The sequence below is a fragment of a genome, unplaced genomic scaffold (genome assembly GCF_019419815.1).
Source record: "Pyrus x bretschneideri cultivar Hongxiangsu unplaced genomic scaffold, Pyrus_bretschneideri_v1 Contig8, whole genome shotgun sequence".
NCBI classification, from domain to species: domain Eukaryota; kingdom Viridiplantae; phylum Streptophyta; class Magnoliopsida; order Rosales; family Rosaceae; genus Pyrus; species Pyrus x bretschneideri.
This window is the reverse complement of record NW_025999820.1, coordinates 4,280,371-4,331,545: the sequence shown is the minus strand read 5'-3', so window position 1 is coordinate 4,331,545 and position 51,175 is coordinate 4,280,371. Positions and strand designations below refer to the sequence as shown.

Here is a 51,175-nt window from a genome sequence, read left to right as displayed (position 1 = left end):
TCTTGTTAAGCCACGTGAGGGAGACCTTTTCTAATTAAAAAAAGAAAGAGAGTCTATTCTCTTTCTTTATACCCAAGATCTCCACCCAATCCCATTTTGCACTCACTTTTCCTAATTGGGTAATTCCCAATTCCAATTTCCTTTTTCCTATAACCCCACCCAACCGACTCCAGGCCACCACCAACTGCTCCACGCCTCCATTTGTCTCCGCTCCAAGACCATCATCTGGTTCATTTCTCTTTAGTCTCCACCACCACTTAATTCCCTAATTTTTTAATTTAAGTAAGTTTTCTATTCCAATCTAAATTAATCATATAGGATGTTAAAGTTGATGTGTATTGGATGAAAAATTCAAATTCAAATTCACAGTAGACTATAGTTATTGTTAATTCATAACAGATTATAGGTATTGTTAATTTATAAATGATTATAGTTATTGTTAATTTGTTTACTTTGTTATGAAACCTTGTCGTCAACAAATTTAGTCTTTGTAGTTTGTAATGGTGTTTGTCCAACGATTATGAATGAAAAGTTGTTAGTTTATTGTATAATTTTTTTTTTTGAGATTTTACATTGAGAACACCCGATGTTAAAATTCTGAATCTGCCGCTGTATATAACGTATAATAGAAATTTCTTAATCAACTAGTTCAATTTTTTAATCTTCATTTGAAAATTATTCATGAAAAAAATCATTTTGAATTGGATATCGTTTAGTCATTTAAATGTATCAAATAAACTGATCGTCAATTTATTTGATAAATTTAAACGAGCTTTGATTTGAATATTTTTTGTAGACAATGATTTTCAAACAAAGAATAAAAAATTTAACGATTTAGATTATAAAAATTTTACGATAGAAATATATTATTTACAAATGAAAGAATGGAAGTATTATTTTTCTTTTCCTCTCAATAATATTCTAAACACCACATATCTATCTACGTTGGAAGCAAGTCGAATGGCACATACTACGGTTATTTGTGAAGTGCCAAAAGGCTAAAAAGAAGGTCATGATAAGGTTATTTGTCCATTGTCTATTTGTCTATTGTTTCATTGTCGACTTAGTATCGATGCACCAATTATTGGTGGCTTATTTTATGCATGTTAATTTAGTTGCTCAATCAATGAACTTTATGAACTTCACACGCACTCCTGATCTGGGATTTGAAGTTAGGGTCCCATGAATTTTGGGTCCTAGAGTTAAAGATTTGCGTTTTTGGGACGGAAAAAGCGCGCTTATTTTCAACTTGTTCAATGAGGAATTTCATGGAATATTAGTGGGTTTGTCATCACCGGATGAACTGCGCACATGTGCATAGATATCAACATATGTCAAAACAATTTATTGGGTGATATCAAGAGTATCTACCGAGTTCTGTCGACGCAACATGTGTTGCCAAGAAATGCCTAGTAAACATTACATCAAACACTTTGTGGGTACAAAAGAATTTCATCGAAACAATCAGAGAGTCTCTGAAGGACTTTTCACATACGTGTTTTCTGAACTCCAAGTAGCCCCGAGACCATAATTTATAACGCAATAAAGGACAAGGATTAAGATATTAACTTACCTGAATCCTTAGCCATGTACGTGTTGCTTTGTTGGACCACTCTCATGCTTGTGATCTTTTTCATGATTGATCATGTGAAGCTCCCCCAGTGTTGAGTCTCTAAGAGTATCCACACTAATAAATCTAGTAACGCATGATGGAGTGATTAATTTAAATGTGCTAGCAATATCTCTTACTTGGATCAATATAATATGAGCGTACTAAGGTGCTTTGGCTTAAGGTTGTTTTTTCTTCCTCTTTTTCTCTGAGGGATAAAACTGAATAATCTTAGTATATGAGAGTAAACACAAGGAGTATTTATACTGCACCTCCTTAGGGTTTGGCGCCTCGAGCTTTACGCCACACGTCAATCCTACTTACCCACTTTGGGTTTGTGACTTGAACCATTTTTAATTAATAAAACCAAAAAAATATTTAATTAAAACCATGTCCAATAGGCCCAAAAATTTAATCTAATATAATTATCAATTAATTATATCTTGGCATCACCTATATAACATTACTAGAACTTATCATAGGTGTAATGCCCTGCCCCGAAAACATTTGTTTCGGGATATAATTACCTGATAGGCCAATTTAACTCTTATTTATTTAACTACCATTAATCATAATTCTTTATCTAAATTTATTAATCATTCACAAAATCTATAACCAAAATTTAATTACCAAAACATAAGATTTAATTTTACAACTAATCACCAAGTTTCTTTTCTTAATACAAATTCCCAACAAAAGATTAATCTCAATTATTTAAGGCTGCATCTAACCTTGTTAGATTGCCTACGTACCATTGAGCGGGATCAAGTATTTCGTAGTTCACAATTCATCTCTAGTCCATTTTTGAAAATATTCAAGTGGTGGAAATATTCAGTGTTGAACTTTAACCATTGAATCACATTGTATGGATACTAATTACGGATTTAAAATATCGAATTCTATGTAAAAAGGCAATATCGGCCCACTGGCCACGTGCCGCTGCCTATGGCAGTTTCCGGTGAACGGAAACCTAATTTTCCGACTAAATCTAAAAATTACCAAATTTTACAAAATAGTAGAGTTCAATGAGAGGAACAACTTTCATACCTGGGTAGAAGTCCAATTCGGCCGGGAAACACCTCAAATCGCCCTCGAACCACCAAAAACCCTTGAATTTTGGTGTACTTGATTCAACTCCAAAACAGCTCCGACACCCCAACCAATGCATGTGCTTTGTTTTAGGCCTCAAGGGGAGTCTAATGGTAGTGGTAATTGGAGGAAAAAGTTTCAGAATTTGATGAATCTTCGCACGAACCCGTCGCACCCACCAATGGTTCTTCACCATTTAAAGTCCAAATTTTACCAATTTTAGGGTAGAATGGGTTGAAGGTCGTAGAGTGATTTCCAAGTGGTGGCTCGGCTTAAATCACCGGAATATGGCCGGAGGAGTAGTCGAAATCCGTCGGGTATCACCCATCCGCGGGTCGGATCGTAAGGAACCGGGAAGGGATCCATGATCCCGTGTTGCTTTCCCTCTTTCCCGTACCCTCCTTCCCCCTTTTCTGATTGGGCTTTCCCTTTCTCTCCTCTCCCTATTCGCCGAGCTCCTCCTCCTTTCCCTCCTGAAATTCCTCTTCTTTTTTATTTTTATTCTTTATTCTCTTTTTTTTTTCTTTTTTTTTTCTTCTGCCACTCACGTGACCTCCTTTTACCAAAACAAGGCTCCCATAAATCTGGAGCCTTCCAATTCCTAGCAAAATGACTATTTTGCCCCTACCTTCGTTCATTTATAACTCTTTCGTTATAATTCCATTTACAAACGGTTTGCGCCTACACATTCACTAGATCGAGCTTTATCCAAAGATGCCAAGAAATACAATAAAATATATGAGGATAAAAATACATCCTCGTATAATTACGTTAATCAACTAGGGGCATTTTCATTATTTTCCACTTAACGAAAAATTATACAACATAAATAATAATAAAATCGGAAAGCGGAATTTCACATTTTCCCCATTCGCAATTGATAACAATAAATTGATTTATTTTCGATTTTCTCCACATATTCATAATTATGAATATCAAATTCATATATTTAAAATTTTCAAGGTATTACAATAGGTGTGTGACCTCTTAGGTTCTAACTAAAGCCGCTAGTGAAATTAATTTAACTCCACAAACAATAAATGACACCTAGCAGTATGTCATGGCTACCTGGATTTGTAGAAGTATACGCGAACTAATCACAATATTCTTTTGAACCTTGATTGTAGTTACAATGCAATTCAGTTCTTCTGTCATCTATATTCCGATCAAGATTTGTGTGATATGGAACACTATTAAATAACATGTAATCATCTATGATCACCATGATGCATCTTAAGTTGAAGCATTTTCGGATGGATCTTCAAGTGGCTTTGAGGGATATTTGTGTAACATCCCACATCGACCAACAGAAAAGGGGTGATGTGCCTTATATGTACATGCCTACCTCCTTTAACACGAGGCTTTTTGGGAACTCGCTGACTTCGGATTCCTTTAAAACTTCGAAGTTAAGCAAGTTCGGGTAAGAGCAATCCTAGGATGAGTGATCCACTGGGAAGTTCTCACATGAGTTCCCATAAATAAAACCATGAGGGTGTGGCCGGGGCCCAAAGTGGACAATATCATGATACAGCGGAACTGAGACTGGGATGTGACAGAAAGGTATCAAAGCCACTTTGCTGTTCGGTGCGGATGTGTCGACGAGGACGTCGGGTTCCCCTTAAGTGGGGTGGATTGTAACATCCCACATCGACCAACGGAGATGGGGTGATGTGCCTTATATGTACAAGCCCACCTCTTTTAGCATGAGGCCTTTTGGGAACTCACTGGCTTCGAATTCCGTCGAAACTTCGAAGTTAAGCGAGTTTGGGCTGGAGCAATCCCAGGATGGGTGACCCACTGGGAAGTTCTTGCATGAGTTCCGAGAAACAAAATTAGCTTTTAGGGCACAATTCCAATAAAAACCTTTACAAAGTATATTCCAATTTTTTTCCTTCTTTCTTGAGAAAACAAAGACTTTACATAGTTAATCTTTTCTTTTTAATAAGAGGATAATAATGGATTAGGCAAGTTGAGTTACACATAAATCCTGGTCATTGGTTTAAGTAGTTTTACTCTCCAAACCTGCACAAAAAGGTCATAAAGAATCTACTTCCTTCTCGCTTAGAGTGAATAGAAATGACTATTAACTAACGAAAATTGAAAACAAATAAATACAACTGGGGGACGAAGCCAAGACCCATAAAGAAAAGGCAATACATCATCAAAAAAGAAAACAAAGAAAAAAAATTCTTTGAACCAAAGTATCAATTTGAGTGAGCGAAATATTGAAAAATTGTGATGCACTCTAATCTGAAAAACGAAAACAGACAAGCCAAAAAAACCTGAATGCAAAGAAGTGAGAACTTTCAGGGGAACAAAGTCATGGCAGACCAAGTTGGAGGAAGATAAACCCATGTTAGCTAAAGTGCAAAACTATTAGCAACCACGTTCTCTTCTCAAGAAAAGTGAGAGCAACAAAAAATCATCTCTCGAATGCGAGCCAATACCTATAGTTAATCTATTATTTTGCTTCCTTCTATCTTGTCCATCTGGTCATATTATTCAATACTACCAAAAGTTACAAACTTATTAAATCATTTTTTACTATCAATTTTTTATTGGCAGTGAAAGGTAAAGTTTAGAGCGAGTTCAGAAATGAAACACTGTCATATATAGTTGGTGTCTCTTTGTGAAGAAAAAGAAGGGCTTCTTATATTATTCATTCGTTGGTTTTTACCATACAACAATGTTTTATGTAAGAAGTGGAGAATTTAGGTCAAGGCACTTGACGAGCTAGCCTTCATAACTTAAGATCAAATTTTACATGAACGAGAATCAAACCCATAACTTTTTACTTCTTGAGAAGATATAATATTAGTAACTACACTGCTATTATTTTGATATGCCATAAAATAGTGGTTATGCAAATGACCAAGGAAAATATAACAAACTAGCGTAAGAAGCAACAAGTAAAAATGTTGGCACCGTGAGTTTAAAATTCGGACTACAATTTTCTCCCTCCTTCTTTCCATTCCCTTGCATCCTCTTCTTTCACATTCTCTATTTTATCTTTCTCTTTCTATAAAAAATTAATATAAGATGTTGACTTAGTTTAATCGTGACCATTCAAATAGAAAGGGAATGAAGGAAAGGGAAAAAGAAAGAAGAGAACCCTACTCTTTAAAATTCAACACAAAATTGTTTTCTTATTGAATTCCATTCCACTTTCAACTTTCAAACAATTTCTAGAATGTTGTCCTTTTACTTTTCAATCGAATTCTTTATTATAAAGAACTAGGGCGGCCTCCATACAAACTGGAGTCCTACACGAAGTGAAGGAATGCCTAATTAAAAGCCTAAGAAATGTCAAGACAAAGGAACCAGGGGACAATTCCAACGAACGAGTGACCACAAAGATGTAAATTTAATATGTAAAAATTACATTATTTTTCATTTAAATTTCAGTTATATTTGAGAGATGCAAAATTTACATAGTCTAATAACTTTACATCCCCTTAAAGTTACCGATTAAAAAGTATTCCGGCCAACAAATTCCTATAATTGTCTCCAATAGAGTAGGAGACCTTAGTCGAGTTCTTTACAATTGTCAAACTCGATTAAGATCTCTCACTCCTTACGAATCATGGTGCATGGAGAGCTTGAACATTTTGAGATGCTCCTTCTTACTTAAATAGTTTGCTCCACCCCTCGAAATGGTTAAACTTGGTCGGTCAAACAATGCGCTTGTACTTTCTCATCTCAAAGTTCAATACATACTCTTTCTTCCAAAATCACTTCGTAATACAATTTTATTTACCGACGGAATTTAGTCGGTTAGGAATGTTGCAAGTTTGCAATGGCACAATCAACCGCCATGAAATATTTGCCCATTCAAAGTTGGACTTGGGAAATCGGATTCCTCTAATTATTTTTTTAATATTTTCCTAATCTAAAGTTAGAATTTTATGAGGAGACGTTGAGTCGTTATAAGTGTATAAAACTTGACTTTGTTCTTTGCTACAATGCGTGACTTCGTGGCAATTGCAACGATGACAACTATCTGTTGGCGTGAGAAAGGATTATTATATGTTTTGAGTGTTTTTAATTAAAAACTAGTTGGACTAAGTACTTAAAATTTTTAAATTTCCTAATTTTTTTAGTGTCAATACAAATTAGTCTCAATCTTTTTAAACATTCCAAATAAAATGTACATGTGGCATCATGGCAGTCATACCAATTCAACAAACTCCATGACCTTTTCGAAGTTAGCGGCTTAAATTGTAGAGTAGTTGGTGGTTGGCGTTGGTTTGCAAGTGATGGCCTAATAGGGGTGGTGGTGACGGTTAGTTGGTGGAGGCCATACTTTCATTACCATCTATTGATTTGGGTGACAAAGTAAGTTCTACTTAATTTAACATAAATTTAATGGGCATTGAACAGATGTGATATTTTCAATAGGTTGGGTGCTTGTTTGAAATATTTTTAAAAAAATTGAAACCAATTTGAAATGCCACTAAAAGATTGGGGGTTTTAAGTGCTTAATTGTGGAGCCACTTTCATTATTTCTCCAAGAAATAACAATCCAAGTTAGATGTTAATCAAAATATTTTTGCTCATTACTGTTTGAAAAATCATCCAACCCACGTTAAATACAGTGATGAACAAAAATGTTTAGGAGATTTGCGGGTATTCAAAAATGCAGTCAATATTAGTGTGTAGGAGATTTGCGGTATTCAAAAATGCAGTCAATATTAGTGTGTAGGAGAAAAACCAACTCACTAGGAATTTGATTCTAGCTTTGCCATCAAAACAAAAGAACAAAAAAGGGATTGATTCTGGTGTGGAAGTCAGACTTGTGGTCATGGGAAGGCTGAAATGCCTCTGTGAGTCTTCTCGGTTCCCGAAAGGAGTAGATAATCGTAACTTGCCACAAGTTGTCCTCCTTTAAAAAATAATAATAATACCATGTTTTATCATGTCTTATATATATATGAACATGCCAAAAATAGAAGGTTTATTTTTAGCTATGTTCCCTGCAACTCTATTTTGATCTTACTTTAACTCAAAAGTCATTACTTTACTCTTTAAAACTCATAATTCGTTCCATTTTCACTTGTGAAATCTCTTTTCTCCTTGAAACTTATAGGATGCCTTCTAAAACATACGTGGAACCCAACACCTAATAAAACTATGCCACATGTGCAATAAATTTGATTATAAATCTCCACTATGCGTTAACATTCAACAATCAGAGAATATTAAATTTAAAAGAAATTGTAGAGATGATAAAAATAAAAAAGAAATTGATTAGCCTGGTGCACCTAAATCAAACCCACGTAAGAAATTAAGAAATCTAAGGCAATGTGAAACGAATTTTGAGTTTTATGGAAACGACTTTCCAGTTTTAGAGAGCAAAATGATATCAAAATCAAATTTCAAGAGACAAAATGAAGCAAACTATAAGTTCTAAGAAGTAAAGTAACAATTTTTAAGTTACAAAAAGTAAAGAGAGACTAAAATCAAATTCTAGGGAACGTAACTAAAAGTAAGTCAAAATAGAATAGTAATTCTAACTCAATAGTTTATAAACACCATCTTCATACACCATATACAGATAAATTTTTGCGCTCTTTTTTATCACTAGGGACAACATCACGCGAATTTCTTACAATTGCAAGTCTAAGGACTTACAAATTTTAGTTGGTAATGATCAAAATTATCCTTTTCAATTTTTTTTTTTCATTGGAGACAGCATGTGGGCTAAACCTTATAATGGACTAACAATAATATGGTTCAACTTCGACTTTAACGAGAATTGAACCTAGGACCTCTCACTTACAAGTGAAGAGGAATACCACAAGACAGTAATATTAAGTGGCACTTTTGAATTTTTTTTTCTTGTATTTATTTTTTTAATAACCTTTTTAGAAAAACTAATGAAAAACGTTTGAAAACTTGGAGTTTTAACGATAAAGACAAAATAAAAGGTAAAGTGAATAGTACCATGATTGAACTTTTAGTGTAAAAATATAATTTTTCGTTAAAATAAATAATACCGAAAACTTTTCGTTAAAGTTCATTTTCTTTTTCCTATGCCTTTGTTCGATATATAGTTGGTCTTCACACTTTAGTGTCTCGACCTCTAATTTTTATTCACACTTTTGAGCAACAAACATCTAAACTAACTATTCAATTCTTAATCAACTGATTAACCACAGCCACTCACAAAGTTAATTTATCTTTAATATCAAATGCATTGATTCCAAATGTAGGCTTCATGGTTCTGACTCCTGACCAGATATAGGGATCCCTCCTGAATTATAATCATGAAATTAACTAAAATTAAATTAACTATAATCACTCACTGCCGTTAATATTATGTTTTAATAATATTCTTTTGCGTTTATAAATAGGATGTTTTAAATTTGAATTTCATTAATAATAAGTTCGATATGAATGTATTATAACTTATTCTTTATTTAACTTAAAACCAAATTTCTAATTCTTTTAATATAAAAATACATTGTTGTATTCAAAATTTCCAAACCACTCCATTCAATTTCCTTTCACTATTGGTTCTTTTCCTGAAAATATAATATCCATCAACTGAAATTCCCATGGAATATTGAAATATGTGGATCCTGTTTCATGGTGTCATCTAGGCCGTTGTTTATATGATATTGACATCTGAGAATCCCAGACAACTTGGAGACTTCTGCAGCACACATTTTCAGAATTTGATTGATATGTACTTCCTTTCTGGCATGTAAAAAGAAATTATTCGTTGCAAATAAATTATAGTTTGATATATCTAATTTTTTGACTTTTCGTCCTTGTGAGTTTGTTGATATATGCCGAGCCACGTTTTCAATGACTGTTGAGGTCTACCGAGCAATGATGTCGATGCTTGTCTAACACCACCGCTGAAATCTGCCAAGCAAGCATTTCATCAAACTAGTGGGCACTACTGTGTCTTGTACCAACCCGCCGTAGTATCCTCGCAAAACCTTCTTACTTGTTTTTTTGTCTGAGTCTCGAAATCCAGGTAATCTCTTAATGAATTCGCCCTTACAATGTAGAGACGAGAGAAATGACTCTTTCACATGTAACAAGTCTAAGACTATTTTCAACTTTTGGGATGAAATCTAAAATCTTTAACCCAAAAACAGTTTTTTCCTCCAATCCTTCTGGGTTATATTTAGCCCGAGATTATTAAATACTGAATTTAAGATAATTTTTTCTCAAAGTAATTTAAAAAAATAAATAAATTATGTAGATTATCTTAATTTAATTTTGCGAACATTTTAATTTGAAAAATCACTAAACTAACACCTTGAAACTCATGGAATACTACAAAAGAATATGAAACACATAAAAGAATTTTTTTAGTTACTTTAGCCATTGGATTTAAATTTGAACCGTTAGATTTTTTTTTTTTTTTACCATTGGATTTGGATCATATTAGATCTTAGCCGTTAAATTCTATAAATTTATAAATATAAAACTAAAGAAAATACACATATATGGTGAGCCAGTCTCACTAACCCAGGAGAATTCTGGCCAAAATTTGTCCCAGAAATGAGTTTTGGGTTAAAACTCATATTTGCCCCAAAGGTTGGAGCAAGTTTGGGTAAGTTTAAAAGCTAAAATTACTCCAAGGGGTCTAAGACCAACTCCAACCCTTGGAGTAAAACTCAAATTTTAGGTTCTAAACCTACTCCAACTTGCTCCAACCCTTGGGCCAAATATGACTTTTAACCCAAAATTCATTTTTGGTGCAAATTTAGCCAAAAATTCCTCCGGGTTAGTGGGATGACCCACCATATATATGTATTTTTTTTAGTTTTATATTTATAAATTCATTGAATTCAACGACTAAGATCTAATATAATCAAATCTAACAGTAAAAAAAAGATCTAATGGTTCAAATTTAAATCCAACGGCTAAAATAATAAAAAAAAATCTTTCATGTGTTTCATATTCTTTCATAGTGTTCTACGAGTTTTATGGCGTTGGTTTAGTGATTTTTTCGATATTTATTGGAATTTAAATATTTTTAGATTAAAATGTTCATAAAATTAAATTTGGATAATCTACATAATTTAATCTAGAAGGGTTGAAGCCACTTTTGGGTTAAAACTTGAATTTTTTTAATTAAAAATTTTAGATTTTAAGTCAAAGGTTGGAGATAGTCTAAAAGTGATTTGATTTGCTACAATAACACGCACCTACCTATGACTCTTAAAGAGTTGTGCAATAATGTGAGCACCAAACCGACTTCTAAATTTATTCAAAACCGTAACCCATGGTCGGAGCCAAAAACCCCATGTTCTCACGAAGTCCTAAAATTGGGACAAATCCATACGAATGTGGAACAGAAAGTCATGAATCACATGCAATAGGAATTTAGCAACATAGACAACATAGGATTTGGTCAAAGTCAAAGACTTCCTTGTTAGGGTCCCACACGCAAAGGGCCCTTCACCGTCCTCCTCTGCCACCCAAATCCCTCCTCCTCCCTCCAATCCCTTGTATAATATGGAAATCAAGATGCCAAAGAACACCAAAAAGCCAATCCTTTTGTGCTCCATTCTTTTTGTGCTCCATTCTTTTTGCTTTGGAGAATAATCTATATGGTTGAAAGAATCATCCTATATAGTTGGGAAGGAGCTTCATATATTCAGCAAAACTTAGTTTTTGAAGCATAAAAAGTTATGAAACACATTAGTTCCTCCTCATCAGTTCTACTAGTTTTGATGATGTTTCTAGTGTTTTCTCAGTCCAGTGTTGTTCTAGTTGAATGTAGAGGTCTTCTTGGTTCAGATGGGCGTAGAGGAGCCGACGTTGGACCGACAACGAGACCTTTGTTTTCAAGCTTTGTTGGGAAGATGAGGGACAAGGTTTTCATCAGTTATCAGAAAATGCATACGTTGGCTTCTGGACCTAGCAGAAGGGGCTCTGGCCATTAGATATAGTCATATGACTTGTATAATCTTCCCTTAGATTCATACTTTCAATGTTTTTCATGGCTTCCTTCATCTATTTTTGGCTGTGTGGTACATGTTATTCTTATGTATTTCTCAGAGCAACTGTAAAGAATATATAGTTTTGAACTAGATATGCATCAGCCTATGCATATATGATTGTAGCCTAAACCTATGTATATTTTCCATTGATAGTGTACTTGAAGAGATGAAAAGCAGTTCTTAGACGCTAACGTAACTCAAGTGACTTCTAACTCAAGTAATTAAGAGCATTTACTGTGTTAGCAAAAGCACGTAAAATCTCACATCTGGAATTTGAAGTTTCTACAGTATGTAATATCTTGGACCTGATATCGACTCCTTTTTTCAGTTAGTTGTGATCACCTATGATCTCTACAAGTCGTTTATGTTTTGAGCCCAATTTGGTCGCATGTACAAAACGTCTTTAACAAATTTTGTTTAAATTTAGACAGAGCCATACCCGATGCATTTGTGTGGAGGTAATGAAGCCCTCTTGGCGCATCTATGAAAATTTGAAGTCTCTGAATCCATGAAACCCCGCTTGCAATTCGGTGTCAAAATTGTTTATTACAGGCTGAAGTTCGGCGAATGATATCTTCAACCCAAGGTTTAGATCAGAGATAGAGGAAACATGCTATGGGAACTCCCTCCACTTGCAGGCTTTGGTGGCCATCCCGAAGTTTCAACAGTCTTTGCCTTGCAAGAATGAACCAACCACAACATCAATATTTGTGTTCTTGCTCTCCTTCATACTTGATACGGAAGCTATCCCCTCCATTGTTTCCAAACATTTCCGGTCCATTCAAAAACGTAGTTCTATTTAGACTCTGTCCTAGAGCCTACACCAATTTTGATGAGTTCAGACGCATCCGCCTTCACCTCGAAATCATAGTAGAAAGGAGTTGCATACTTGATGAAGTTTCCGTTGAATACAAGTTAAATACTACATTACCAGGTTGACCGATAGTGGCACAGAAATGAAGTGGGACAAGGTGTCTTGCATTCCTACTGACATTAAAAGGCAAATGAGTGGCCTGATCATTATAACAAGGTTAACTTATATACCTCACAAACAGCACAGATTTATCTGGCATCCCCAATCTTCAATTGTGTGAATACTTGGTTTAGTGTCACGTTCAATTCGTCCACTCCGGAAAAGATCATATCATCTCGGTTAACTGTGGAGCTATGCAAAGGAAAACGCTGAACATTTGGCAACACGAATTCTGACGAAGCATTGATCGTGCTATCCTCGTAGGGCTCTCTAGGCTTTGCCATTTGTTGGAGCTGTAATGCGTACTCCAAGTCCCACATCGCATCACCCGTTGTGGGCCTATCATAAGCATCTTCTTGCAAGAATTTCTCTGTTATCTCGCTTAACTTTCTTAGCGAGCTAGGATCAATTTGATCCTGGTGTGAAGAACCAACAATCTTCTCATGAAACCCTTTCTTCTTGCAATTCATTCCCCGTTCAGCTAAATTTATTTGCTCTCTTGGGAGATTCCTATCAAGAGCAGGTCTTGCACATAAAATCTCAAGGAGAACTGCGCGAATGAGTAAACATCGGATTTTACTGTCAACTGTTGGGTCATTATGTACCCTGGATTGAGGTAACCAAAAGTGCCTTTGACATATGTTCTGACATGGGTTTCATCAAGTAGACCAGATCTTGAAAGACCAAAATAAGCAACTTTGGCGACACAGTTTTCATACAACAAGATGTTGGTGGACTCAACATCACGGTGAATGATACCCCCAGCTGCACCTTTATGGAGGTAATGAAGAACCCTTGCTGCACCAATGCAAATTTCAAGTCTTTGCTTCCATGACAAGCGAGGCAAATTTTGATTCATATAAATGTTCTTTCAATGTCCCTTTCTCATGAACTCGTAGACCAATATCATCTCAGACCTTTCATCACAGTACCCAATTAAGGAGAGAAGATGGCGATGAAGAATCGTAGACAAACCATGATCTCTATTTCAAACTCTGAAAGCCCTTGACCTGAACTATGTTCGTCTTGCTCGCTTGACAGCTACATTTCTACCATCAGATAGAGTTCCTCTACAGACGTTTCCAAAGCCATTCTCACCTGTCAGCAATTTTGTGTCAAAGTTGTTCGTTGCTCGTTGAAGTGCATCAAAAGACATGTTCTACCCAAGATTTAGATAAGTCACAGGGGAGCCAGTAATCCTTCCCTTACTCAACCTGTTATGGTACTAGCTCCTCCAAATGTAGGGGTTGGTGATCATTCCGAAGTTTCAACACGCTTTGCCTTTCTGTATTTCAAACCAAACTAGATTCCGATAACCAAAATGCAGATAAGAGGCAGGCCTCCAAGAACCAAACCAACCAGAACAACAACATTTTTGTTCTTCGACTCTATCATATTTGGAACTGGTGCTGATTCCTCCATTATTTCCAAGATTTCCAGTCCATTTAGAAAGGAATTTTTAGTTTTAGTTTATGCGTTAGGCCCTATGCTGATGCTAATGAGTTCGGACTCATTAGACTCTACCACGAAATCATAGTAGTAATTAAGGCAACAGGTTATAAAATCAGGTTATGTTGAATATAGTGGATGGGCCGCTACTATTATTGTCCATTACTTTGGCAGTCTGGTAAACTGAACCTGGGGAGATAAAATCATTAGCAGCAGCAACAAAACCATCAGATTCTAAGTCGTCGTAGTTAGGCATCAGTGAGGGTTCGGCATCCTCTGCATAGTTTGAATTCGACAGATAAAGATCATAAGGATCCCAGTTTCGTGATAGTTTGTCATCAAGTAGTCCGAGTTCTTGACCTCCGACATTCACCCTGTAAATCGTGTGTAGAATTAAAGTGGAACTAGTTGTGTAATTTGATAGGTATTTTTACCACCTGCAAAAATAGGGATAAAAACACACAAAATACTTGCAAGAGAACAAAGTAGTTGTAGTATAAACGGCTCAAGCAAGGTCGTTTCCGCAAAGATTGAATGAATAATTTATGTAAACTAATTCTTAGCTAATTATTTGAAAACAAAGATTGGAAAATGTTGATTTTGAATTTAAAAGTAATAAAAACGAATTTAATTAAAATGATTAAAGAAATTAGCAAAATAAAGAAAACAAAAGAAAATAGTTTTGAAAACCAAATTGTAAAAACCTAGGATTCCACTGTCCCCTTAACAATCCTATGTAGATTTATCAATTACTTATGAATTACTCATGCAACTTTGAAGGCTAGGTTTTCCTAATGCATATTCTACTCATGGTATTCAAGTTAGAATGTATATCAAACATGCAATTTGTCCGTGGTATTCAGATCAAATATAAACATGCATGACTCATTACACTTTGTGAAAACTCTTTGAAAAGCCATGCAACCCCTAAGACGTGATATTCATCCTAGGTGAAATTACAACTATCAACCACAAGAAGCAATACTCAATCCTCCGGTGGTATTCCGACTGAATTGCATCCGATTACTTATCTAAACATCATAATGGTAGCTAAACATTAAGATATAGATATAGTTTAAAGTACAGTGATTAATAATTCAAAGAATGCATGCATAATATCATAAGCAATTAAATAAAAACTGCATATTCATGCTAAGGCTCAAGGTATTGCCCTAACAAACGAAAATTAGCTACTAACAACAATAAAATAAAAGGAATTTATTGAAATAGAAAAATGATAGAAAACACCTTCAAAATACAAAGTGCCAAAGCCTAGCTAAATTCTCCACATACGTTCCCCCTCTTCTAATGGCTAACAAGCCTTATTTATACTACTAGAAAATAAAACCCTACCTTGAAAAGGTTTTAGAATAAAACTAGGAAGCATAATTAAATGATAAAACAGAATATAAAAGGTTTCCTATTTGAACTAGAATTCGGAATTCTTAAAAAATTACACTTTTGACCGACCAAATCAACTCCCATTTGGTCTCAAAAGGTTTTTTTTGAAAGCTGAAGATGTCTCTTACAAATCCTCATAATGAATCTTCCTCAAAATCAGTGTTCTAAAAAACGGTTAAGGTTACCGCCTAGGTGGCGCCTGGGCACTAGGCGGCGGTGCTCCACCTTGATTAACTCAAAACCGTTTCTTAAATTGGCAAGGTTTGTGCGGACACTGGGCTGTATGGCGGCTAGAAGAGAGAGAGAGAGAGAGAGAGAGAGAGAGAGAGAGTGTGTGTGTGTGTGCGTGTGTGTGTGTGTGTGTGTGCGTGTGCGTGCGTGCGTGCGCGCGCGCCTTGGAAGCAGGAAGGAGCTCAGAGAACAAGCAAGAGAGGCTGCTGTGGAAATTTATAGAGCAACGGAAGAAGAGGAAATGGAAAAACAGAGTAATCGCAGAACAAGAAGAAGAGGAAAAGCAAAAAAAATTCAAAACATTAATGACTTTCCTCTTTCCAAGGAAGAAGAGGAAAAGAAAACCCCCCAAAAAAATAATGGATTAGATTTCCAAGGCATAAAAAGGGCTCCATCTTTTGGAATCCTAAGGCAACAAGGTTGATGTGAGAAAGTGGAGTGGAGGGGAGGTGTTCCGCCGTGATTAACTCAAAATCGTTTCTTAAATTGGCAAGGTTTGTACAGACACTGGGCTGTGTGGCAGCTAGAAGAGAGAGAGAGAGAGAGAGAGAGTGCCTTGGAAGCAAGAAGGAGCTGGGAGAATAAGCGAGAGAGGCAGCTGTGGAAATTTACAGAGCAACGGAAGAAGAGGAAATGGAAAAACAGAGTAATCGCAGAACAAGAAGAAGAGGAAAAGCAAAAAAAATTCAAAACATTAATGACTTTCCTTTTTCCAAGGAAGAAGAGGAAAAGAAAACCCCAAAAAAAATAATGGATTAGCTTTCCAAGGCATAAAAAGGGCTCCAGCTTTTGGAATCCTAAGACAGTGAGGTTGACGTGAGACAGTGGAGTGGAGGGGAGGTGTCAAAGACTCAAACCTCACATGTGGATTTTTATGAACAAGCTTTTGATTTTTAAATGTTTATGAACCATCCAACCCACTAGGTGGGGTTTTTAAATATTTATTGTTTAAAAACTAAATACTAAGTATTTAAAATGTCTTGAATTATATTTTTTCTCTTTGAATTTAATTAATTTAACTTACCAATCATTCAAAATGTCTTAAGTTATATGGTATATTTGCTTAATGTGTATTTAAATTTTGAACTTGTTGGATACTTTTTTTAAATGTTATCATTATTTTATTATCTTATCCATAAATTTCATATAAGTATAATTTTTTATGTGTCAATATGCACTTATTTACAAGATATACAAGAAATTTACTTAAATCCGTCTGGCCGCCTAGATCCAAAATATGCCATCTTGACCAATGCCTAGCGTTTTTTAGAATCTTGCTCAAAATATCCCATCTTGACCTCCAAAATACTCAAAACGTCTAAAAACGTCAATCTGGGAAAGCTGCGCGCTAGCCCTTAATTTCATTGCCATGGTCAAACGACTTGGTAGAAAAATCTAGAATTTTGATACAATCACCTTGAAAGACACACGAACATCCTTCAATTGGAGTCACTCCAAAATTCATATGTTTGAATATTTTTTGCTCTAGATGAAGTTGAATGTCCTACATTGAAAATATATAACAAAGTATCAAAATTCTACTAAAATAACCAATAAATTAATACTAAGATTAGGGTAAAATATATGGTATAATATGGACTCATCATAATTCTCAAGGCTGAAGTTTGCAGGGGCAAGGAAGACTTCGATGGCATTTGCAAATGCAAAAGACGATCCATGAGGCGTAAAGTATATTCTAAATGAGCCAGGATCAATGCCAAGAAAAACTCCTTTATCATAGAATTGCTGCTACTATTCTTAGCAATGAAATTGTTCAACAGCATGAATGCAGAATTCAAATATCAGGAGAAGCCGAAACATAATAAAAAGCAAAGGATAGATTACTTGAGGAAGAGGCGAAAGCCAAGAAATGCAGGCGTACAAAATAAGTACCGTTTTCAGTGATGTTGAGCTCCTAGTAGGATTGTTACCTGAAAATTGTTGTTGTATGGTAAAGATTCAAATCATTCGATAATGTAGCTGGCAACTGGTTGCCGCCATTGACAAAGCTGCTGGCCTTTGAGTAGAAGAAATCATCTGCAGTGAACACTTGGTTATTGAGGTTGCATTAGCATTTGACACACTATTGATTAAGTACTTATCTAGGAGCTCATAAGCTCAAGGGAAAAGTGGAGGAGAAAAATAAGCACAGAAAATAGAGGGATACGGGTTTTACCGGCACGAAGATTTTCCATGAAAATTTGATGGAGTTTTAGCCTATGGAGTTCCTATCTGAGTGACCGTGGAAATTATGGAAGTATGAAGACTAAGAACAGAAAAAGTGGTGGTGGACTACATTTCCTACAATATTATGACCCTACCTGAATAAATAATAAATTAGAAGCGAACACAAAAATGAAAACTAAAAACTAAAAATGAAATGGTTATCCAACGAGGTTGTGAAAATGCTCGTAAATGAAGATATACTAATGTCAAACCAACGTAGCACCCAACTTAATCCGGTTTATAACTTCATCATCTGAAATTAGCACAAAAAGAATTGAATGGGAAAATACTTACCTGAAAAATGGATTTCAATGGCCATCAGCTGTTCTGGGCGCATCATCCTCCTTGAGAGGGAAGCTACTAGAAGAAGAAGAGGCAAATGCTGAAATTGGGTAATGCCAACTTCATAAGGTGACAAATAAAAGGAGAAAAAAGAACATAGCAGGTATGAAAGCTAAATCTTTAAATGGGCTTAGGGCTGGTTTGGTATTGCTGTGTTTTGAAAAAAAGTTGTTTCTGCTGTGCTGTGAGAATAAGCAGCTGTGAAATAAAGCAGCAGAGTGTTTGATAAACCTTTTTGTAAAAGTGCTTTTGAAAAAAAAACAGTATTATAGTGTTTAGTAAACTTTTATGTAAAACAGATGTGAAAAAAAGCCAGTTTTTCAAAGCTGGGTTTTGCAGCTTCTTGTTTTTGGCTTTTTTTCACCCAAAACTGTGAAAAAAAGCTGAAGCTGAATGTTTACCAAACACAAAAACAGCTCCCAGCTTTTTTTGATATCAGCTTTTTTCAGAATCACCTCAATACCAAACCATGCCTTAGTCACATTGGTTACGGCAAATGTTAATTTACAATCAAATTCAAATCACCTTCCACACATAGTTTAGATTAGTTTTCAAAATTCAGGATTAAGTTTAGTATTTCTACTTTTTTTTAAATACATAGGGTATTTATTTACACTAAGGGGCAGATAGTGAATTAAATTTAACAATTAACAACTCATAATTATTTGGTTTGAATTTGTGTTTGACAATAATCGAACTAAGACATTTAAAAACGATTATCACTTGCTCGTAGTATTAGACCATCTCCAAAGGAGATGTCAAATTTTAAACCTAAAATTTTGAAGGCTTACGTGGCATTTGGCATTTTTTTAAGCTTTTGATCTCCAACCGATATGTTAAATTTTAAACATAAAATAATAATTTATATGTATTTTTTTTTTCATTGGGAATGAAAAGAAACAAAAGGATAATGGTTTAAACTAATAAAAAACTAATAAAAAGCATTTAATAATTAATTAAAAAAATCTGAAGGTGCTGTTAAATTTGACAGTAAGAAAGAGAGATGTCAATCCATGTCATGCCATATCAGATTTGACTTCTTGATTAGAAAACATTAATGCTTTTTTTTTATTACTGTTACTGATAATTTGAAAATTTTAACCTTTTTTTTTTTGAGATGCACTTTAAGTGGCTGTAAACTTACTTTTGAAAGTATTAAAGCGAGCAACTTTAGGGCTGGTTTGGTATTGCTGTGCTTTGAAAAAAAAGTTGCTTATGCTGTGTTGTGAGAATAAGCAGCTGTGAAATAAAGCAGCAGAGTGTTTGGTAAATTTTTTTGTAAAAGTGCTTTTGAAAAAAAAAAAAAAAAGCAGTATTAGAGTGTTTGGTAAACTTTTATGTAAAACAGATGTGAAAAAAACGGTTTTTCAAAGCTGGGTTTTGCAGCTTCTTGTTTTTTGTTTTTTTTCATCCAAAACTGTGAAAAAAGCTGAAGCTGAGTATTTACCAAACACAAAAACAACTCCTAACTTTTTTTTATAGCAATTTTTTTCAGAATTACCTCAGTACCAGGTCTTAGCCGCACAATTAGGGCTGGGTTCGGTTCTAATCGGTTCGGTTTTTTCTCAAAACCGAAACCGAACCGAAATTTCGGTTCGGTTCAATTTTTTTTCGGTTTTTTTCGGTTCGGTTTTTTTTTCGGTTCGGTTTTTTTCGGTTCGGTTTCGGTTTTTTTCGGTTTTTTTTTTTTTTTTTCTCCCTCCAAAATTATTAAAAAAAAATGGAAATATGAAAGTTCACATTCAAAGCCACTTCTTCAAAGTCATCCACATGAAAAAACCTCAAAACATACTTGCGACATTAAGCCTCAGAACATACTTCTAGATGTGTCTTACACAGCAAGAATTTCCTACTTCGGGCAATCATTGTAAATCATTGTTACAATCCATCCTCGGGCAATCATTGTTACTCTCTATCTCTCCCAAGAAAATCTATTCAAAACATGAAACAAGTCCCAAATACAGAAAAAACCTCAGCTTCTGCAGCAACAACCAACTGGGGAGCCAAATTCCTCAAAAATCAAGAAACCATTTTTGATGCAGAAAATCTAAACTCTACCCAATACTAACAGCAAGTTAGCAACCTACACGCACTGAGAGCTCATCAAGGAACAAACCTCAATATCTCCGAAAATGCAATAATATCCCAGAAATTGCAAGATATCGAAAATCTGAGCTATACCCAATTGAAAGCAAGTTCTAATAGCCACAGAAATTGCAAGATATCGAAAATCTGTTTTGTCAGTTGTCACTAACCATTTCTGCACCTGCTCTGTATTTCATGATCAGAGGACGGTGCTCCGGCCGTTCATCCAGAATTCCAACAATGGCATAACGGAGGTGGGTCTTTCCACAAGTCTGCCTGCATCGACCCAACAGGAGAGGGAGGGAAGAGAGGCAGAAACAGATGAGGGTAAGTCAAACATTAGCAGCAGAAACAGATCTAAACAACAAAAGCAACAGAATTTCATCACAAACTAATCAATTCGAGTCGAATCGAAATTCAATTGAACAACAAGATTTCGAAAACCCCAACAAAACCCACTTCCCAAAACCCACCAAGATCCAACCTTTTCAACTCAAAAATCAAATCCCACATCCAAAACAGCCCCAATTAAGATCCCAAGTTTTCGAAACCCAAAAGCGATACTTACAAAGCAATCGTCGTCGATGGTGGTACTGCTGGACGATGATGAGGTGGTACTGGACGATGATGAGGTGGTACTGCTGGAAGAAGGGCCTCCACATCTCGAGGATTGATGAGGTTTCGGATGGTGGGGATGACGATGTCGAGCTCGTCTTTCAGCAGAGGGGTTGGGGCCACCTTGCTGTACTGCGCCATGGATGCAACTGCTTCTCACCGACGGAGAGCGAGAGAGAGGGAGGGAGAGAGAGATGGGTTGGAGTCTAGAGAGGAGAGGGAAGAGAGGCAGGGAAGGGGAATGAAAAATAAGGAGGAGGGTTAGCCTGTTAGGGTTACAATAAAAAGATTAAAAAATTTAAAAACATCTCACAAATCCTGGAGGCATGAGGGTTCGAACCCATGCCTCCATGCTTGTAAACTTTCACTGAAACCAACTTGGCAACAAGTTCTGTTTTGTTATGATTGTATGACTAAACTATTTATAAATATTCAAAAAAATTATATATATATATCAGTTCGGTTCGGTTCGGTTTCCGAGACTCAAAAACCGAAACCGAACCGGTCAGATTCGGTTCGGTTCGGTTTGACAATTTCGGTTCGGTTTTTTTTTCGGTTCGATTTTTTTCGGCTTCGGTCCGGTTCGGTTGTCGGTTTTTTTCGGTTTTCGGTTTTTTGAACCCACCCCTACGCACAATGATGAAAAGCCCTTTTCCAGGCCCAATCAGAGTCAGAACCTACACACCAATCATTCCTCCACAAAAACTGCTCACACTCTCAGCAAAGCGGTTTCATACTTTCCAGTAATTTGATTAGCCCACGGTTTCACCTTCATCCCAATTTCCTCGTCCCTTGTCATTTTTATGAATTTTTTTAATGTATTCTGAACATAAACTAATACAAGTGGCGCACCTTGAATTATGAAACACAAAAAAATTTATTGTCATTCTCCTTCAATTGCCATATATAAACGCATACAGAGCCCATCCAAAATCGAAACAAAAAGCAAACTACCTGCAACCCAAGTCGTTTAAGAGCGTTTACGTCTGCATCCGATGTCTTCTGTTCGAATCCCCGTTTCACAATATGGATCCACAGCAAACCCAAACCAAAACGGAAGAAAGATCAAACCTTTGATGGTGGTGGGGCAGATGAAGCCGGTAAAGCCGAGCCGGAGCGACGAGGTGTTGTCACCCGATGAACAGCTCAAGATCGCCGAGCAGGTAAGGGCCCAGTTCGATTCTGCCGCCCCAAAGCGACCCATCAAGCCGAGCCGGAGCGACCCCGATTCAAACCCGGTTCCCTACTTCGTCGTCGATCAACAACCCACCATTCCTGAGCTGGACAAATTTCGTTCTCTCGAGTCCCAATCCGATGCTGTTATATTCTCAGCGCAGGGAGATCCCACGGTGGAAGATGAGTTTGTGGATACAGAGTACTACAAGGAACTCAATTCCATCGACAAACAGCATCACACGGTAATATCTCTTTACTTTTTTGGGAAATTCTGAAATGATTCGTTATTTTCAAATCATCTATATCTGATCGGTATATATGTTGTAAATATTGGAATTTAATTTCTGATAATTTTATTCAATTTTTCTCTTACTTTTTGAGTTAATATATCCTTTGGTTTGATGGGTTCATGAATTTAATTTGGTTTGGTTTTGATTTGAATTGGATTAAATTGTTCAGACCGGAACTGGGTTCATAAGAGCGGTGAGAGAAGAGGGCAGTGAAGCTGATGGGCTCCATCTTCATCTACCTGAAAGTCATGCGAGAGTGGGATCGAAGATCAAAAGCAACCCTGCAACAAATGATTGGACTCCCAGGAACGATGACGATGACGCCATGGATTTAGATCCTTAATTACCTACTTAATTAATTATCCTTTGTTAATGTAATTTTGTAATTAATTACGGAGAAGATCACTATGTTACATGTAATGGTGATCATGTTCAAGAAGTGGATTGCCGTCCCATGTAATTTTCTCTGCAATGTTCGTAATGGATCTTTTATTTTTAATTCTAGCACCAAGTTTTGGATCTATTTTTCTCTTTTGGCTGAAGGACTTGTGCCTTGTTCTTATCCCTTCCACAGTTAAGTGGATATATTTAAAAATTACGGCGACAGCGACATGAAACCAAGAAAAAAGAATGGGACAGGAGAACCAACCTAACGAGATTTATTCAATTAAGATTTAAAAAATAGTTTAATAGGGTTATAAATTTGTGAAGTTTGATAATGTTTTGATGGACATTCATACACAAAAAATTCATTAAACATAGGAAACAACAGTATAAAGGGTATTCGAGAACACCTACCCATATAGGAAACAACACAATGGAATCCCGACAAATTTATCAAAATCATTCATTTTTAGTACTATGGTCTAATGATATTTCTCTTTACTTATAAGGGACAGGTCTTAGATTTGATTCTCGCCAACGTGAATTTGAACTAATTATTGCTAGCCCATTGTTTACCTCTTAGTATAGATAATATCATTTGTTCAAAAAAAAAAATCATCGAATAAGAAGTGAATGTGTTTGGATTACTATAAACCCTTTTAAATTCTGATTGACTATGGTTTTTTTTTTTTTAGATTTTATTAACTCTCTTAAAGTTTGATTGAACACACATATTTTTTGTTTCAAAATTTATTCTCCATATTTTGTTTCAAAATTGTCGTAGGGTGAAGTGGATACAGATAAGGCCATCTCCAACCGAATGAGGGCCAGAGGATTCCTTTTAGCCCTATAGCCCTCCAAGAAATTAATATTTTAATGAACAGTGACATGCCATATTTCTTATCATCTCCAACCGAGGGCCAAAGAGCTATAGGCCAAACATAGTCCTATGACAAAAAATCCATCTCCAACCGAGAGAGCCAAAGGGCCATACGTCAAACATAATTTCTTATTTTAATTGAATTAATATGGTTACTAAAATTAAACCACCTTATTAAATTTTCGGGATGGAATCTCAATAATTTTAAGTCTCAAATTTCGAGTGTCACGTGTCGATATATGTCCAATTTTGCAGATTTCTTGTCGATATGGAATCTTAATATCTCTTTCAATTCAATACCTTTTAATTCAAGTTTGCAATGAATTCCAATTTTGGATCCTTTTCGGATTCCAACTGGGGGTCGTCATCCAATTCCAAATTGGAAGAAAAATGGGCGCAGATGAGATGAGAAGATGAGGAGTCCGATGAAAAAGACGAAGTATGGTGCAACACATCATATATGGCAGCCATGGCTGGGGTCATGGCGTGTGAGCCTAATGAGGAACAACCTCAATAGGGTGGCTCTGTTGCTGGTCGCTCTTACAAACCACGAAACAGAGAGATGGTGCATGACAATCTGATGAACAACTACTTCAACCCCAACTCGGTGTACAGAGAAGAAAATTTTAGACATCGCTTCCGGATGAGGCGTAGTGTCTTCGAGCGTTTACTTCATGATGTCCAATATGTCAATCCATACTTTCAAGAGAAGCTGGACAAAGCAAGTCGTCTAGGTTTTTCACCGAATGACAAGAAGGCTTTAGCGGAAGATCGACAAAGCCAACTATTGTGTTAGAGGCGGTTACCTTGTTTGACACATAGATCTAACATGTTTTCTTTCGAGTCTCAGGATCCCAAAATGACATTACAGTTCTTGGGTGTTAATAGCCTGATGGAGGATAAATCACCTCATCTTGACTACTACATCAATGGTTGTCAGTATAATATGGGGTATTACTTGGCATATGACATCTACCTAAAGTGGGCAACACTTGTCCAAGCAATTCCAAACCTTGTGGATGACGCTCAAAGGTGGTTTACCTTACACCAAGATGCATACTAGAAAGACGTTGAGAGAGCTTTCAGTATTCTACAAGCACGGTGAAAGAACGTCATAGAACCGGCAAGAGGGTGAAGTCGAGATAAATTGAACTCTATCATGATGTCATGCATCATATTACCTATTAACATGATTGTGGAGAATATGATGACGACTAAGATGATCCAAATAGGTAAAGAAGGGCTCGTGCAAAAATATATGAGGGGCCTAATTTGCCTTTTGACCCAAGAAATGATAATATCTCTTTAAACGAGTACATGAGGTGCTATAGGATGATACGTTCGCATGCCACAAATAAGTACCTACAACAGGATCTTATTGCACATCTTTGGGCCAAGTTTTATGCTATTAAATATTTTTTTAAATATTGTTTAAGTTTAATGTTATTTAATATTTTTAATATTGTTTAATGGCTTAGGTAATTATAGGAAAAAAATTAGATTTTTTTTTAAATTTGTAAACAAAACAAAATAAAATAAAATCCAACGGCTACCTGGCATCATGTTGATGCCAGGTAGCTGCTAAGCTTGAATTGTAGACCGGCTCGAGGCTAGCTGGTTGGCTGGTTCGGGCTAGCCGGTTGCCCTGATTGTGCTCTGATACCAAATTGTCACATCTCGGCCCGGACCGGACCACTTCCCTGGCCCGCTTCACCACCGTAGCATGATATTGTCCTCTTTGGGACCTGACCACGCCCTCACGGTTTTGTTTCTGGGAACTCACACGAGAGCACTCCCAATGGGTCATGCCTAGCTGTCTATTGGAGATGATTTTTGTGTCATTTCGAACTATTTTCGACCCTCTGTTTGACATCCCACATCGCCCAAGGGTGTGATCCTTATATGTATATTCTCATTCCTACCTAGCTCGAGGCCTTTTGGAAGCTCACTGGCTTCGGATTCCGTAGGAACTCCGAAATTAAGCGAGAAGGGGGCTAGAGCAATCCCAAGATGGGTGACCCACTGGGAAGTTCTTGTGTGAGTTCCTAGAAACAAAATTGTGAGGGCGTGGTCGGGGCCCAAAGAAGACAATATCGTGCTACGGTGGTAGAGCGGGCTTGGGAAGTGATTCCCGGGCCGAGATGTGACAATTTGGTATCAGAGTCTAACCCTGGCCGTGGTGTGCCAACGAGGACGTCGGGCCCCTAAGGGGGGTGGATTGTGACATCCCACATTGCCCAGAAGTGTGATCCTTATATGTATATTCTCATCCCTACCTAGCTCGGGGCCTTTTGGGAGCTCACTGACTTCGAGTTTCGTAGGAACTTCGAAGTTAAGCGAGAAGAGGGCTAGAGCAATCCCATGATGGATGACCCACTGGGAAGTTCTCGTGTGAGTTCCCAGAAGCAAAACCTTGAGGGTGTGATCGGGCCCCAAAACGGACAACATCGTGCTACGGTGGTGGAGCGGGGCCGAAAAGTGATCCGCCCAGGGCCGGGATGTGACACTCTGGCCGGATCGGTTGGAGATGGCCTAAGCTTGCTAAGGGCAACTCGGGTCATACGGTAGAGTTAGCCCACACTCGGGGTTGGCGATATATGTGCATCGAAAGTGACTCTTCAGTATGATCTCCAGCTTTTCTTCTGGCTCTTTTTCTCCTCCTTGGCAACTTCGGATTAGTTGAAAAAAATTATATTTTCCTTTTACAGCACATGGTTTTTCATTATTCTCATGTTTCTAATGAAGGGAATGCGGTATAAATTAGCAAATTTAGTGTTACTTTCGTCTTCCCTTGTATGGCATGCGGTTCCACCCTTCAAGACTCTTTTCTGCACACAAATTTTTAGGCATCCCCGCCTACAAGTTTTTCTCTCCTCAATGATTTTTGTTTTTTTGTTTGTTTTTAATTTCACACGAATACAACCTTCTTGTATCATTCTTATCCATTTGCACCGTTTTGATTTTATTATATGTAAGTTGTTAAATTTAACAAGTTAACCCTTATTGTGTTGCTCTTATCCATTTCCACCAATCTCATTGTCAAAGTTAAACGCTTAAGGTGAAGGTCACATCAAACGAAGGAAATAAAAAATGCTGAAGACGACAGGAGAAAGAACCTAACATTGGATTAGGCCAGCTAACCCTGTACACCTACTCCTAATCAAGTATTAACCCAAAACGAAAACCCTACAAATTAGTTTTGTACTAAAGGCTGCTAGATGATTATTTCGCTATTAGTGGCTTTTTTTTTTTTAAATTTTTTTTAACATTGAAATTGAAAACTTCTGTGAGTTTTCAAAATTTAGCTTTCCATTTTTAATTTAGGATTTTTTTTTATATATTTTCATTTTTTATGACTAAAAGTAGTTACCAAAAACGTTATCACGCTTGAAAACCCAAAAACTTAAATAGTATCAAACAAGCTTTAAAGAGAAAAGTTGGTTTAGGATTTAGCTATTTAAATGTATTGTGAAGACCTGCATTTTTGTAAGTACCAATACAATATTTGTGTGAAATGTTGTGATCACGTGTATATCCAATAAATATACGGTTAGGATCCGGGGTGATAGGTTTTTGAGACACGGGATCCACTCTGTAATGTATAAAATGATCTACCTGTTTATTTTTTATATCTTAACTCAAAGATCATGTCTATAAAAAATCATCCAAATACAAACCGTATGACTGTTGAATTAAACATAGTTTTTCTTTGAGAATCGTATTCGTTTGTTTTCTTCACTACAAATGAATGTTTTAATGATTTTAGATTGTCTAATTTTTTTTTGCAAGGATACTAAAATATAGATGATTCAGATTGTTAAAACACATTACGCTGTGAATCCTATAAAATAGGGGTCAAAATGTCTGACACAAATGTGCGACCCTGATCCTACCTCATATATATATTTCCTATGTTTACAGTATTTATTATATATTTAGCGTGAAAGGACCGACAAATATCTAAATAATTTATATATTATAACCTCTAATATTCTTGGCATTATATGATTTAAGTCTATTTTGGTAAACCTTTATTATGATTAGTCCAATTTTGTATTCCTGCTTGAATAGGTCCAATGATTAAGACTCTACATCTTAAATTTATTCCTTAAATAATTACTTGGGTAATTAATACTATCTCTTAATTTGAGGATTATCTTTCATTAATGATAAATTAATTATCAGAATTAACAATCATTCTCTACAATTTTCTCTGAGGAATCGTACTCTCCTCCCTACTATTTTTCAGTTTTCTATTTGTTTTCCATTTTATTCTTCAATGTCTTCCATTAGCATTTTTTTTAAAAACAAACAATATTATCTACGAGAATAGGTGGACTTAGCCTCATAATAGGGTAGCAATAATGTAGTTCAAATTCGCCTTTGATGAAAATCGAACTTAAGATCTTTTACTTACAAATGAAGATGAATACCACTACAATGTAGTATTAAGTGAAAACTTCCATTAGCATTTTTAATGGAAGGATTATATACAACTTCCTCATCTTTTTGATTTTTTACCTAACTCATCAAAATTTTAATGTGTTTTCTTCAATTTTTCTCCTCATCGATCATCTACATGTAATGTAGGTCTCCTAATTTTTTTTCTTTTAACGAAGGCTTCTCCTTATTACTCATGTTATTTATCTACCTATAGCACATGATTTTAGTTTATCTCAACCATATCTTTGAGGTTTTTTTTTTTTTGGGTTTCAACTTCTGTATTAGTTTAAATGTATTTATCTACTTGTATTACATGGGTTTCACAAAGCCCAGATAATTCTTGCCTGAGCTTCATCCGCACTCTTGACCCCGCTCAGGACGCACCCAAGGCCCCTCATGATAATTGCTTGGTAGTTTGGACCACTTACGTCTTGCTTGAGAGATTCTCTCATGTAACAAAATTTTAAGCTCAATAGTGTCATCGTTCAATAAATATTTATTTAAAGAGTATATTATTTATCTAATAAACGATTCACATGAGTTGGTGATATGTGAGAATCTAGTGGACCAAAAAAGAAAAAAAAAACAAAAAAAAAGGAAGTAGCGAGGTTTGTAGGATGGGCCATGAATCGATTAGAAGCAAAGCGATTAGACCCGACTGAGGCCTAGTCAATTTTACCCAATGGACTGCGAATGGACTGGGCTCATGCCCAGTGAACTTGCGCACAAGCCGATCCAATAAGCCACGTGGCATAATCTCGGTGACTGGTTGTCGGACCCAAGAATACAAGTGACATGTTAAAAGGTTTTACATTATCCAAAGCATTAAAAATGAAAACAAAAATAAATAAATAAAAACAAAGAGAAAATCTCAATAAAAAAAAAAACTAATAAAAAGAATTTAATTTTGAGTTCTAATAAGAAAATAAAAATATGTTGTAAGTAAATAGTGTATGAATAATATTTTAAAGTATAACAATTATTTTCGTTGAAATTGATATACAGAAATGTTCAGTTAAAACTTCCGTTCAGAAAAGGAAAATGGAAGGTCCTTGCTTCCCTGCCCTTCCTTCTTCTCCCTGGCTCCGGTCTCCAAAGTCCCTCCAAACTCTGCAAAACCGATAAATAACTCCCGCCTGTTTGCCATTGCAATCTCTCTCTCTCATTGAAACTGGGCCGCACGATTTGCGGGTCTCTCATCACAGCCATTGGAGCCGGCAACTTCCGCGACGATGACCTCTATCACCTCCGTTGAGTTGAATTTCCTCGTCTTCCGTTACCTTCAGGAATCAGGTATTCTACACTTCGCAACCCCCCAATCTTATCGATTCTTCGGATTATTTTTGCCCTATATTTCCCCTTTTGAATTGCATTGACATTCTAGGGTTTCTGGGAATTTGAGTGTGCTGTACAAATTATAAGGTTGTATATATCAATTTGTGTTGCATGGTTGCTAGTATAACTTAATTAGGGTTCAGAACTATAATTTTTGGGAATAATTTTTCAATTGGCTTCCTGTTTATTGGACGTCGAGGGGGCATGAGATTATAGATCTTAAAACAGTAGTGGGTATAATTTTGTTGTGTTATCTTCTGGAATGCTCGAAAGTTCAGTACTTTCCGTTTTCTCTTTTATTTTGGATGGTGCTATCCACACCCTTTTATACCTCCTAGACACCCTTGTTAAATTATGTCATTTGATCTTTTTCAATTCATTCTTTCCCACTGCCGGAAATTGAGAGGAGTGTGTGAAGGTAAAAAGAGGTGTGTGGATAGCACCGCCCTTTATTTTTCCTAATCAATTTTTTTTTAAGTTTGGTTTGCCGTAACCTGAATAAAAAATTTATGTTTAACTGAATGTTATTTATATACCTACTTATTATGATATTATAAGATTTGAATCTGACTAGGATTTGATGCGCAATCAATATGCGAAGCTATTGGATGTTTTTTTTCAAGTAGTAGATTATTTAACGTCATATAAAAGCAGTAGAATCCGAGTTGTGGAGTGATCTTATGGGTTTTTGTACACAAGCCAATTGCATGTTTGCACAATCTAGATTTGTTATCAAAGTAAACGTGAAGCAGCCTCTGAATCAATCAAAGATTGTATTGATGAACCCAATTCTTTTTCTCTACGTTTCCTGTTTTGTTGCTTCTGCAGGTTTCACGCACTCAGCTTTTGCTTTAGGATATGAGGCCGGTATTAACAAAGGCACTATAGATGGAAATTTGGTTCCACCTGGTGCACTCATTATATTTATACAAAAAGGACTTCAGTACTTGGAGATGGAAGCTAACTTGAGTAATGTTAGTCTTCTTGTTCTTTTTATGGATTATTGAATAGCTAGTAATTTTTGTTCAAGAACTTTACGCACAATGAACATCTTAGAATATATGTTAACCAGCTTTTGTTTTAAGCTTGCCAGAGTGATGCAGATTTGGATGAAGATTTCTCATTTTTACAACCTTTAGATCTTATTACAAAGGATGTAAATCAATTGAGGCAAATGATCAAAGAGAAAAGGAAGAATGCACAGAAGGACAAAGACAAAGATAAAGAGCATGAGTCTTATGAGAAGAAAGATAAAGACAAGGAGCATGAAAATGAACATGAAGGAGAACGTGCACAAGTAAGAGAGAAAGAAAGAAAAGAAAGGGAGAAGGATTTTGAAAAGGATAGAGAGAGGATAGAAAAGAACAAGGAGCGAGAAAAGCAGCCGGAGGACCACAATGACAAAGATGTGGTTAGAGATCAGGAAGATAAAGTTAATGTGAAACATGAAGAAAATGGAGCTTCTAGAGGTAGATTCAAGTTTTACTGCGAATGATTTTCTCTTTTGTGGTCTTTATTCTTTTATTAGCCCGAGGGCTGGTTTGGTATTGCTATGCTTTGAAAAAAAACTGCTTTTGCTGTGCTGTGAGAATAAGCTCATTTTTGCTGCTTCATGTTTTCAGCTTTTTTTCATCCAAAATTGTGAAAATATGCTGAATTTAAGTGTTTACCACACATCTTTTTGAGCTCAGCTTTTTTTGATACCCGTTTTTTATAAAAGCACCTCAGTACCAAACGAGTACTGAATACAATTACTAAGGCCACAGAATGGCCATAGTTTTTTAGCAACCACAAATCCATTCAATGATTATGTTCTTTTATTTTGTGATTGATGAGAAATGAGAACTAAGATGTAGACACTTGATTTTTTGGACCTTACCAGGGTGCAGGAAAAGTTTTATTTATGTACAAACATCCGCTTAGCCGGTGACCTACTCTTATATAATTTTTTTTCTAATTTTTAATGAATTGAAAGTAATAAAGGAAGAATGCTTTAACTTCTTGTTTTCTCTTGTAATGATATCATGATCTGCCAAGGTGAGAATTGGTTTTGGAATGTGGTGCCTTGCGCATTTCTTGGCATTTGAGAATCTGTGCAAGGAAGTTTAACTAGCTTCATTCCATAGTCATTTAGGTATGATGAGTTAGAGTTTTTGGCATATATGTAAAAAGGCAAAGCATGCTATGTAAAACTCTCCTTTAATACAGTTGAAAAATTCCAGTTCTATCCAAAATAATCTTTCTCCTGTCAATTTCTTAAGTGTACAAGTAATCATTATTTTCTTTTGTTGGAGCAGAACCAATGGATATTCCTCTTACAGATGTTGAAATCCCTAGTTCTGATGTGACAATTTTGGAGGGGCATACTAATGAGGTTTGTGCATGCTCCTATTTTCCTGCATTACCCACCTTATACTTGGCTTTTGCCCCCTTTCTATGCTGTATGTTTCTTCATATCTTTGTGTGTGACATTGGATCTCATTTCCTTTCTTCATTAGGTATGTGCTTGTGCATGGAGTCCAGCAGGTTCTCTTCTTGCATCGGGGTGTGTATTTGTTATTGTTCATATGTAGTGGATGTTTCTATTATCTATTTTCTTCTTTAGAGAATAATGAACCATGGAAAAATGTTGTTAATTTATTCTCTCTTTACTAATTCTTTCACATGTTTTGCTAGTTAATTGAATACTGATGTTGGATATCTGCTCTTCACCATTTGATTTGATACTATCTTTTGTTGTTATTTTCTCTCTTAGCATTAAATTTCAGTAAAATCAACATCCCATAAGACTAGCTGAAAACTGGTGATATTAATTTATCATATATCATGTTAATTGTGGGCCTTAATGTTGACCAGAATATGGGCTGTTTTCAAATCCATGGTGTTACCACACTTTGTTAGGATTACTATACCAGTGGCAAATTTTGAAAGATCTCTTCTTTCCACATTATTTTTTCAATCCCTTACTCTTGTCACTTTTAATTAATCACCTTCCAGGTCTGGAGATTCAACTGCTCGTATTTGGACCATTGCTGATGGAAGCTCCAGATTTAGTTCACAAAATGGCTCCTCAAATGTGTTGGTGCTGAAGCATGTTAAGGGTAGAACAAATGAAAAGAGCAAAGATGTGACGACACTTGATTGGAATGTGAGCTCTGTTATTGTGGATTTATTTTGTGATAATTGGCCTATCAAATTTTCTTGTAATTGATTACATGCAATGCGGATGGTCTTTGTTACGTGCTCTTGCGAGTTTCACTCATCAAGAAAAAAACTTGTTTTCTTTATTCCAAAAGCATCTAAACTGCAAGAGCCTCTTGTATTTTCTTTTTCTTTTCTTCTAGAATTTTTTTTTCTTTTGTGTTTACGCAAACAAACCTTTCACTTATTCAGGGAGAGGGAACAATGCTTGCAACCGGATCGTATGATGGGCAAGCAAGAATTTGGGGTACAAATGGTAAGCAGATGATTGTTTTTCTGGTTTTTCTGTTCCATTTGATTTATGATTCTTGTTTACTTTTCTGCATCATTTTGGAAGTTTTTAGAACATATATTCTGTGTGGTATCTTTGCCCAGGTGAATTAATTAGTACTTTGAGCAAACATAAAGGGCCTATATTCTCACTAAAGTGGAACAAAAAGGGAGATTATCTTCTTACAGGAAGCTGTGATAAAACTGCAATTGTGTGGGATGTAAAGGCAGAGCAATCAAAACAGCAGTTCGAATTTCATTCTGGTGTGTTATTTTCACAGAACAGACAGTATAAAAGTGGTTGTGTCGGGATTTTGACGATTATTTTCTGTCATTTAGGTCCAACACTCGATGTTGATTGGCGCAACAATGTATCCTTTGCAATGAGCTCAACAGACAATATGATATATGTCTGCAAGATTGGGGAAAACCACCCTATTAAAACTTTTGCAGGACATCAGGTATTCTCAAGCATTTAGTTGCTCTAGATTAAACCCGAGGTTAATTATGTTTTTAGCATTTTTTTCTTATTATCGTTGTTTATGTATACTCTACTCTTTTCCTGTAGAGGCTGCAGATAGTTTTGTGTTGTTTAGATTGTTGAAGATCTAGGTACACCCAATTCTAGTCGGAGATATATTGTCTTGATGCTGATCATGTTAATGTTCAACTTCATTTGAGAAAATCTTGGTTAACTGGTCCTCGTCTGGTTGAATATGGATTTGAGAGGGTCTTGGTAATCCAGCCTTCCATTCTAGAATGTAGCTGTTTTATTTCCCTAAAGCTTACACACCTGCATTTGATTTTGTCAACTGGAAAACCCTGAGCTTACCAGTTTATTTGAACATGTCTGGTTGTAGTTACTGGAATTTTCTCAGGTAGCAAAAATGGTTTCACTTGTTTTGAACATCTGCAAAAATTTGCATGTTTGCGAACGATAAACTTTATAATTTACAATTGTACTTGATAGTATCAGTTTTTGTGGCTAATCAATGGATTTTCGCTGTTCAGGGAGAAGTTAATTGTGTTAAATGGGATCCAACAGGTTCATTGTTGGCTTCATGTTCTGACGATATCAGTGCAAAGGTTATCTGTGCTACCTGCTCAATTTGTAGTCAAGTAGTTCCATTTTTTGTCCAGTAAGATACTTGTTTGCATTAATATTTTTAGTCTATACTTGTATATAATCAAAGATAGGTACTGAAGTTGAACACAGACCTGGTATGGGGTTAGCGTCATATGTATACTCCGGAACATGGGAACAATAGGATTGATTAAACCAATCTCGTTTACTGCTAGATTAGAAGTTTGAGCCCAATAATTCATATATATATATATCATTCTGCTTTTGTACATCTTATCCCTATTCAGTATAATATAGCCATTTTCAATTAATTGGATCAGTTTCAGTTGGTTCATTATTTTCCATTCAATTAATTGGATCAGTTTCAGCTGGTTCATTGTTTTCCATTGATAAGACTATTGAATTTGCAACTCATGTGAAATTATGGTGTAGATATGGAGCATGAAGCAGGAAAAGTATGTTCATGATTTGAGAGAGCATTCTAAGGTATTCCTCAGATTGTCATTCAAGTTTAATTTTCCTATTATGTCTGTTAGAATTTACTATTGCAGAATCTTAGAAGCGTTGAAAATTTGGATTGCAGGAGATATACACTATCAGGTGGAGTCCGACTGGGCCAGGAACAAACAACCCTAACCAACAGTTAGTTCTGGCAAGGTATAGTGCTTCTTAGATGAAGTGAGATACTGTATTGTGTGCATTGCGGTTACCATGTCTTCTTTTATTATTTCAGTTAAGTTGCAAATTGTTTCAATAAATAGCTTTTGCATGGTTTTCATATTTTTCAAGAAAAGCTTAATGTTGGCAGTTGAAATTTTGTACAAAGACAGAAAATGATTTATTACCTGTGTAAAACCTGGTTGGATGGTAATTCTCCTGATTCATTCTGTGCTAACAAGTTATTGTCAAACTTCTTATTGCCGTTTACCCTGTGGTGCAGCGAGAACTGTATTTTAAGCCACTGCTCTTTTGTATTCATGTTGTTGCATTTGTGGGTTTCTGTTTCACGCCTAAGCGCTGTTGTCTTTATGCAGAAATATTATTTCTTGATAGGATTCAAACTTGCACTTCATTCTGCATGCATACTCTGCTGAGAAAGTACACTCAATACTTTCGGCGGAGAAAATACACTGAATCTTTGTGTTATGGTTACAAGTTGTATGTGATTGTGCTTCTTGTGCAGTGCTTCATTCGACTCCACTGTGAAGCTATGGGATGTGGAACAAGGAAAACTTATCTGCAGCTTGGATGGACACAGGTACTGGATTTAAACAAACCGTATGGTGTTCGAAGCTTGGTAAAATTTCGTTACTTCATTCTGTATTGATACATTCAAATTGAATCAACAGGGAACCTGTGTATTCTGTTGCTTTTAGCCCAAACGGTGAGTATTTGGCCAGTGGATCTCTTGATAAATCGATGCATATATGGTCACTGAAGGAAGGCAAGATTGTGAAAACGTACACTGGAAGTGGCGGTATATTTGAAGTCTGCTGGAACAAGGAAGGCGACAAACTTGCTGCATGTTTTGCCAACAACACAGTCTGCGTTTTGGATTTTAGAATCTAGAACTGGAAAATACCAAAATTGTCTTGTATCGGAAGTTAGTTGGTCGTCAAATCCAAGTCGTAGATTAGTTCTTTGCATTTGATTAGGATGGGTGGCTGAGTGTATTTTAGGTGGGTAAGCATTGCATTTTAACCGTAGATCAAGGCTAAACTCACTAATGTTCATTTTGTTTGTGAGCCCGTTTCTTGATTCGATTGTCGATTGAGCTGGTTTTCTAGGAGAGATGTACAGGATTGTTTTCAACTTTTTTAGTTAGGCTTGTTGATGTAGTTTGCTTCTCTCTATATGTATGTCATGCTACTGAACATTCTCAAGAAAGCTGTTACTCCAACTATTTTTCTGGTTTTGATTTGTGTTGACTACTTTGAAAGCAAAAGTATACGTTCAATTTGACTAACGCACGTACAGTTTTCGGATACGGAAGATCTAGAACCAGTTGGAAATGTCAAACTTCAGAGTTGTATTCATTTAAAGACTTAAAGTTTTGGAAGCGTAAGTGATACTAGTCGGGTTTTCCTTTGGCTGTAAGTCGTGGCATGTTTCTGTTAGATGGAAACCATGGTTTAAAGGGCGCGCTCAATGGGCCAAAACCGAATATTGGACCAGAACTTGAAGAGACCAAATGTAAAACAGGCCCAATGATTTTGCAATTGGAAAGACAACTTCTTCGGTTCCAGGGTTTAAATCGAAATGCCCTAAAACCCTTGCTTCCAATCCAATCCCCAATTCCTAAATTTCCAGCAAGCAAAGGTATGGCGTGGCGATCTGGGTCGTCGTTGTCAAGGTCTCTGATCTCAACCGCAAGAGCTTCGACATTCCGGTCGTCTCCGTCGATCTCATCTCTCCCTCGCGCTCCGCTTCGTAATCTCCTCGGCAGCAACTCCCGCCGCACCCTCTTCTCCCTCCCAGTCAATGCGGGCCAATTAGCTTGCGCGCAGTCGCTGATGCCATTGCACAGCGCCCTGGCTTCGGCTCGTCTCACAAGCCACATCTCCGTCGAAGCGCGGCATTGCTGCGAGCTGTCTCAGGGTACCTCCATTGATCCCTCGTAGTAGTTTCTCTCTTTCTGCGGTGCGTCTTGTACTGACATTTTTCCCCTTTCAAATTTCATTGAATTACTTGTCATCTGTGTGTGAGATTTGGTGAAATGGAAGTGTAATGATAAGGAGTTTTAATTGAAAGAGAAAAATATGGGAACTTTGAGTATCTTTTGTATGCAATGCCTTGTCAGCTGTTTGTTTAATGGGAAGCTTGTGATTCATGATACTCAGCACTAGCTTATTGATTTGTATGGATTTTTCGATCTTATTGTTTTTTCCGGTTATCTACGTGTTAGATTTTGAGAAATGGGAGTGTAATGATAAGAATTTCAATCGAAAATAGAGCAAAGATGGGAGCTTTGAACTTGGGTATGCAATGCAGTGGTTCTTCAATCGAAAATAACGCTTATAGTTGTTTCTGAACCCAATAGAAGTTGATTAATTGTGGAGTTTCTAGATGTGATACTATGATTCTCGGTAACATTTGGCATTTCATCCTTGTGCTTTATCCTTTTTGGTGGTGGATAATGAAAGCTTCCGTATAGGTGTTATTCTTCGTCCAAATTCCAATATTTTGGACAGAATTGTGGCTGCTATATTTTTAACGATCCATCTAATCTATTATTATTATAAGCCATCTCAAGTGAAATGCTTGTGGGGTTGTCTTTCGGTGTGAGTAGTGTCTGTTTAGATTTGCATCTCAGCTTATTGGTCTTCTGGGTGCAATGTTGTAGGTTCTTGAACGTTGGATCGACACAGCAGCAGTTGTTGCTTTATTACGTGGATCCTGAGAGTGGAAGCATTCTGTACTCCTTATGTTTGATAAGGTGGGTGTAGGATGTAATTTCTCATTGTAGTGGATAATTTCTAGTTTCAACATTGTTGCTATAAGGCGTGTTCATTTTCTTATAAGCCATTTGACTTGTGTAGGCTTTTATGTTCAGAATTACAACATCATATGACTATTTCCTGATCTGACTAACAGTGTTGTTTTACTGTTATTTATTGCTATCGAAATTAATGGATCCAAATTGAAATCTAATACATGACATAAAGGGGGCAATTGGTCTTCCCCCGAAGCTGCATTTGTTTTGCTATAATCTTGTAGATTTTACACTAGCTTATAGAATGAAAGAGTAACCTCTCTCCAAAAGGGTGTGGTAGTTTGTAGGCGAAAATCCAACCTCATTTATGAATCAGGTGAAATCCATGTTGGTTGGTCCATATACTATGCATTTGAACTTTGTTGAGAAATTGCTCTTCTCTGTTTTCCTCTCATCGCATGTTTACTTACGCCCATCAGTTGATACAATTCAGATCTTGAGGGTATTGGATTACTGATTTTAAGGTGGAACGCATCTTTTTTAATTCCTTGTGTGTTAGTAAATGCGGGTAATCAGAAATTCGAATATGATTCCCCTTCTTCTCATACTCATACCCAGTACGTAACATGCCAGCACTGATTCTTGTTTATGGTCCCGTACAGATTATTTGTGTCTTAGCTTGATGAACTAGTGTAGTCAAGACTGAATTTTTTCAATTTGTTCTTGATAGATGGAAAAAATTAATCTGGCATCATTGCATTTCAAAGAAAAACGCAGTCTCATGAGTTCTGATCTCACAGGCGATAAATGAATAACCCAATTCGAAATTAAAAATTTACTGTTATTCATTTGATTTTGGAAACTTTAACAAAAAAACTTCTGGTACTGTTTACTTTAACGAAAAATCATATTTTTACATCAAAAAGTCAATCTTGGTCATATTTACTTTACTTTTTATTTTGTCCTTATCGTTAAAACTTAAAATTTTTAAGTTATTTTCATTAGTTTTCCTTTTGATATTTCCCTTTCTTGCTTTGGATTGAATTAGAAAACAATTCTTTTGCTTGATGATTAAAGGGCAAAAGCCAAACAGCATTGTGGCCAAACAAATCCAATCTTCAAGCACACAGACGATCCGACTCATCATTCCAACTCCACCAAAAAAAATATTTTTTAATTTAATCCTTTTACAATGAAGATTTTTGGATGAGCATCAAGATTCTGATTTGATTTTTTAAGAATTATGTGGTCGTGGTTTCTCGGCTCCTACTGTGCATATGTATATATGCGTACACATAGCCCACTACTAGTACGTGATACATCCAACAATGATCCTCGGAATCCCCAATTGGGAAAATAGACATCCCACCGATCTTTGTATATAAAGCGAACAAATTTTGGATAAAAAGGCCTCCACACCAAAAAATTTCAAAAGTAACCCAAAATAATATTGGTGTATTTTCGTCATTTTAATAGTATTTTTAATAATTAATTCTTTTTGTACAATTTTTTTAATTAGTACCTCACAATAGACAATAATAAGATTCAATCAATTGTTTATTAAATATTATTTTCTTTATTTTTAAACACGTTCAAAACATCTTAAGAGACGTGTAATGCCGGTTATAAAAAATGTCTTTCGTGCATAATAATATGATTAAATTAATTGTCAAATGATTGTTTTTTTTTTTGAACAAACAATATATCTGCACTAAGAGGGTGGGGTGGGCTTAACTTCACAATGAGCTAGTAATAATGTAATTCAATAAGTTGTTTATTAAATATTATTGTCTTTATTCTTAATGTAAATTCAATAGAATGTAGATGAAAATTGAAAAACCGATTTTATTATGTGAATTAGCTGCTTTGATTGGTTTGTGAGAGGTTTTTTTTTCTAGCATGATCTAAGATTATTCATTTACTTCAAATATTTGACTTCCTTTTGTCAATTCACGCATATAAATACATTTGAAAAATGTAAGTTGCCGGTAACATGTCATGATTCAAAAAATATTTTTTGCAGATGCGTGAGAACGTGCATGAAGGCTAGCGTATATATATTACTGGGTCCTCCCAAACTCTTCATAAAGCTACCACTGCAGGTTTGCATTGCAGTATCATGTGTATACGAAATTATTGATGATAATAGCATCTCCAAATTAGTAGCGGGGCAAGAATTTTATGGGTGTGAGAGTTTCTCATATATATATAGGTAATTTGGAATCAGAACATGAGAGATTGGAATATTTTGTATAAAATTGAAAGATTCTAAATTCAATAGAGAGAACTAAAAACATTACACAAACTCAACATCTAGAATATGACGTACATTGTAACAAGAAAACTTTAAAATATAAGATAAAGCTGAAGAAAAGTTGATACAATAAAGAGGAGAAGTGAAGACTACACGGAAAAAAGAGGGATGAAGGGAAAAATGAGTCCAGGTCTGGAGTGAAAAAGAGTTTGGATTTAGAACACAACAGCATCCTGTTATAATAACAAGAAGAACAAAAGCAGGATAGACCAGGGACCATTATGACCTATTTTGTTTGATTTCACTTTCCATCATCATCACCACTATTAATCTCACATTTATATTATAATGATATCATATTAAATAAATCTTAACGATATTCATTAATAACTCAATTGATTGATTTGCTATCCCAACCTTTTCCCCCTACTATCTGGACAAACATCACATGTTAATGACTGTTGGGTCTGCAAGACTTAATTTTATTGCAGCACACAGATCAATCTCATTCTCTCTGTAAGTTGTATTTAATTTACATCTAACCTCTGGCAAGACCAATTTAATTTTGCGCGACACATCGAGGAAGTGGTCCATAATCTGCAGAGAGTCCAGCACATAAACATACTGAAATGTTGTCTTAGTTATCTGGTAATTAAAGAATTCATGATCATTCATTCTTTCATTTGAAATTAAAGTAAAAAACAAATAAATATACTTTTAATTTTTAATTCAACACCTAATATTAAATCTAACAAACATAAATTCTTGATTACTAGGGGAGCTGAAAACAAGGCTCCATAAACATATGCTGGAGGCTTTAAATCTGCAGTATGGGTTCAAAAGGATGTACAGTTCTGGGCTTGTATATAAGAACTCCGACTTGCCTGTGTCCTCTAAGCAACATTTACCGAAAAGTGCTTTTTGATTTCAACCTTCCATCACTAGAAGCACTTTGGAAATGTTTACCTATATGCTTTTAGTGGCATTTTCGGTAGTTTCAAGTGTTTGTGATTAATTCATCCATATGGAATCAAATTATATTGATGCTACTAAGGAGTCGTAAGCTTTGAATGGCCAATACAATTATACATGACTTGAGCACAACTGGTCCCCTAAAAAGTTTCAAGCATCACAAAACGGGAGCACCACACAAATTTGAGATAAAAATATTTTAGTAATATCCAATGCCACTTCATCCCCTCCATTATCATATTCCCTTTCTGGACTGTTTAGAATATTTTTTTTTTTTTATATTTTTTTATACAAGCATTGTTATACTTTAAGTTGAGCTAATGTCGTACGTTCACGTCTGCTGTTTCTACACTAACTTAACTTCCTTCTTTTTCATCACACATCCCTTATTTAAGTTCAAGCTCCCCAGTTTCTTCAACCCTCTATCCCAAACTCTCCATTTCTTATACCGTTTAAATTGAGTTTTATTTAGGGTTTGCAATGATTCCCAAAAGGGAGCAAGAAAGAGAAGCAGAAGCACAGGAAGCAAATGATGAGATTACAGAAGGTAATGATGAAAGATTAGCTGATGATCATGAAGATGATAATTTGGGAGACTGGTTGAGTTTAAGCCTCAACTCCAACGAGCCATCCGCGGCGGAAGTCGACGCCGATTTTCCGTCACCAAAACCCTCAAATAGCAAAAAAGTTTTCTCATGCAACTTTTGTCTGAGGAAATTTTACAGTTCTCAAGCCTTGGGAGGCCATCAAAACGCACACAAGAGAGAGAGGGGAGCTGCCAAAAGGTATCACTCTCACAAAAAGATGATGTCAGCAATGGGGTTTCCGTTCAGCCCTGTGGCTGCAGCAGCTAGGTCACTTGGCGTCCAGCCTCATTCACTCGTGCAGAAACCTAGCAGCAGGTCTGATGGGTCGTCAATGGTGGCGAGATTTAGTGACGCCGCCGCAGGTTTTGGGATGGCATGGACACCCTTCATGCTTGAAGAAACCATGAATAATATTTGGCCCGGAAGTTTCCGGGTGGATCATCAATTGCCACGACAAGAATCACATGTACATAATAAGCAGCTGGACTTGAATCTTCGGCTGTGATTCTAAGCTTTCTTCCTAGTATTTATTGTATTTCAATCTAGATTTGTCTAAATAATACATGTTTTAGAGCCGATAATCAACTGATGATCTTTGGTAAACAACATATCAACAACAAAACATGCATATTATCAAAATCATTGATACATATATCAATAGTATCAACACAAAATTCATTCACAAAAATTCGATAGATAATATTGGTAGATAACAAATCAATGAGGTAATGTTTATATTATCGATATAGATACAAGTGCAAAATCCGTGCACAAAAGTTCTATACCATTGTAGAAGTCCAAACTAATAATGCTTTGGTACGTGTACTTGAAATCATCAAGACAACTTTAGTCGATGGGACCTTTGTATAGTTTCATTTTTGTTGTTTATACTTTATACTTTATAGTGTAGTGCTATAACGCCAAACTTTCAACTACTGTATTTGGAAAAATAATTCAGTTTCTAAACTATCTATTCTGTTTGTCAATCAAAACTAAAAAACATACATATCCTATTTAAAGATTAAAATTAAGTAAATAAAAAATATTCCTACGACAGAAGAAGGTAGAAACTACCCCATCATTGTTAGTTTTTCATAATTGAATTTTTTTTTTAATTTTAAAAACTAATCACTCAATAAAAATAAATTATTTGGACACACTTGTGTAAGCATCTGTTAGTATTAATAATAATAATTCAATTTCTTTCTGCAAGACTACCAGTTGTTCAAACAAAACAAAAAAAAAAAAAAAAAAAAACAAAAAAAAGAAGAAAGGCTACCATTTATTCTTCAGCTTTTAGTACAACTAAATTCTATTTGGTGTGGCAACTAATATTTAACTTGTCTTTTTCAACCAATCTAATATCTTTGGACCATGATTGATAATTGGCTTCGATCTGATTACTTTTCCATTACGGTCAGATCAGTGGCTTAATAAAATGAAATTTTAATGAAAAGCTCTCGGTATTATTTATTTTAACGAAAAATTATATTTTTACACTAAAAAGTCAATCATGGTATTATTCAGTTTACCCTTTATTTTGTTCTTATCATTAAAACTCAAAGTTTTCCAATTATTTTCATTAGTTTTTCTTTAATAAAATGTTGATCCTTCTAAGCCTATTTGAAGTATCTAAATTGAACCCTCATTGGGTTGTCAAGCCCGGCCCATAATATTGTTTTTGATTGGGCCCTTTTGGATTTGTAATCCGGAGGGTCAGTCAGGCAGAGATTTTTTAGTGTGATCATCATACGAGGTAGTACACCACGTGTCCTTATATAAATAATGTGTTATGTGTGTTAAAAGATTAATAACTTAAAAATTAAAATTTTCCATCACTTACATAAAAATACGTAGTGTACCATTTGTATTTCCGTTACAACTAAAAATTTCCCATCAGTCATGATGGTAGGATTAAAAAAGAACTCCCCCATGACTACTCCATTTTGTTCGTTCAACAGATGACATTTGAAAGTTGTCATCAACTTCTTCCTCCAATAATGAATTATCTTATCCAAACTGATTATCTGTATTAAAACACAACCCAAAAAGAACTAAATGAGAACAACTTAGAACTCGTTGGGAAGTGCTTTTAAATGATTGAAAACGTTTTTAGAGAAAATGCTTTTAAATGACTTAAGTGTTTTGGAGGATTAACTTGTATTTTTATGAATGATTGATTCCAAAAACATTTTATCTAAAAACACTTTCAATCATTTAAATACATTTTCCAAACGAGTCCTTATGCTTCAGCCATACTTAACGTAGACAAAGAAAAGTGAGGGAGCTGAGAGGTCCAACTTATGGCAATTGCTTGAGGTCTTCTCCAGCCATGCTCGTTGAGCTCGAAAATACCCAAAAAAAAAAAATCATCTCAATTAAGGAGGTAAATCCTAGTTAGCAACTCAATACAAATATTATACATTGTTATATTTGTCATTCATGTGAGTTGAGCCTAGCGAAAGTATTAGTTGGTAGTAAATATTATATTAAAAAGTAACAGAATATTGGTGAATATCCATATATTGGTTTAGGATGTTATGTATTACTTTACAACCATCGAGTTACAGGCTAGGTTACATATTTAATTGTGTGATATGAGTTCACACTAACATGGCATGTTTATTACTTTGTGTTATATTTAGATTTGTTATTAACTCGACTCGAAAAGTATGTAAGTTGTATGACCGATCGCACAAGATCTTACAAATAAGAGTGTAAATTAGAAGCTAGTAACTATATTACTACTAGTCTAACTTATTTTATTCCTTCGAGTGAAATTCCATTAAACAATATGTCACGGATTTCCATCAAATAGGGGTAAGTAGGATACAGTTTCTTGTCACTTATTAAGGGGCAGAGAATAATTAGATGGCATCCACAAAATCACAAGTTAATTGGATCCTTGGAATTCATCGGCCGATCAATGATCTTCTATACTCTACATATATACAGCACAGCAGACTCAGCAGCCATGTGAAGTTAGACAAGACTCCCCATTTATCTGAGACCATCTTCCAAGAATGATATGTAATGGCCCAGCTGAATTAATCAAACATAAGCCCTATCATATTTGAATACAGCTACATATGACGAATCGACAATTAGTCTAACCATACATATATAAATACAAGAAATCCTCACACATGTTATAGATGCTAGTATGGTAGCTAATGCATGAGGAGAGCGAGCTGTTTTATATAGGAAAATAATTTTTGCACTTTTTTTTTCCCATTGTACTGTTGTATTTCTTCTTGTTTTCTTTATCTGTAAATTTTATAGAGCAATGAGGACTCAAAGGACAAAACAATCAAGGGTGCAAAGGAAGAGAAGAGAAGTGAGAAACTTGCTGATTTTGTATATATTTATCGTTAAGGAAGAGAAAGTTGTGAGAAAATTGTACTATTTTTATTTTTATTTTTATTTTTATTTTATTAGAAAATTCTTGTTTATCCTTATATATATATATATATATATATATATATATATATAAAATATTTCTTTCAATAAGGGTAAATTAAGAAAATAGAGAAATGGAAGCATTTTCTACGCACAAGGGTTGACAAAGTCCATTCCCCTAAATACTAGTATATAAATAGCTAGATGTAGTGATAAAAAAAATAAAAAAAAAAGTAATGTTAGGGAGATAAAATTTGTAGATATAATATGAAAACTAAATGATATGTCACGAATAGAAATGAGCGTGTTTCTCAACGGTTAAGTAATAATTCAATCATCAACTTCCATATTATTTCGTTTACAAAATTTTATTTATAAATTTAATCTCCCTAGCATTACTCTAAAAAAAAGCTAGATATATTACCGACCGACCCTCCTTGTTTGCATATGAACATCCAACACTAGTATCAGAACGTATCTAATTAAATCATCTTATTCTAACCACATAGCTAATATAGCTAAGTCTGAGATTTGGGACCAGTTGATCATGAGGAGCTGCAGTTGCCTTTGGCTACTAGCTAGGTAAACACAATTAGGCCGCTAAGATTTGGTTATATATAGTAATCTTGTTGGGATTTATAGTAACATATGGTTTGCGTTTCACGTTGATCTAGAGCACTATCTATCAATTTTTACAAATGGGCCTAACTAAGGTGGAGGAGGGACATGCTGGTGGTTTTCCGAGTGTAATGGTTCTCATCCTATGAGAAAAAGTCATGACTCATAACCATTGCCGATGAACTAATATTGTCTAATCCTCCAATTTCAAACTGGTGGAGTCTTAACTATTATCTACTACCGTAGCTACTAGCCCAAGCAACGTACGGTCCTCTTTTTTTTTTTCTTTTTCTTTTTCGGTGCTGATAAAAACTTTGATGGCAAACAAGGATGCAGATTGTCCCCAAAGCATCAAAACACAGACGAATAGAATTTAGCTACTAGCTAAGAAATGAGATTTTTGAATTTAGTTCAGGTTCTCATAATCTCTATATGATCGTGATCTAAGTTTGAATCTGGAAAACATGTGTAGTCCAGGAGAGAGTAATTTTTCTTCGAAAATATCTTGTGTGACCCCACATGTTCTAGGCGTGAACTGAAGAACCTAGAAGTGAAGAAATAATGGATATCTAATGATGGTAGGTGGAAGGAGTGATGTCGAAATGCTTGACTTGCCTGCGATGATGTTGTGTAGAATTCCCTTCAATGAACCTAAGTTCTTGAAGCCCTAATTCAGACAACAAATTATAGGGCTGTCTTTTTATTAAAGACCTTATATAATTATATCCACCAATTCAAGTTGTTGCATGACCAAGATTATCACTAACCCTAAACCCTATAAAAGCCAGAGAGCTAAAAATTGTTGTAATTTTTATATATACCCCTTAAGCAGATTGTCAATGGAACCTGCCTTTCACTTTTCAAAATGTAAATGTGGTAACGAGTAAGTGAATAAAATCGAGAGACATGTCATATCACTGGCAGGACAAAAAAACACACATCATATCACAGACTCAGTGTAACAATACAGAGACATAAAATTCAAATAAGTTAAAAATTAACAAAAATACATATATGATAAGTTTATTTTTTACTGAACAATGAAACATATGAAAAGGATTGCTTGTGTTGTGATAGATAATGTTATGCCCATTCTGGTCTGGCGGGATTTGGCAGATAAGATTATCGATCACCAGTTTCTACTGTGATATGGTAGAGAAGAGATAAAATAGGTCATGGGAAAAGAGTAAACCGAACATGCATGTCAGACATAAAACGATCGATGCATGGGAATGATGTCTCCCCAAAACAAGAACTGATGATGTTTCTGTTTGCATTTATTGTGCAGAAGAACAAGCTCTACAATGTAGTCAGGATCTGCAGGAAAACCAACAAGTTGAAGGGAGTGAGAATTGAGGAAGTAAGTGCTTACTGAAATTATCATCCAAATACTAGGAAAAAAAAAACATTTTTTGTTGGAAGGAAAAAAAAAAATACACGTCCAACCCAAAAAAGAAAATGCAGAGCACCAAGCCAAACGTGTATTTCTCACGATTTTCGTTTTTTCTTTCGCCTAGCTTTTAGCAATATTAATCAACCCATGGATATATACTGGTATTTTTCTTCACCAAATTTCTCCTTTCCAGTTAATAATCATTTCATATTATAGTATTCAATCCCGGACCAACCACACAAATATACTACAAAAATAACATAATATATAATACGGCAGAATATAACAAAAACTTAAAACACTGTGAAAACAAAAACAAGAACTTTGGGCTTGTTTACTTATGAATGAAAAGAAAGGGAATGGATTCCCTTCATGACTTCCTCTTCGTTTACTTAAATATAATCCGTAATAGAATTACCTAAAATCTATAATGAAATAACCCAATTTCAAGAATTTGATTAACTAAGGGGAGGTGTTAATTTCAATTCCCTTTCCTTAGTTTTTCCCATTCCTAAAGTATCCGATTTTGTATGTGTCCATAACTGATAAGTAAACCAACCCTCAAAGAATAGGTCAAAAGAAAACATGCAATACATAACACATAAAATTCTTAATACCTAACATATGCATAAATGTTATTTACCCATTAATTATATTCCGGTCAAGATCGTTCAATTATTATTATTCCTTCCGGCTTCCTTCTTTGGACTGGATTACTAATTGTAGGATTTTTAAAAACGTTGATCCTTTCTGCAGCCAACCATCTTGATCACGTTTTATGTTACTCCGAGGTAATCAAATGGTAAAAGTCAATTATTTGGAAAATTAAGGGTTAGTCTGGTTTTATGTTGAACGATTTTGGGACAAGAGTTAGGCCTAGTGGATTTAATTGAAATTTTATATGGAAAATCAGTGAACTTCTTGCTGATATAGTATATGGCTCTTTCCTTCTTACCCGTTTCATTGTGTTGATCAAGCACACAACTCATGGATGCTTCCATTACTTACAGATTCAATGAATGTTAACAACGTTACGTTTGCAATTTTCTTATGAGAGCACAAATTTGGTGAGAATGTGACCCAGTCCTTAGTCAAACACTCGCCTCTTACATGTCCAAGACTCCAAGTCCTTGCCTGGGTAGTTGTTAGAAGGTCAATTTCCATAAAATTTATTGGGATACTTTGGATGCGGTCCCTAACTACCAATATTCTTTGACTGAAACCTTTGTGGTTTTTTGTTTTTAATTGAAGTCTTTGACATTAATGTAATAATGTATATATTTGTAAATTAAAAATGAAATTCGTAGTTATTTATATTAATGAGATTTTAAATAAAACCCATAATTTATGGGATTAAAAATATTAAAGATAAATTATACTCTCCAACATTTTTTGTGTGTGTGTGTGTGTGTGTACTCACATGGGTACGTTCATCAATACTAACCAAAAATTTATTGTACCAAATGACACGCCCTGATCTCGATGTTCATGCGACATCGGGATGGTCACATGCTAGCCGACATCCAAGGGTGACGCAAACCATTTAATGAATGCATATGCTGAGAACATGTGAAACATGCATGTAAATTTCACATATAAATACACAATGTAAATATTAAATACAAACTACTAAGATAATAAAATAATATTCAATTGCCAACAATGAAAACATAATGATAATGCATGACATGTCAAAGTATACATCTAATTCAGAATATAACGGGAGGTGTTATTACAACGATGTCAAAGTAGAGATGATGGCACGATATCACTGGTAGGGGAAAGCCTCGTAGCTCAAGTCGAAAGCCTCGTAGCTCAGGTCGTAAGCCTCGTACCTATGTCTTGAGGGGGAGCAAAATATACATGAGTGGACCAGGTTGATATATATAATATTGAAACGGTTATTAACATACTAACCCCCAATGTTTAAAGAAAACTCATAGCATAATATGTAATAGGTTTCCGAAAACCCTAGCATGCCATAAAACCTTCATAAAATATATCTCATATTAGTGTTCTAACTAGTGGTATCCTAGTCACCCGTGGTGTTCAATAATTATATCTCCCAACCCGCAGCCAACTACTATGTCTCTCAGCCTGAAGCCAGAGATTATTTCTCCCAGCCCGAAGCCAACAATCGTAGCTCTCGCCTGCAGGTAGAACAGTGACCACTAGATAAGCACAAACATTGAATATATTCTTTCCAAATATAGGTACATATATCTCAAAAACATCTTCATAACATGTAGTCATCCATCATATATACTATAAAGAAGTGTGTAAAAGCATGATCATAAATAGTATATAGTCATCCATCATAAATACTACAAATAACATCATTTCGATAAAATATGGTATTCCAAAATATTCTCAGTAAGCATAATATCTCATAAAACGTAATGATTAAAATCATGCTCTTCATGTATGAATTTCTACTATTAAAACATGCATTTTAGAAGGGGTCTACTCACAGATACTCTGTCGTCGTAGATTCATATGAAATAGGCGGGACGGAATCGCTGTTAATAATTGCACCTAAGAACATAAAGGGTGCAATTAATAAAACTCTACTCAAACGCTTGAGTCTGGGAAAACAGACGTAAAAAAATGGATCCAAGATGCCGAAATTAGCCTAGGAAGGGTTCAGGATGAAACCCGAAAAAAATCAACAAAAGTCAATGTTGACCTTTGACCGGTCATAGTCAACGGGTCTCGTCAACCGGTCCAGGTCAACCGATTCAGTGGGTTGCATCCGGGGTTGGGCCTGAAGGAGTGGGCTCGGGCTTAGGCTGGTTTGGGTTTAGGCTCACTGGGCTGAAGGCCTGAAACACTCGGCCCAAAAGCTTGAGTTCGAAAGGGTTATAGGCTTGGGTTCAATGGGCATGAAGGCCCATTTCTTCTTGGCCCGAATGTCTGTTTTCTAATAGGTTTAAAAAAAGGTTTTGGGTTCAAGCATCCTGGGCTTGTAGCCCGGTTTGGAATTGGGTTGGGTTCAAGGCCCAATGAATTGGGGTCGGCCAAACCCGACGGAAAATGAAGCCGGAGCTTCCTGAAAACTTGCTCAAAATGCACGGAGCTCGCTGGAGATTTGGTGTTCTTTGGGTGCCCCAGAGCTTAACAGAGACGAAGAGAAAGAAAGAGAGAGTTACATGATAGTGGTGATGGCACTGACGATCATCTGGGTTTGGGTGTGGGTATGGGTGAGGGCGTGTGAGTGTAGAGATTGAGGAGAGAGAGTGTGTGCGCGATAAAGAGAAAAATGAGAGTGAGTGAGCTAAGAGTGATCAGAGAGAAGAGAAAGAATGAGGGATAAGGTTAAGGGCTGCCATGTGGCAGGCTGAGAAGGAAGGAAAATCTAAAGGGAGGGTCCAAATTGGTTAAGGATAGGGGACAAGATTGACATTTCATAATTTCTTTAATATAAACTAGTTTGGGGTGGGGTTTCACACCAAAACATGGGTACTTTTTTCAAACAAAAAAAAAATGATATTAGGCTTAATAACATTATTAAATTTCTTCTATTAAACTTGACATGGATACATTCTCAAATCAACGAAAAAGAATGTACCCATATAAGTTTAAAAATTGGATTAGAGAAAAGATTAAATGAATTTTATATAAAAAAATGGGTACATTTTATATTAAAAAAGGGTACACTTTTCATATAACAAATTGGTATATTTAAGAATGGGTACATATAAGATTAAAAAAATAAATTTTATTTTTTATAAAAATTTAATGGGTACAAACTTATTCTAATTTTATTTTTTATATTTTAGAAATGTTTGAATTGAAAATTAATTAGGAGTTTAAAAAGGGTGTGAGTATTAAAACTCTAAATCAATTACTAATTTTTATTATAAAAGTATGTAACTTACATGTAATTCATTAATATAGTAATGCTAGGGATTTTAATCAAATTTTAAAAACTAATAAGGTCTTCGTCAATGAACATTAGAAATTAGGGATTGGATACTAATTTTTCCTTTCTATAGATGTCGAATGTTTAGGAATTGTATGTTACAATATCTTGATTTCTTTAAATTGTGATCTAAAAAAAAAATGTTTTCTCAAACATTATAATTAATAAAATGATAACAGAAGAATTACTCATGAAAAAATAATTCCATGGAATACAAGACAGAGACATCATGTGTTATATAAATAGATAGGGTCCGCTCTCTCTCCATATAGATAGATATATTTTCGTGTAATAATATTTATATTTTAGAATTACTAATTTTGTTACTGGGACAAACATAACAAAATTTGAATTATTTATCGATATAAACCGGCCTGCAAGGAATAGTGTCCAAGAGGCAAGAAATAATGTAGTATTCTAGCCTAATCTTATAATAACATAATACAAATATATGCTAACTAATGACTTAAAAAATCATTGTTCAACTAAAAGTGCAATGTTATTTAGACACACAAAACCGACTTTACAAAGATATATCAATCATTGAG

General features: G+C 35.4%; 2 protein-coding genes, 1 non-coding gene and 1 pseudogene across 5 annotated transcripts; 3 read left to right on the top strand and 1 right to left on the bottom strand.

Annotated features, from left to right (window-relative positions):
- Nucleotides 1-12,726: 12,726 nt before the first annotated feature.
- LOC103957767 lies at nucleotides 12,727-21,382 on the bottom strand (annotated as a pseudogene).
- Nucleotides 21,383-22,084: 702 nt separating this feature from the next.
- On the top strand, nucleotides 22,085-22,956 carry LOC103957292. The gene is made up of 2 exons (XR_007254954.1): nucleotides 22,085-22,404; nucleotides 22,622-22,956. It is a non-coding gene; the product is annotated as an uncharacterized LOC103957292 (transcript).
- Nucleotides 22,957-29,208: 6,252 nt separating this feature from the next.
- On the top strand, nucleotides 29,209-37,700 carry LOC103957303 (WD40 repeat-containing protein HOS15). 3 transcript variants are annotated; one of them, XM_009369450.3, is made up of 15 exons: nucleotides 29,209-29,452; nucleotides 30,323-30,468; nucleotides 30,588-30,963; nucleotides 31,792-31,868; nucleotides 31,993-32,039; nucleotides 32,492-32,642; nucleotides 32,888-32,951; nucleotides 33,071-33,229; nucleotides 33,305-33,426; nucleotides 33,977-34,051; nucleotides 34,482-34,535; nucleotides 34,633-34,706; nucleotides 35,233-35,307; nucleotides 35,399-36,647; nucleotides 37,393-37,700. In XM_009369450.3, exons 1-14 carry the CDS (start codon nucleotides 29,392-29,394, stop codon nucleotides 35,616-35,618), a joined length of 1,701 nt encoding a protein of 566 aa, XP_009367725.1. In that variant the 5' UTR covers nucleotides 29,209-29,391; the 3' UTR covers nucleotides 35,619-36,647; nucleotides 37,393-37,700. The 3 variants fall into 3 exon arrangements, with proteins under 3 accessions (XP_009367725.1, XP_048431455.1, XP_009367743.1); XM_048575498.1 differs by having other exon boundaries at nucleotides 35,399-36,689; XM_009369468.2 differs by lacking the exon at nucleotides 29,209-29,452 and having other exon boundaries at nucleotides 30,327-30,468; nucleotides 30,580-30,963; nucleotides 35,399-36,689.
- Nucleotides 37,701-40,846: 3,146 nt separating this feature from the next.
- Nucleotides 40,847-41,876, top strand: LOC103957336 (zinc finger protein 4-like). Its single transcript, XM_009369494.2, has one exon. The coding sequence runs from the start codon at nucleotides 41,189-41,191 to the stop codon at nucleotides 41,798-41,800; it is 612 nt and encodes a 203-aa protein (XP_009367769.1). The 5' UTR covers nucleotides 40,847-41,188; the 3' UTR covers nucleotides 41,801-41,876.
- Nucleotides 41,877-51,175: the final 9,299 nt, after the last annotated feature.

Excerpts from the sequence above, each read along its gene's own strand:
- LOC103957303 (XM_009369450.3), top strand. The coding sequence starts at position 29,392 with ATGACCTCTATCACCTCCGTTGAGTTGAATTTCCTCGTCTTCCGTTAC. Across the intron at positions 30,469-30,587 it reads TGGAAGCTAACTTGAGTAAT|AGTGATGCAGATTTGGATGA; the intron begins GTTAGTCTTCTT and ends TAAGCTTGCCAG. Across the intron at positions 32,643-32,887 it reads TGACGACACTTGATTGGAAT|GGAGAGGGAACAATGCTTGC; the intron begins GTGAGCTCTGTT and ends TCACTTATTCAG.
- LOC103957336 (XM_009369494.2), top strand. The coding sequence starts at position 41,189 with ATGATTCCCAAAAGGGAGCAAGAAAGAGAAGCAGAAGCACAGGAAGCA.